General features: G+C 40.2%; 2 protein-coding genes across 2 annotated transcripts; one reads left to right on the forward strand and one right to left on the reverse strand.

Moving 5' to 3' along the window:
* Nucleotides 1–10,279: 10,279 nt before the first annotated feature.
* Nucleotides 10,280–11,689, reverse strand: LOC142841316 (DDB1- and CUL4-associated factor 12-like protein 1). The gene has a single exon (XM_075958148.1). It carries the CDS (start codon nt 11,687–11,689, stop codon nt 10,280–10,282), a length of 1,410 nt encoding a protein of 469 aa, XP_075814263.1.
* A 12,454-nt stretch (nt 11,690–24,143) lies between these two features.
* Nucleotides 24,144–25,637, forward strand: LOC142841265 (DDB1- and CUL4-associated factor 12-like protein 1). The gene has a single exon (XM_075958091.1). The coding sequence runs from the start codon at nt 24,162–24,164 to the stop codon at nt 25,635–25,637; it is 1,476 nt and encodes a 491-aa protein (XP_075814206.1). The 5' UTR covers nt 24,144–24,161.
* The last annotated feature ends 46,452 nt before the right edge of the window (nt 25,638–72,089 follow it).

Raw genomic sequence — 72,089 nt, forward strand, 5'->3', positions numbered from 1 at the left:
CACATACACAATACACGTACACACACACGGACACACACACACACATATATATATATACATATGCACACACATACACATATACACATGGACACTCATACATACACACGCATGCACACACATACACCTGCATACACAGAGACACCCACATACACACATACACACACATAAACATATATACACACACACATACATACATACACACACACACACACACACCTTAAGATATAGTAAAAGGAACTTAGCTGTATATTCATGGTTGCATAAAACCATTCCATACCAACAGTCAGTGATTTGCCTGTGTTTAATTTTCTACTCTCCAAGGAAACAGTTTATTGTGTAGTTCACTAGATATACGAGCCATATAAAAGGTTCTTTTTATAACTATTTGTCAAAAGAATAAAGTTTTAAAAAATAAAGCATGTTATGAAGTAGAAAATGAGGAGCAAAAGGAAGTAGTCCATTCTCTGGCAGTGGCAGATTTTAAAGGAAGACCTCAGCTTACGTAAACAAAGGTTTTGGGAGAATAAAGGAAAATGAGTTATGATTGTTCATTTTATGTATTATGGAGGCAAAGGGATGCTCGGATAGCTGCACAAATGTGATTGTGGCTGTGTCTATGAAGATCTCCCAGGAGCAGATTAACATCTAAACCAGTAGATTAAATTCAGGCTGACTTCATAGCCATAACCAACCAATGCCTTCATGCTCGAAATAGAACTCATGCCATTGGCTGTTGGCTCTTGGGTCTTAACTTTGTAATGGGATGCCATGATTCAGCTTCCTGGGGCCGCCATCTTGCAGATGGCATATTACGGGACCTCTGAGTTTCGATTATTGTGTGAGCCAGTGCCTTGTAACAAATTTCTTTCCATGACTGTAAATAAAAAAGCAAAGAAAATATCCAAGATTATTTTGGGAGTAATGTGAATTATGCTTGTAGTTATAGAAAGTTTCTTAAGCATTGTGTGTGTGTCTCTACACCCACTCAGAAATGTGGTTTGAATTAGGACTAGGTTTTCCCAAGTCAGACTTTATATAGATTGGTGTTCACAGAAAGAGCCAAATTATGTAACAATCTTTTACAAAATGTATTTATTTTTGGCTTTATGTGTATGAGTGTTCTGATTTTTTGTATATCTATGCACCATCTGTGTACCTGGTGCCCAAGGAAACCAGCACAGAACTTCAGATCTGTAACTGAAGTTCATGTAGATGCTGGGAACCAAACCTGTGTACTCTGCAAGAACAGCAAGTGCTCTTAACTGCTGAGCCTCTGTCTAGCTTCTATATACCATTATTAATTCACTAAGCAGAATGTTACTTTTGTTTACTATGCAAATGAAAAACGCAGCAGGTAGTTGTTATCAATTTGCCTATTGACTTTGTATAAAAAGAGCTGTTAAGCATCATAATGTGATTGCTGAGAATCAAGGATTTAAAAAAGCATGAGAGGCTAGACAGCAACGTCACTATATCTTTAAAAAAGGAACTTCTCTTGGGCTAGACAGAAGGGCCAAAAGCTAAGAACACTTGTTTGTTTGCAGAGGATGGAGGCTTGATTCCCAGCATCTACATGGTGGCTCCCAACCATCTGTAACTCCAGCCTCAGGGGATTCATAAAAGGTCTTTTATGACCTTTGTGAGGACTAGCATGCAGGCAAAACACTCATACACATAAAGTAATTAAATACATAAATCTTTAAAAATTCAACAAAGAAGGGAACTTATTTCTGCATTCCCAATAAAAACATGCTGTGCTATATTTTTCAGTTTTTTGCTTGTTTGTTTTGTTTTGTTTTGGGACAGAGTTTCTCTGTTTCTCTGTGTAACAGCCATGGCTGTCCTGGAACTCATTCTATAGACCAGGTTGGCTTCAAAATGACAGAGATAGACCTGCTTCTGCCTCCCTAGTCCTGGGTGACTGCCACCACTGCCTGGCTTTAGTTTTTTAGGTTAAAATGTTAAATGATTTTAATTGAAATGGAATTATATCACTTTCTTCTTTCTCTGCCCTATATCGAGTCCAATCCCTCCCATGCCCTCTCCAATCAAAAGTCTTTTTCTTTATTATACTTACACGTATACACCCATGTACATATGTGTATGCACACACACACACACACATACATATACATAAAACCTGTTTAGTCTGCTTTTGTTGTTTCTGTGTATGTGGTTTGTTGGCTCACAACTTAGCATTGGATAACCAATAAGGGGCATCCTTGGGAGAGATTAATTCTTTTCCTCAAGGCAGTTATTAGTTACGAGTAGCTTTTTTGTCTATGAGTGGGACCTGCTAACATATTCTGTCATTTACATTAGCATTTCCATTGAAGATGCCTTTGCTCTGTTCTTGTTTATGCAGCCATTTCTAGAATAGACTGTTTTTTGACATACTTTCTGCTATTCTAGCTCTTACACTCCTACCCCATCTTAGGACATGTTCCCTAAAGAGAGATGAGATGCAGGAGCTATATTGTAGATGTATCCATCGGGGCTGTGTTCCACACAATATGTTGATATTTACACTGTATTTAGTTGCACTTTTCTATGATGGTCTAAATTTACTGCAAAGGGAGGCTTTAGTTCTTGAAAGATTTCTGTACCCCGGTATTATGCCTCTCCTTCAACATAGCCAGTCAAACTAAGCTGAATTAAGAACTAGAAGTTAAGTTTTAATGGGCAAAGCAACTCCTGGGTGATCTAGGGGGAAGGGAGGAGATAGCCATAGGATGTAGAACCACATGGCAAGTCTGAAGACCAAGTTCTAAATAGCCTGTGGGCATGGTCACAGGTATCTCTGGGGGAAGGAACCACTGTTTTTCTTTTAACAAAAAAGTTAACATTTTATTTTTATAGGATATGATCATTGGGAGATGTTAAACATAAAAGAAGCTTTTAGAGTTTATGAAGACTTTGGATTTTAAATGAGAGTGGCTAATTTTTAAAAGACAACTTTCAAAATGGTTGAATTTGTAAAGCTGTGGATTCTTTACGTTTGTAAAATGCCTTATACTATAATGTCTTCATTAAGATGTAAACTTGGGGATGAACCTGAAAGAAAAGATTGTGGCCTGTCATGTGTTTGTGTAACAAGTGAACAAGGGGCCAGCTCTATGGGCTAGTTTTGTGTCAACGTCACACAGCCAGAGTTATCTGAGAGAAGGTGGCCTCAACTGAGAAACTCCTCCTTAAGATTAGGCTGTAGACAAGCCATTAAGGCATGTTCTTAATTAAATATTGATGTGAAAAGACCCATCACATTGTCAATGGGGTCACGTCTGGACTGGTAGTCCTGGGTGCTTTAACAAAGCAGAGGAGCCACTGTTTTGAGGGCTATCTGAGATTGGGCAGAGTTTGGAATGAGGGGAAGGCCCCAAGGTGGAGCTCCACCCAAACAGAACCAGACACTAGAAACCTCCTTTTGAATGGTTGGCTAGGGTACTCCAAGTGACTCCCCAAACAATGTAGATTATCATTGTAGGTCTTGGTTGCCTCTCAGGGGTTGACGTTGGGCTCCTATTGCTGAAGACACTGTATACTTAGGACACAGGACTCATGATTTGAGCTGAATCTGACCTGAAAGCCTATTTCCTGTGGTCTAACTTCCATGATTCCAGAAAATACTATGCAAGCTGCCAAGCAAGAACAACAGTGCCTATGAACCAGGGTAATGCATAAAGATGGAGTGTAGTTCTAACATTGGACTTAAGGGCCATTCAATAGGAAGGAAATATGCCTTTGGTAAATCCTTTGGCTCGTGAGATCAGCAAAATTAGAAAAGAATTTAATTAGTGCCACTTTTCTAGCCCAACATACTTTCTTACTACATTCTAAATCTTACTTTCATACCTACAGATAAGTGTAGCTACCACCTCTAATCAAAGAAACCTTTCTTTACTGAAAGTGTGCTATACTTTTCACTAAAAGAGATTCTATTCAGTAGAGAAGTCATAAGTTATGACTTTCATGTAATAGGGTCATTTGTGGCTATTGTAAATGACATAGATTAATAAATATATAGAGAGAAAGATGTCCATGTTGAAATATAATAAAGTCAGTTACAGAACAATAAATAAAATACAATCCTATTTTGAAATATATATTTGCTATTATATGTTCAGAAAATAAGATTTTTAAGACCATAAAGAGTTGACTTAAAGTGGGTTATTTATGTTGTGGGAAAGCATTGTAGTATAAAGGAACTATATTTTTCTACTCTCTATATTTTTTTCTGGTGTCTTCATTTTTTAAGGATAATGTAGTCTGAATAAATAATTATAAAAAGAATTTATGCTGGCACAATCCTCTGAGACCTTCAGATGCAGAATAGAATTGTTGCTCAGTACAATAATTTCTGTTATTCATCTTGAAAAGAGAGAAGCCAAAACAGTGCTGATTGATTAACTTATGAATTACATCCTTTGTACACACAAAGCTGTTTGCAATATTAAAAGACTTAAAACTTAAAAATAAGTATATAAACTAAAATGACAGATTGTTCAGAAGGCAAGAGATAACAGCACTGGGAATATGGAATGACTTTGTTGCTGAGTAGTTCAGCTCTTACCTTTTTGGTATCTAATAGGAAAGATGATGAATCTGTCTTCTGTATTTCCATTAAAGGCATAACACTATAACACCTTTATTGTATAGTATCTTGCATAACTGACATTAAGTGATATATAAGACATTTTAAAATTATATATTTTGTGAAATACATAGAATTCTATAATTGAGGGTTGTTATTAACGTCAAACTACAGCTTATTCACTGACAACACTTCTTTGGGGTAAAATGAGGGAATATATTTTAGGCATATACTGTCCCAATGATCCAAATTAATCATTTTCTTTTTTTAAACTATTTACTTAAAAGAATTTTTTTTTAATTTTACATACCAACTGTAATTGTTTGCTTAATTTGGGAAATAACCAGGCCAGCTTAAAGAGAAACAATTATATTTTTAATTGTTATAAGGGGAAACTGAGGCCACAAGAATGGGAAGTCTGAGTTCCGCCATGTCCCACAGGAATCACCCAGAGAGAGCGAGTACCTGGTCCATTTTAGTTTTTCTTCCTGGGCTCCAGGTAGCCATGCCTTAACTAGGTTCCTCTTCTTAAAGGTGATTGGTTAAGAGAACTTCCCCCACAACCTCCCCATTTTGTCTAAACAAGATCAATCCAAACCCAATACAACTATATATAATAGGAACAGATACCAAATATAAAATTACAAATAATAAACAATATTAAACAAGGAACATAAAACAAAAGTTTTAATAAACATTTTTTTTCAAAGAGTCTAAATCTTGCTTCAGAATTAAGCTTGGCTAAATTATGAGGAAGGTAACTATGACTATCTAATCTTCAATCCCATTAAAGATCTGAGAAGTGAAACAATATTACTTGAGTAAGCATAAAGTGCAATCAAGCAACTTCTAAAATGTACAACAAATGACAGAGACAACTGGCTACCTGGGCAATTACCCAAAGTCTCATTTGTAACGTTGAAGCAACCAACTTTGACTAAGGCATAAAATGACTGACAGACCATTTTCAAAGGCAAGAAACTTTTTAAACCTATTTTACTCTGTTGCTTAGGGTCTCAGCTGGGTTTATCCCTGTGGGTTCTTGCACATTTTTCTAGAGCTGGGTTTCTTGCTAACTCCATAATGGCTCTCTCAATCAAGATATTTCTTTCCTTGCTCTCATATTTGTTTTTCCTCCATCTCGACCACCCCATTCCCTCAAGTTCTTCTCCACCCCTTCTCCCCCTTTTCTACCCTACACCCACCCGCTCCCAAATTTTTATCTCATTCCAATTTCCAGGTGGGTCTATATGGTTTTTTTGGGTTCACCATCGCCACCACCGAGGGGCCTGGTGAAAAAGAGCTCCCCGCGCCCTCCTTGGAGGCTTCCTTCATCTTGCTACCTGTTTGCTGAGGGGCCATGGTGGTTGGCGAGCAGTTGGAGGGTCCTGCGGGCTGTGGCATCTCCTGTGCCGCTAGAGAAGGATGCTCCTTGGTGTTGGCCTGAAAGAGCGAATCGCTGGGAGCTGGAGGCTAGGCGACTGAGCCACAGAGAGCCTGTGGAGTCCTGAGTGAGTGGGAGGCAAAAGAGGCAAAAGCTGGTGACCCAGCAAGCATTGCGAGGTCTGGCGGAAAGAGCCGAGTGGGAGCGGCTAGAGCCGAGGGTGCGGTGCCACAGGAGCTAGAGTGGAGCCCCGGATGCCAGCCAGCTCAGCTTGTGGACTTCTGGGCCTTGAGCAACAAGTCCCTGGAGGATAAGGACAGCAGGCCTGGAGGGGCTCATTCTGAGGGTGGTGTTGGAAGAGCAGGCAGGCGGTATGGGCTGACTATCAATGGCAGAAGTGATGGGAGGTGTGGAAGGGTGAGCTTTAGGGTTGGAGATCTGGCAATAGGGGGTAGCTCGTGCCCAGACAGAAAGGGATCATAGGTAGTAGTAAAGCCAAGAAGATAGGAAAGCCATACAAAGCTAGAAAGGAGCTTGGAGAAACAGGGAGATATCTCTCTAGGGCCAGTAGTCCAGCACCTTCTGGATCCAACAAGTAAACTTAGTCACCTTCTCTTCGGCAGCCAAAATCCTTTAAATCTCTACTGCAATATAATCTGAAACCCAATATGTCGTCAATCATGGGATAGACAGAGCCGTGATCTTTCCTGTCTGTGGAAGAAAACAAAAGTGTGCTCATAAGACTCTTTACTGAGGTCTTATATTGATCTTGGCAGAAAATAAAGTGTTTGAAACTAGCAGTCCCTGTTCCTTGTAACGGCCCTTCTGCTGTTGGTAATTTATTTTCCACCAATCACTTTCCCCCTCCTGCAACGTTCTGTACTGCAGCAACACAATCATTGGAGCAGACCGTGTCAAATGACAGACACTGCGCCTCACATCCTGCCTGCCTATGATGATGCCCAGGCCTTCATGACTGACCACAGTCTTTAACGTCAAGTAGGTTGTGCGAATTGGCTAGGAAGAAGTGAAGTTGGGTATTTTGGAGATAGAAAGTTATTGCAACTTTCTAAATTCAAAATACAATCACAATTAGGCTGTGTAGCTATTAAAACTTAGCCAAATCTTGTGATTGTCTTCTAAAAGGTATATAACCTATAATATCATACATTTAAAGTGAGCTGGTGATTATATTAACACTAATTTTTTTTTTTGTCTGAAACAGGGTTTCTCTATGTAGCTCTGGTGTTTTGGAACTCACTCTATAGACTAGTCTGTCCTGGAACTCAGAGATCTGCCTGCCTCTGCCTCTGCTGCTTATTTGCTAAGATTAAAGGCAAGCACCACCAAGCCCAGGTTCAAGGAATTCTGAAAAACTGTACATCTTAGATTTTTTAGAGAATTTGTCACCTGAATATGCTCTGATTATGTGTATTGTAATATAAAATAAAGTCACATAGACACTCATAAAGGCTAAACAGTAATTCAATTTTCACTTAATGAAGTCATAGTATTGCATCTGTTTCAGATGTATTTAATTGTGTCTACCTCCCCTCCTAATTTGTCCCCAGAATCATAAATGATACCTTTTATTTCTTATAAAGGTTTATTTATGCCAGGTTTAGTGATACATATCTTTAGTTCTAGCGCTCTGGAGCTAGAGACAGACGATGAGGTTAAGGATTGCCTAGTAGCTAGTCCCAGGCTAGGCTGTTAGTATTCATGCATCTGTACTGGCCTGCTCTCAGCTTCTTGACAGGACATGTCCTCAGCTACAGCCACGTAGAGCATCATCAGTGCACATTCACTTTTACTCTCTCTCTCTCTCTCTCTCTCTCTCTCTCTCTCTCTCTCTCTAATTCTCTCTTTCTCGGTCTCTCTCTCTCTTTCTCTCTCTGCCTCTGCTTCTCTCTTCTCTTCTGCTACTCCTGTCCCCAGAAGCTGGTCACTCAGACGTTTCCCCCTTTTACCATTTAATTTCCCCTAATAAGCAAACCCCCCCTACACGAAAAAAAGGAATCAAGTCAGAGAAGAATTCAGATTAAATCTTTACCTTCTATTGTTTATTTTAAATCTCATCCAATATGGAAGGATTCCTTTTCCGTATTTCCTTGAACACCCCAATATCCTACTACTTATTAGACAATAGGCAGCTTATAGTTTGAAAAATTTGTTTCAAATTAATTACCTATATAAATTATTTCTAAATTAAAAACCTATATTCGTAAATTTTCAAATACATTTCTGGTAAAATAAACCAATCGTATTAAATAAATCTTCAAATCTCCATTTTTTTATTTTAAAGGATTAATGTCCAGTTATATATGAAAAGTAAAATTTTGTTCATCTTCTAAGTATCACATATTACTTTATTTATGAATGGATGAAGTTCTACAACATGCCCTGAAAATGTATTAGGGAAATTTTAAAGAAAAACAGGAGAGGGAATCACCCAGCAGAGTTCTTTATTACGCAACAGCAAATATTTATTACAATTTGAAGTGCAGGTTTCCATTGGCCAGAAAAAATCAGTAAATAATAACTGATTGCCTTTGTTTGGCCTTGGTACACAAATAAAGAAATAAAAGACGGCAGTTTACAATCTCTGCTCTCAAATCACTTATAAGAGAGTTGGAACCATACATGCAAGCAAAAGAACTGCACAGATATGTAGCAAAACTGTGTAATTTGCGGAATGAACCTGCATAATCTCTATAAACAAAAATTTGACTATTCTGTATATCTAACTCACAAGTAATTCTTTTCAGCAATTCAGGTTTGGTACTGAACAGCATGTAGTTTGTCAACACCAATGCAAAATACATGTCAGATGTTTAAGGAAAGGAACCGTGGCTCAATACCTATCCTGGGCTAACCTATCCTGGCCAGTTTTGAGGAAGGCCTGGCTGCTTTATCACTCTCAGTATTCTCGCCTAAGAACAAGTCCAATGCACCTCTATAGCATCCCACTGCCTCTGTTAATCTGAATGGCAAAGTTCTTCAATCAGACCCATCTTTTTAATCCCCAGCTCCTCTATTGGAAAATCATACAACATTGTCACAATCACATATTATTACCTTTAGAGGCACAGAATGAGAGACTTTGGTAACGCACATATTCCACTTTTAAGTAAGAAACTTTGAAGTTCACAAAATGAAATCTAATTAATTTGGAGCTTATAAAGAGGGGGCGTTTCTTTCACAGTGAGCTGGATGGGCTCATTTTCTTTCTTTGCATTTTTTTTCTTTTAACTTAAATTATAGGCAGATTTTTGAAAGTTTATACATGCTCAAATATAACATTTGTGAGGAAAAATAGCAACAGCAAAAATATCCAGTCTATACCTTAGAACAGTGTGTTTTCTGCCCTCTCGGCAATACATTCTACACTTATACTTAATATCTCTGCATCAAATGATGGCACTGAAAGTCTGCGTAAGTTACTCCAACCACAAACATTCAAATATATCCACAAGTCTTGACAGTACTAAGGCAAGAAGTGAAAACAAGTACATTCTTTGATCAGTAAGGAGACAGAGCATGAAACTAAGATAAGGCTTGAAAGAAAAATATCGATTTTTGGATTAATTTTGAAAGTTCAAATTAGCAGAATACTTGAACACTTGAATACCTAAACCGTCCTCATCAACTGAGATTCTGATACACAAGATTCTATGACATAATAAACTTTTCAGAAAAGTGCGTTTTACACCAACAACATACGAACTATACACACCATGATCACAGTTCACGAGTGACATATTTTTAAAAGAACGCAATCTGCAACATGGAATGCATGTTATAATCAGAACAATGCCATAAAACTATGGTTAGCGCTCCAGAAAAGTCTAAACTCTGTTTATTAGAAAATCTTGTTCATGTATCACACACACGTGATGAAAACTAAAAGCAGTGTCTTGAAACCAGCTAATAGTAAAATAACACAACACATACACGAGTCTAACATTATAACAGGGGTTTTCTTCCACATATAGACTACATGGATCACTCACTCAAAGACGGCACAGCTAAGAGTTCGTGGAAAGTATTTGTATGAACAGTTCAAAGAATGGTGGAGAGGTGCAGAAAATTTCTCAAAGCGACTTCGGTCAGCTCCATCTGTCTTCTCCTCTCTTTCTGCTAAGAAATACACTGGTTAATCAGGGCCCGCTCTGCCTGAAAGAAAAAAAAAAGAAGGAAAAAAAAAAGAGAAACAGAGTTAAAACAGCATGTGGAAAACGAAAACGGCAGCATTCAGTTAGATTGACCGGAAAGATAAATGCATACTGTGAGTTCAGCTAACCTTAGCTCCAGAGGCCTGCATAGTTGCCATGGAGGCCTGAGGCGAGTGGGCCCCCACCCACGAAGAGCTTCATCTCTGGCCAGTTGTAGCAGTGAGTGTAGAGTGCGTTGGGGAAATCTACACCAGCAGCGTAATTCTCTAAGAAATCATTCTGGTTGATCCAGCCGCTGCCACAGGTGAGCTTGAGCTTCCTTCCAGAGGGCACAGGAAACATGTCTGGACTGGCTACAGATCTTTGCTCGAGGAACTTCTGGGCACGGATGTCACAGAAGAGCAGAGAACCGTGACCTGTTCCCACGGTGACAATATGCTGGTGGACACTCAGGGAACGGACACCAGTGCCTCCCTCTCGGGAGCAGAGTGACCAGACGTTCTCCTGGCCTTGGCGAAGATCCAGGAATGAAACATGAGACTGGGATCCGACAGCATAGAGGCACAACTCGTCACAATAGGTGAGACACACGTTCTCCCTGCAGTAGGGCAGCCTTAGGGACAGCAGACTGGACAGGGAGCTCCTGGCTTTCCACAGGTGGAAATAGCCATCCAGAGACACGGCTCCCAGCTCCTGGTTTTTGTTGCTGTAAGCAAGGGCTCGAACTTTGCGGTTACCAGGACTGGTAGTGGGTTTAGGGATGGCCTCTATATCTGTAGGACATATGTGAGCATAAGCTGGAAGGTCCGCATCCTCGTGCCCAGCCATGCTGCTATTGAACATGTCCGGATCCACCCGCCAGAGTGCCACGGTGCCATCGCGGGAACCACTCACAGCCACAGTGTCACTCATCCACGCGATGGCAAAGATCCAGTCCCTGTGGCCTTGGCAATCTCCTAGGCACACGGGGTCCAGCGTGGGCAACTGGTAGATGGCCAGGCTGTTGGGGTTTTCCCCTCCAGTGGCCATGAGGGTCTTGGAGGGATTCAGCTCCACAGCATGAATGCCACAGGAGGGCAAGCCACGGGACTGGTCGGACCCCCTGTCTCTAATCAGAGGAATGCACCTGATATGGTCGGTCTTGATGTCGACCACAAAAAGCGTGCTGCACTTGGTGCCACACACCACCTGCCTGGCATTTAGCCACTGCGATGCGAACACCTTATTGAGGGGGCCAAGTGCCAGCTGGCGCTCCCTCAGCAGCTCCGGCAGCCTGACGGCCCTGTAGCTGTGCAGGTTGCCCTCGAAGCCCGCCAGCCGCGGTTGGCCCTCATAGCCCAGCGCCCGGCCCTTCAGGTAGTGCACAAAGGAATGGCGAGCCATGGGCCGCTGTGGCCTCTTGACCAGCAGCAGCGACCCCTCGGCTTGGCCTGCTTCGGCTGTCGCCATTGCCACCACCGAGGGGCCTGGTGACAAAGAGCTCCCCGCGCCCTCCTTGGAGGCTTCCTTCTTCTTGCTACCTGTTTGCTGAGGGGCCATGGTGGTTGGCGAGCAGTTGGAGGGTCCTGCGGGCTGTGGCATCTCCTGTGCCGCTGGAGAAGGCAGCGCCTTGGTGTTGGCCTGAAAGAGCGAATCGCTGGGAGCTGGAGGCTAGGCGACCAAGCCACAGAGAGCCTGTGGAGTCCTGAATGAGTAGGAGGCAAAAGAGGCGAAAGCTGGTGACCCAGCAGTCATTGCGCGGTCTGGCGGAAAGAGCCGAGTGGGAGCGGCTAGAGCCGAGGGTGCGGTGCCACAGGAGCTAGAGTGGAGCCCCGGATGCCAGCCAGCTCAGCTTGTGGACTTCTGGGCCTTGAGCAACAAGTCCCTGGAGGATAAGGACGGCAGGCCGGGAGGGGCTCATTCTGAGGGTGGTGTTGGAAGAGCAGGCAGGCGGTATGGGCTGACTATCAATGGCAGAAGTGATGGGAGGTGTGGAAGGGTGAGCTTTAGGGTTGGAGATCTGGCAATAGGGGGTAGCTCGTGCCCAGACAGAAAGGGATCATAGGTAGTAGTAAAGCCAAGAAGATAGGAAAGCCATACAAAGCTAGAAAGGAGCTTGGAGGAACAGGGAGATATCTCTCTAGGGCCAGTAGTCTAGCACCTTCTGGATCCAACAAGTAAACTTAGTCACCTTCTCTTCGGCAGCCAAAATCCTTTAAATCTCTACTGCAATATAATCTGAAACCCAATATGTCGTCAATCATGGGATAGACAGAGCCGTGATCTTTCCTGTCTGTGGAAGAAAACAAAAGTGTGCTCATAAGACTCTTTACTGAGGTCTTATATTGATCTTGGCAGAAAATAAAAGTGTTTGAAACTAGCAGTCCCTGTTCCTTGTAACGGCCCTTCTGCTGTTGGTAATTTATTTTCCACCAATCACTTTCCCCCTCCTGCAACGTTCTGTACTGCAGCAACACAATCATTGGAGCAGACCGTGTCAAATGACAGACACTGCGCCTCACATCCTGCCTGCCTATGATGATGCCCAGGCCTTGATGACTGACCACAGTCTTTAACGTCAAGTAGGTTGTGCGAATTGGCTAGGAAGAAGTGAAGTTGGGTATTTTGGAGATATCATCATCTCTTTTAGCTATGAGAACTGAGGAAGTGGGGGTAGAAAACTGCAAGTGAGGAGCTGGGGATACAAGTTCCCATCACTAGTTTAAGAGGTCCATGGCCTTAGAGAACACTGAATCTCTGAGTTAGGAATAAGAAGGATGGTCATGATTTTAAGGACATGCGGAGACAGAGAATATTCCAGAGGAAAATGAGCATGTGAACACAATGGAAAGAACTATAGTCGTCTAGCTCCTAGAAGCTCAGGAGTCACAGCGGAAAATTTCATATCGTTTATTTTATTTCATTTTATTTGTTTTTGCTTCAAGATCTCACATCTCATGACCGACATATACTTGGTAGTTTAGTCAAGTGTGACTTTAATTAATTAGGGATGCATTCCATAGAAGCTCTTGCATAATACGGACTTTAAATATCTTATTTCCCCTCCACAAAATATAGTTTGTTGAGAATGGGAGCCATGAATTCATTTTTCTGATTAATCATGCAGTTTAAGAACTATTTTGTCCAAATAGACTAGGGTCCCAGAAAGTCAGTACATGCAGTAGAAACTAGTCCCAGTGCCTTTATCAATGGCTGCTCAGTCAGCCCCCATTGTTAGACTCATTCAGAGAGTCCAGTTTGATTGCATGCTCCTTCAGTCCCGGTCCAACTGGATTTGGTGAGCTCACAATAGAACAGGCACGTTGAGGAAGTGTAAATTTTTGAGTGGAAAAATAAATAGGAAAACCTGAAAATAAATAAATAAGATATTTAAGAATAAAAAAAAGAACTATTTTATAGTTTCCCAATCCCAAATGCCCCAAAACAGTTTGCTAATTTTATTTCTACTCCTTTTTGCACTTTCGCTTCAAGGGTAAATTCCATGTACAAGCCATGTGTTGTTCTTTCCCACCATTTCAGTTAATCTGTCTCATATTTGTACTCCCTAACACGCTCCAGTCTCAGAGTTCTGACTCTTTTCTATGTTATCCTTTTGATGGCAAAGGAAAAGGTGAAATAGATTGGTGATGTGGTTGTTTCATATATCAATCTATTGATTTCATTTGGTTATTTAATAAAGAATCTGCTTGGCCTGACAGTTTAGAACATAGGTGGGTGGAGTAAAAACAACAGAATGCTCGGAAGAAGGGACGTTAATCACATGCCATGCTTCTCTTCTCTGAGCCAAATGCAGTGTAGCAAGCTGCTAGGCAGACATTCTGAATCTTTCCTGGTAAGACTGGTGCTACACAGATTACTAAATATGGGTAGCCAAGATATGAGTGTTAGCCAAGAATTGGTTAGATACAATGGGACCAGAAGTGTTTAAATGAATACAGTTTGTGTGTTGTTATTTTGGGGCATAAGCTAGCCAGGTGGCCAGAAGCCAGGCGGCAGGAACGCAGCCCGCTGTTCCTTTTACTGAATGGTGCCCAGACATGTATAACTGAATGCAAACAAAGCTTGAGAAATCTTGGGAAAGAATAGAGTAAGGCATATTTTCTTGGTAGCAGCAATTTCTCGGGTGTGCTCTGCTTGCTAGAGACAAGCAAGTTCTCTCTTCTAAGAGAGGCCTCCTGAATCAGCTTTAGCTGCAAACCTTGCAGCTCTTTTAACTATAACCCTTGTAGACTTCAAAGGTATGACAGGAGATTATTGTGAACAATTTTAGACACATAATTTAAACAAATAAGGTAAATGAACTGCTATCTCAAATGTAATAATAAAAGACCTTTTCAGCAATACATGTACTATGCGACTTGATCAGTTACCACTAGCCATACCACATAAATAGAAGCTTGGGATGCCTGTATAACTATTAAGGAACTTCAATTCATAATTTCTGATTACACAAAACTGATATCCCAGCATATTTTCTGGTGATAATTATATTATACTTAAAGACTCTACTAAATTTACGCATCTTTTCTTAAAACCTGAAAAAAAGAGTACCAAGTTACTCAAGATGCCACAACACAATGCCACAGTAGAGTAAATGTTTCAGACAATTGATATATATTTTCTCAGTCCCCAAGGCTAGTTCATGGGTCAAAATAGGTTTAGTTCAGGTGGTGTATTCTCTTATATTGTTACCAAGTTGCTTTATCCAAGTGTACTCACATGGCTCTTCATTTTGTGAGAATAGGGAGATATTTGAACTTCCTCTTCTTATAAAAACAAATTCCGTGGGTTAAGACGCTACCTTTATAACATCCTTTTACATTACTTATTTCATTAAAACCTTATCCCTGAGCATGGTCACATAAGGGGCTGGGGGAGCAGAAGATGCTGGGGGAGCAGAAGATAATCTCTAATGTTCTTCCTCAGATGATGTCCATTTTAATTTTGAAACAGAGTCCCTCACTGGGAAATTTTGCAAAATGAGCTAGACTGCATGACAGGCAGGCCCAGGGATCTGCATTGTTCTATTACTTTAGCACTGCTATTACTAGTGTTACCCACCACACTTTGGGTTTTATTTGGGTGATGGGGATTAATCTCAGGTTTTCATGTTTGCATTTCCAGTATTTTACCAACTGAATTATTTCACCAGCTGTCTTTTCGTAAGTTTCCAAGCTTCCATGTATAAATTTTGAGAACACCCTGTTCCTCCTTAGCACAAGGGAAGACATTCCTACATATTTTTAATCATATAATCCTCAACAAAATATTGGCAAATTAAATCTATAAACAGAAATTGTACAGAATGATCAATTTGGATTTAATCAAGTTGGTTAAGATTGAGTCATCATTTTAAAAGAATCAGTGTAAACAACTATGTCAACAGTATAAGAAACATCATATAATTATTTTAAATGGCACAAAAATACTGTTGAACAAAATCCAATCCCTACTGATTAAATCTTTCAGCAAATTTGTAATAGAACTTTAAAAAGAACGGGCACAAACATTTCATTTAAAGTTAAGAAATTAGATTCTTTGCCTTTTAAATAAAAAACAAGACAAAGATTTCTGCTTTCATTATTTTTATTCACCATAGCTGAGTGTTTTCTAATCTAATAATACAAGAAATAGAAGGAAAGCATACGAATGGAAAAGTAATAAGACTCTCTACTTGGCAATACAATACCAAGATACCTGCAAAAATAGTTTCTAGAGCTGGTAACTTCAGTGAGTTCACAGAATTCAAGATTAATGTGCGACAGCAAACAATATTGATACATACCCCAAATAATATTTAGAAATACAGTAAAAATGGAACTTTATGTAATTGTGAAAAATAAATGAGATAAATTCACAACTATACTTACACAATGCAAATGCACAATATGTCTAGTGAAAATGGCAAAATAAAGCTTCATTATTAGAAAATACAGCATTATCAAATGGTAAATACTACTAAAATTGGTCATTAACTTTGATTTCTAGAAAAACTTAGAAATGCATGTTTTCTTATTTGAATAAGCTTTTTATTAATCTTGTGTGGGAAGGTACATATTGGTTAGCAACTACTCACATAAATTTAAGTGTATGAGATCACTGTATACTTTTATGGTGTTTGTGTTTGAACCCAAGGTCCCACACATTTTTAGATATTTATACCATTGAGCAATGTTCCTAACTTCAATTACTATAGATTTCTTGAAATAAAAGTATGTGGTTGCAATTAGTGGAATTTGTGGAAACAAATTAGTGGTTGCATTGATGATGAAATAAGAAAGAGCATTTGGCCGCAAAAGGACAATGTTAGGCTGGAGAGATGACTCAGGAATTAAGAGCAGGAATGCCTTTCCAGTGGACCCAAGTTAGATTCCCAGCATCCACACAGCAGCTCACAACCACCTTTAGCTGTAGTATCAGGGTATCTGATGCTGTTTTCTGGTATTTGCACACACCATAAACTGAAACATTAAAGCAAGTAAAATACCTATATATGTTAAATAATTTTTAATTAGAAACAGTAATGTAGATATCACTGTAGAAATTCAAAGGCTTCATATGTTTATTTTGTTAGTGCTAGTATCCTGCATTCTCCTTGGAGAAAAACAGAAAAATGAATCTCTCTAACTTGTAGTCTCAGTTTAGTAACCAACAAAATTAAAAGCCATTTCATGTCTTAAGAAGCAAGACATGGAATATATGAAAACAATGAAGAATATGGAAGATGAAAACAAACTTAAAAATGCTTCTCCTTTGTTACTAGGTGTAGCACTGACAATGATCTCTTGTTACAACTCTGAGGCTGTCATACTTGACTTGTAAGGGATCATGAGAACATTTGGTACTAGAGACTGAAAATACCAAATAGACAGATGCCACTCTCCCTCCTCAACAGTATTCACTCTATGACCTGCAACTGGCAGTCATAAATAGAACTGAGCAGAGACAGTACAATCAGCATTGCAGTCACTTCATAAGTTAACCTAAGAAGACTGGGAATTGATTTCAATGTGGTGCTGAAATCATGACTATTTTAAGACAAGTTTCTTTGAATTTTCTATTTATTTACTGGGAATGAGAGAGAGAGAGAGAGAGAGAGAGAGAGAGAGAGAGAGAGAGAGAGAGAGAGCACAGACTTGCAAGTATGCCTGTGTGTCTGTGTGAAAATGTTCAGGTGAGAGGACAACTTGGTGGAAGCTCCTTCTTTCCTTCTAACAAGTCTTGGTGGCAACTGTCTTTACCCACCATTTTACTGGCCTCAAAATCATGATCCTTTTCTCTTCAATGTGTTCATATGTGTACACGTTTTTCTCCACACAGCCATTAGTACACAGGAAAAGGTCAGGGGGAAAATATTCAGTATCCTACTCTATTATTCTGTATTTATTCCTTTGAGACAACATCTCTCATTGAGCCTGGATCTGGATTGGTAGCCAGTAAACGCCAGTGATCCTCCTATCTGCACCTTCAGAAGTATTGTAGGCACAGGTGGGTGAGACGCTGCCTGACTTGTTACATGGGTGGTGGGGATTTAAATTCAAGACCTCAGCCTTAAATATCATATTCAGTTGTAGATGGAGCGGCGGGCTGCATTCCTGCCACCTGGCTCCGGCTGCCTGGCTAGCTTATGCCCTGAAATAAGAACACAGAAACTGTGTTCTTTTAAACACTGCTTGGCCCATTATATCTAGCCTCTTCTTGGCTAACTCTCACATCTTGACTAACACATATCTAACAGTCTGTGTAGCACCATGATGTGGTGGCTTACCAGGATGATTCTAGCATACGCCCATCTTGGGCTGGAGCTTCATCGTGTCTGACCTGGAGAGGAGAGGCATGGTGTCTGAGCTAGAGAGGAGAGGCATGACAATTGCCTCACTTCCTCCCAGCATTCTGTTCTGTCTACTCCACCTACTTGATTTTCTGATCTATCAGGCCAAGCAGTTTTCTTTATTGATTAACCAATGAAACAACAGATTGACAAATGACCTTCCCACATCACTCAATATTCACTGAGTAATTTTAGACCACTGAAAGCATTAAAAAGTAGTTGTATTTATTTCTATCAAAGCATATTAAGGGTTCTGAGTGAATACTGTGCTCAGTTGCATGTTTTATGAGGTGTAAGAATTGACGTTGAATAGCTTAGAAGAAGTTTCACAGGGTATGCAGAAAATTCTATCCAATTTAAATATCCAAAATTTTAATAAGAATTATTTGATATTTTCAATGTATTTATGTAACTGCTGTATCAGTACATTATGTGTGCTATTAAATGCACAAACTAAGCTTATTAAATGAAATAAATTAATAAAATAACATTCTAAAATATGAGTTTAAATTTATAGTATACAAAATGCACTTACCTTGAAAGAATACTGATTTATTTTAAATATTTTAGTGCCATTAAAATTGCATAATACTTGGTGATGTAGTGTTGTAAATAGGAGCAGTGGGGCTGTGTCCCCGGCACCCAGCCACCCGCATGGCTATCTTATGCCCCGAAATAATTACATGGAAACTGTATTTTTTAAACATTGCCTGGCCCATTAGTTCCATTTAAGGATTCATTTATCTGTATTTTAAAACAGTGTTTTGGTTTATGAGTTGAAAGTCTGTCACAACTCAAAGATATTTCACAAAATTTCAAAGACTTAATTAGAAACAGCTTTTTATGTTTGATTTCTTAAATCATGCATATTTAATCCCAGTTAAAAACTGTAGATATAATTTCTCTTTTATTTTCAGATCATAGTCTAATTATACTCTCTCCCTTTTCTTTTCTTCAAACCCTCCCATTTATCTCTTCTTCCTTGCATTCAAACTTATGGTTTCTTTTTTTCCATTAATTGTTGTTTCTGAAGTAGGCGTGTGTGTGTGTGTGCTTGTGTATGTGTGTAATTTTCCTGAATTCGGAAATACAACTTTACAACTTTCTCAGTCTGTATAATGGTTATTATATTATGTTTTAAGGGCTGACTGCTTGGTATTAGAAACCAATTGATCTGATATTCACTTGAGCAGAATATTTCTCCCATTCTCTGCATTACTTAGTTCCTCATAGCTCTTTCTCCTTTCCATAGTTTTTTATCCCTTTCTGGCTAATGTTTAGGGATTCACATTAGTATGGCTTTATAGTTGTAGCTTCTGGCATTTTAAGTAAAACTATAGTTAGTAAATTTTCTACTTCTTTGAACATTTTCATTATACTTGGCAATTTGCACTTCTATGAAGAAGTTGCTATATTTTGAGGTTCCTTATTTAGAGAGATTCTGAAATATGCTTGAACTAAAGGTTCCAATGATGTTTTGTTCATGTGACAGTTTATAATTGTTAGCATATATTCATCATTCAAAGGGATGGGTTACATGTTGTTATATTATTTCACAGATATTCTCTTTTTTAATTTTTTAAACATTTCTCTTTTACACTTATTTATGCATTTTATGTTTGCGAGTGTTCTATTGACTTTATTCCAGAAGAGATCAGATCCCATTATAGGTGGTTGGGAGCCACCATGTTGTTTCTGGGAATTAAACTCAGGACATTTGGAAGAGCAGCCTGTGCTCTTAACTTTTGAGCTAACACTCCAGCACCATGTGATATCTTTTGACAATGGAAAAGTTGGCTATGGTGGCACATATTTCTGATCCCAGCATTCAGGGAGTTAAAGACAGGCAGACATGTGAATTCAAGATCAGCCTAGTCTACATAGCGAATTACAGAATAGCCAGGCCCGCATAGTGAGATCCCATCTTTAATAAAACAAACAGACAAACAAAAGTTGAAGTGGCACATGGCTGTATCCTTGCACTAGACAGACAGAGGCAGAAAGACCTGAAGTTCAAGGCCGTGGGTCAGTAAGATGGCTCAGGGGTCGAAAGCACTTGTCTTATGAGCCTGGCAACCTGAGTTCCATCACAGAATCCATGTAAGGTGAAAAAACCCTGCCAAAACTTGTGCACTAACAGCACACCAATGCCTGTGCTTGTTTGTGTATGCAACGGCAATGATAAGCAGAGCCTTTCCAAAAAGTTCCTCAGCCAAACCAAGCAAACAGAACACAACTGTTTTTCTCTATTCAAGTGAATTTTGTATTTCCAGGTTCTGGTCCCCACGAGTGGGGGCAGTTTGGTAAACTGATGAACAAAATAAGCTTGGGCTGGACCCGGGGAAAGAAGGCCAGTCTGGCTTGAATCCCCCTGCTTTATTATAGAAAGTACAGGCACCAGCCCCACCCACAGCAGTGAGCTAGCAGCCATGGAGGTACTGTCCAGAAGGCTGGACCAGGAATCCTGGGAGCCAGGGCGACAGGAGAAGAGAGAGGCTGAAGATGGAGAACCTGCCCCAGCTTATCTGATCCAGGCCACAGAGCCCATCACTCAAGTGCTGCGGAAAGGGAAGGCCAGTGCCTATGGTGCTGGGCTCAAGACTACCAAGATAGGGTGCCCATCCTTTTCCAGGGTGTCTCGGGTGAGTATGGCAGTAAGGAAGGCGGGGACAGAAGGGAAGATGGCTCGGTGTGTAAAGTCCTTGTCGTGCCAGCATGAGGAACTGAATTAGAGTGCTCAGAACCCACACAGAGGTATGCCGCAGCACGCTCAGGGACCAAGTGTTCCTATGGCAAGGTCAGGAGCAGAGACAGAAACAGGACTGGTGAGCCTGGCGTGTGCAGCAGAGAACATTCAAGAGGGAAGGGGGATACTACATCTGAGGTTGACCACTGACCTCCACACTGACCTCACACATCTACAAAGTATTTTAATGAAACAAAGAAGGCCCAGGAGCCTTCTTTTCTCACAGAGACCTTGGACAGAATTTTCTTTCTCTTTTTAATACCCCTATAAAATGGGAAATACTCAGGGCAGGGGGAGGCACATTCTGGCCAGGGATTTTGAAGGGACTGGACCTTGTGCTCTTTGATGTAACCTGTCCCCTGCCTGTCGAGATGGTGTGAAGAAGAAGGCGGCTGAGTACCTGAAGCGGGCGGAGACCCTCCAAGCACACTTGCCTTGAGCGGAACCCTTCCTTGGATGTCAACTCCAACACTGCCAGCCTCCTCTGCTCCTTTCCTAGGGTCCTGGTCTTGTCTCTGAAGGTGTGAGTCACAAAAGATCCCACACCAGTTTGGAATTATGATTTATAGAATGGTTATTTATTTAAAGGGGAAAAACTTACAGACACCACCCCAGGCAACAGCCCTCTGCCCAATCTGGAAAGGAGTCCAGTAGCCGGAAGTGGAGCTGGAAGCAAGAGAACAAGAGGAGGGCTGCCGCTGATTTTTAAAGAGAGAGAGAGACCAAGCCCCAGTTGGCTGGTATCTCAGCAGCTATTGGCTGGAGGAGTGGAAGGAGCTCCCGCAGCACCTTCCCCCTTTTGTGTAAGCAAGAGAGTTCTAAATCTACAATGAAATTATATACAATAAGAACAAATACCTTATTCTAACTATCTTAAGTCTTGTATAATAAATTACCTGGCCATATCATGAGACGAAAGTGCCTACATTTATATAGTCTTCAACCCCATCGAAGATCTGAGAAGGAAATAATGTTACCTGCGTAATTAGGAAGTGCAATCAAACAACTTCCAAGACATGCAACAAATCACAGAGACAACTGGCTACGTGGGCAATCACCCAAAGTCACGTTTGAAGCATTGAAGCAACCAAATTTGGCTAAGGCCTAACATAACTGACATACCATTTTCAAAGGCAAGGAACTTGTCAAAACTATCTTACCCTGTCTTGGAAGGATATGACAGTCCTGTTTTATCCATTTACAGATACTACATATCTCTATCAGTGGTTGAGGTATGGGCATTTCTTTGCCCAAAGGCCAGTACTGCCATGAAGAAAGGCTCCAGGTAAAGTGTCGTTGGTGCTCAACATTCTCTCGAGAATTGACTGGTGTTCCATGGAGCAATTGTGTCTCACTACCATGGAACTCTGAGTTAGATTAAAGGCCAATTTCTCCAGATCTTTGAAGAGGTTGAAGATTATCTATCTATACTGAATATAATCCCCATGTATCTAACAAAACTGAATAGTCTAATTATAAATGACATAGATGCCTATTGATATATATAATTCTCAATACCTATCTAACTTAAAGACTAAGACAATAAACAACTGTGCAATAAATGAGGACAATGACTGCCAAATGTAAACAATGTACAAGTATACATTGCAATATGGTATATATATATATATATACAAAAACAATATATAAGTATCTTAATCAGAGGTAGAATTATACACTGCAATATGGTAAATATACATATATCAATACAATATATATCAATACATAAAAATGTTTAAACAGAGTTAAAAGCATGCATGCATACAATAGTCAATATAATTTAACTTTGTATCAATATACAATAATCGAGACCAATATAATTGCCTAAAAACAATAAATTTTAAGTACCGATCTATTATCCCATAATCCAATTTTCCCTCTTTTTTTTCTTTCTTTTTCAAAAGGATCCCTGAGCTTATGAAATTCCTCCACCAACCCTCAACCATATACTAATTATTGAAAGACCCCCCGAGGTGGGCAGCCTTTCAGACTGGGGAGACCCTCCCAAGGAACAGCGAGACCACTCTTCGGATGCAAACAGCAAGAGGCTTTATTCAGTACACAGGTACCTGGGGCGACTTAGTCTCTCGAAGGACTAGCGCGCCTTCAGGCAGGGGTCGTGGGTTTTTATAGGGTAGGGGAGCAAGAAGCACGGCTACAGAAGCGAGACGCATAGTTACAGGGGTTTAATTGGTCAGTTCATATAAGGCCAGGTTCATCGAGGACAATTTGAGGTTTTACCTAGTAATCAGATAAACTGTCTACTCTGGCTCCATCTAGGGCGGGCATGAGCTGCTTCCCCTTGCTTAGTTCCTCATTGCTCAGGGCCCGGTGGCTGACCACAGACGTCCTGCCTAGCCCCTCCGCCCTTGTCTTCTAAGTTGAACTTCCCTGCCCTGGCTATTGTGTATGTTTTGCTCAAAAGTTCAAGCCTTGCAAGAATGGCGTTACTGCTGCTAGCTGCTGTTTATATGGAGTGGGGGTCTTTCATTATAATCAACCCATAAATGATGTCCCTAAACCCAAGGACAAACTTTACTGGGAGAGGGGATGTCGTCCTCTAGAATTACTTCCAGCTCTCATGAGGGTGACATTCTTTCTGGGGGAACCTGTGAAAGTAAAATGATGGTTAAATTTCAAGATAAATGTCTGGTAAGATTGCAAATAATCTCTGAGTATTTTGTGGAGGTCTGGCCAAAATGTAAAAAAATGTGCACAGTATCAACTAACCCAGTTGGAACACTCTCGTGCAGCCGTACCCAAAACAGGTCTTGTAGTAGCACTATCAGTATCATGACATCATATCAACCAGGTGGAGTTGTTGTTATGGGCCCCATCTTAGTCCAGGAAAATTCAATGTCACTGAAGGAAAAGCTCATTGTTCATTATTGGAAGGTGCTGGACTACTGGCCCTAGAGAGATGTCTCCCTGTTCCTCCAAGATCCCTTCTAATTATTGTATGGCTTTCCTATCTTCTTGGCTTTACTACTACCTATGATCCCTTTCTGTCTGGGCACAAGCTACCCCTTATTGCCATGATCTCCCAGCCCTAAAGCTCACCCTTCCACACCTCCCATCACTTCTGCCATTGATAGTCAGCCCATACCGCCTGCCTGCTCTTCCAACACCACCCTCAGAATGAGCCCCTCCAGGCCTGCTGTCCTTATCCTCCAGGGACTTGTTGCTCAAGGCCCAGAAGTCCACAAGCTGAGCTGGCTGGCATCCGGGGCTCCACTCTAGCTCCTGTGGCACCGCACCCTCGGCTCTAGCCGCTCCCACTCGGCTCTTTCCGCCAGACCGCGCAATGACTGCTGGGTCACGCAGCTTTCGCCTCTTTTGCCTCCCACTCGCTCAGGACTCCACAAGCTCTCTGTGGCTCGGTCGCCTAGCCTCCAGCTCCCAGCGATTCGCTCTTTCAGGCCAACACCAAGGCGATGCCTTCTCCAGCGGCACAGGAGATGCCACAGCCCACAGGACCCTCCAACTGCTCGCCAACCACCATGGCCCCTCAGCAAACAGGTAGCAAGAAGAAGGAAGCCTCCAAGGAGGGCGCGGGGAGCTCTTTGTCACCAGGCCCCTCGGTGGTGGCAATGGCGGCAGCCGAAGCAGGCCAAGCCGAGGGGTCGCTGCTGCTGGTCAAGAGGCCACAGCGGCCCATGGCTCGCCATTCCTTTGTGCACTACCTGAAGGGCCGGGCGCTGGGCTATGAGGGCCACCCGCGGCTGGCGGGCTTCGAGGGCAACCTGCACAGCTACAGGGCCCTCAGGCTGCCGGAGCTGCTGAGGGAGCGCCAGCTGGCACTTGGCCCCCTCAACAAGGTGTTCGCATCGCAGTGGCTAAATGCCAGGCAGGTGGTGTGTGGCACCAAGTGCAACACGCTTTTTGTGGTTGATGTCAAGACTGACCACATCATGCACATCCCTCTGATGCGTGACAGGGTGCTTGACCTCTCCCGTGGCTCGCCCTCCTGTGGCATTCATGCTGTGGAGCTGAATCCCTCCAAGACCCTCATGGCCACTGGAGGGGAAAACCCCAACAGCCTGGCCGTCTACCAGTTGCCCACGCTGGACCCCGTGTGCCTAGGAGATTGCCAAGGCCACAGGGACTGGATCTTTGCCATCGCGTGGATGAGTGACACTGTGGCTGTGAGTGGTTCCCGCGATGGCACCGTGGCACTCTGGCGGGTGGATCCGGACATGTTCAATAGCAGCATGGCTGGGCACGAGGATGCGGACCTTCCAGCTTATGCTCACATATGTCCTACAGATATAGAGGCCATCCCTAAACCCACTACCAGTCCTGGTAACCGCAAAGTTCGAGCCCTTGCTTACAGCAACAAAAACCAGGAGCTGGGAGCCGTGTCTCTGGATGGCTATTTCCACCTGTGGAAAGCCAGGAGCTCCCTGTCCAGTCTGCTGTCCCTAAGGCTGCCCTACTGCAGGGAGAACGTGTGTCTCACCTATTGTGACGAGTTGTGCCTCTATGCTGTCGGATCCCAGTCTCATGTTTCATTCCTGGATCTTCGCCAAGGCCAGGAGAACGTCTGGTCACTCTGCTCCCGAGAGGGAGGCACTGGTGTCCGTTCCCTGAGTGTCCACCAGCATATTGTCACCGTGGGAACAGGTCACGGTTCTCTGCTCTTCTGTGACATCCGTGCCCAGAAGTTCCTCGAGCAAAGATCTGTAGCCAGTCCAGACATGTTTCCTGTGCCCTCTGGAAGGAAGCTCAAGCTCACCTGTGGCAGCAGCTGGATCAACCAGAATGATTTCTTAGAGAATTACGCTGCTGGTGTAGATTTCCCCAACGCACTCTACACTCACTGCTACAACTGGCCAGAGATGAAGCTCTTCGTGGGTGGGGGCCCACTGGCCTCAGGCCACCATGGCAACTATGCAGGCCTCTGGAGCTAAGGTTAGCTGAACTCACAGTATGCATTTATCTTTCCGGTCAATCTAACTGAATGCGGCCGTTTTCGTTTTCCACATGCTGTTTTAACTCTGTTGCTCTTTTTTTTCCTTCTTTTTTTTTTCTTTCAGGCAGAGCGGGCCCTGATTAACCAGTGTATTTCTTAGCAGAAAGAGAGGAGAAGACAGATGGAGCTGACCGAAGTCGCTTTGAGAAATTTTCTGCACCTCTCCACCATTCTTTAAACTGTTCATACAAATACTTTCCACGAACTCTTAGCTGTGCCGTCTCTGAGTGAGTGATCCATGTAGTCTATATGTGGAAGAAAACCCCTGTTATAATGTTAGACTCGTGTATGTGTTGTGTTATTTTACTATTAGCTGGTTTCAAGACACTGCTTTTAGTTTTCATCACGTGTGTGTGATACATGAACAAGATTTTCTAATAAACAGAGTTTAGACTTTTCTGGAGCGCTAACCATAGTTTTATGGCATTGTTCTGATTATAACATGCATTCCATGTTCCAGATTGCGTTCTTTTAAAAATATGTCACTCGTGAACTGTGATCATGGTGTGTATAGTTCGTATGTTGTTGGTGAAAAACGCACTTTTCTGAAAAGTTTATTATGTCATAGAATCTTGTGTATCAGAATCTCAGTTGATGAGGACGGTTTAGGTATTCAAGTGTTCAAGTATTCTGCTAATTTGAACTTTCAAAATTAATCCAAAAATCGATATTTTTCTTTCAAGCCTTATCTTAGTTTCATGCTCTGTCTCCTTACTGATCAAAGAATGTACTTGTTTTCACTTCTTGCCTTAGTACTGTCAAGACTTGTGGATATATTTGAATGTTTGTGGTTGGAGTAACTTACGCAGACTTTCAGTGCCATCATTTGATGCAGAGATATTAAGTATAAGTGTAGAATGTATTGCCGAGAGGGCAGAAAACACACTGTTCTAAGGTATAGACTGGATATTTTTGCTGTTGCTATTTTTCCTCACAAATGTTATATTTGAGCATGTATAAACTTTCAAAAATCTGCCTATAATTTAAGTTAAAAGAAAAAAAATGCAAAGAAGAAAATGAGCCCATCCAGCTCACTGTGAAAGAAACGCCCCCTCTTTATAAGCTCCAAATTAATTAGATTTCATTTTGTGAACTTCAAAGTTTCTTACTTAAAAGTGGAATATGTGCGTTACCAAAGCCTCTCATTCTGTGCCTCTAAAGGTAATAATATGTGATTGTGACAATGTTGTATGATTTTCCAATAGAGGAGCTGGGGATTAAAAAGATGGGTCTGATTGAAGAACTTTGCCATTCAGATTAACAGAGGCAGTGGGATGCTATAGAGGTGCATTGGACTTGTTCTTAGGCGAGAATACTGAGAGTGATAAAGCAGCCAGGCCTTCCTCAAAACTGGCCAGGATAGGTTAGCCCAGGATTGGTACTGAGCCACGGTTCCTTTCCTTAAACATCTGACATGTATTTTGCATTGGTGTTGACAAACTACATGCTGTTCAGTACCAAACCTGAATTGCTGAAAAGAATTACTTGTGAGTTAGATATACAGAATAGTCAAATTTTTGTTTATAGAGATTATGCAGGTTCATTCCGCAAATTACACAGTTTTGCTCCATATCTGTGCAGTTCTTTTGCTTGCATGTATGGTTCCAACTCTCTTATAAGTGATTTGAGAGCAGAGATTGTAAACTGCCGTCTTTTATTTCTTTATTTGTGTACCAAGGCCAAACAAAGGCAATCAGTTATTATTTACTGATTTTTTCTGGCGAATGGAAACCTGCACTTCAAATTGTAATAAATATTTGCTGTTGCGTAATAAAGAACTTTGCTGGGTGATTCCCTCTCCTGTTTTTCTTTAAAATTTCCCTAATACATTTTCAGGGCATGTTGTAGAACTTCATCCATTCATTAATAAAGTAATATATGATACTTAGAAGATGAACAAAATTTTACTTTTCATATATAACTGGACATTAATCCTTTAAAATAAAAAAATGGAGATTTGAAGATTTATTTAATACGATTGGTTTATTTTACCAGAAATGTATTTGAAAATTTACGAATATAGGTTTTTAATTTAGAAATAATTTATATAGGTAATTAATTTGAAACAAATTTTTCAAACTATAAGCTGCCTATTGTCTAATAAGTAGTAGGATATTGGGGTGTTCAAGACAAATAAGTTTGGAAATACAGAAAAGGAATCCTTCCATATTGGATGAGATTTAAAATAAACAATAGAAGATAAAGATTTAATCTGAATTCTTCTCTGACTTGATTCCTGTTTTTCGTGTAGGGGGGGTTTGCTTATTAGGGGAAATTAAATGGTAAAAGGGGGAAACGTCTGAGTGACCAGCTTCTGGGGACAGGAGTAGCAGAAGAGAAGAGAGAAGCAGAGGCAGAGAGAGAAAGAGAGAGAGAGACAGAGAAAGAGAGAATTAGAGAGAGAGAGAGAGAGAGAGAGAGAGAGAGAGAGAGAGAGAGAGAGAGAGTAAAAGTGAATGTGCACTGATGATGCTCTACGTAGCTGTAGCTGAGGACATGTCCTGTCAAGAAGCTGAGAGCAGGCCAGTACAGATGCATGAATACTAACAGCCTAGCCTGGGACTAGCTACTAGGCAATCCTTAACCTCATCGTCTGTCTCTAGCTCCAGAGTGCTAGAACTAAAGATATGTATCACTAAACCTGGCATAAATAAACCTTTATAAGAAATAAAAGGTATCATTTATGATTCTGGGGACAAATTAGGAGGGGAGGTAGACACAATTAAATACATCTGAAACAGATGCAATACTATGACTTCATTAAGTGAAAACTGAATTACTGTTTAGCCTTTATGAGTGTCTATGTGACTTTATTTTATATTACAATACACATAATCAGAGCATATTCAGGTGACAAATTCTCTAAAAATCTAAGATGTACAGTTTTTCAGAATTCCTTGAACCTGGGCTTGGTGGTGCTTGCCTTTAATCTTAGCAATTGGGCAGCAGAGGCAGAGGCAGGCAGATCTCTGAGTTCCAGGACAGACTAGTCTATAGAGTGAGTTCCAAAACAGCCAGAGCTACACAGAGAAACCCTGTTTCAGATAAAAGAAAAATTAGTGTTAATATAATCACCAGCTCACTTTAAATGTATGATATTATAGGTTATATACCTTTTAGAAGACAATCACAAGATTTGGCTAAGTTTTAATAGCTACACAGCCTAATTGTGATTGTATTTTGAATTTAGAAAGTTGCAATAACTTTTAAATCATTAAATTCTGAACATAAGTGTCTATTGCAGTACATGTATAAACTGAATTTTGAAATATATATTTATTCTTTACAGGTTTCATACTTATATAAAACATGTTTTGATCAAATCTACCTCCCTGCACACTGCTTCAACTTTTCCAGAATTAGAAATCTTTCTCCCTATATTTCTCTATAAACTTCATGTCCTCTAATTTCAGACCACTGAATGGAATTCCTCCTACCAATATGTACCAGAGTGTAGACCAACTCCTGGAGCTGTAGTTCTCAACCTGTGAGTTATGACTCCCTTGGGGGTCATATATTAAATATCCTGGCCTCAGATATTTATATTATGATTCATAGCAGTACTATAATTACAGTTATGAAGTAGCAATGGAATAACTTTATGGGTAAGGGTCACCACAACGTGAGGAACTGCGTTAAATGTGCACAGCAATAGGAAGGATGAGAGTGAGTCACCTACTAGGGTTCTCAGCCCTGAAGAAAACTGGCTTACAATCCCCAAAAGTCCTCTGCTATCAAAAACTTCTCAACTACATGTGGGGCTTTGTGAGTGACCCCCTCAAAGATACCAAGCTGGTAAGACATTGATAACCACAGTCCACTTTATGTCTATAATGTATGAGTTACCTATCATTGCTGCGTGAAAACTACCAATAACCACTCATTTATTTACTTCTGCAAGCATATTTCTGACGTAAATGTTTATTTTCCTGTTTGTTCTTTGAAATGGACTGATTTCTATAATGTTTAAAGTAGAAGAAAAGATTTTCGAAATAAACATACCCACTGAGGGGCTGAGAAAATGACTTGGTGGGTAAAAATCTTGTTCTGCAAGCATGGGGACTTGCACTTGGAAACTTAGAATTCACAGAAAAATCCAGACACATGAATATGTATTCTGTAGCTGGAAGTCAGAAAAAGACTGGTCCTAAAATCTTGCTGATGAGCCTATTCAAAAAGGATAGCTACTGGTTCCAAGGTAAACTGCAATAGAGGAAATGACCAAATGTCTTGCTCTGACCTCCACATACATTAGCAAGTACCAACACACTCATAAATATACACCATGAATATGCACTGTACATACAACACGTACACACGCACACAAACACACACACACACACACACACACACACACACACACACACACACACACCACCACCACCACCACCACCAAATCCAGTGAAAGCAATTAAAGTTCCTCATTTAGCAAGAACATACGTGTTAAATTTATGCATTAATGACAAACCAAATTTAATCCTCTAGAGGTTGATTTTCTATGCCTATACTTAATGTTGTGCCAATTGTCAAAAACATTCAGTTCATTGCTTATTTAGAGTGATTTTAGAAAACAATTCACCAAACCATGCTGGATGGTTTTCTCAGAGCTTTGCAATCCCTGCAAGCATGCAAACCTAGCTGCATTAAGACTGCCCCCATGTGAGCAGCTCAAGGGACACAGTTCACCCAGCAAGAACATTTGTGCTAATAGGTAAGGGAGAATAGAGATGACACAAGCCACAAGTGTTTTCTTTCAGGGATAGTGTTTTTAAATAATCTCAAAAGGGGACCTAGAAGTACTCCTCACCACTAGCCTTATGAAAAATCCAGATACATCTTGCTTTTGAGATTGACATCAGTGAAAGGGCAGGGTGTTTTTAAGGTGAGTACTGCCACAAATTACACGTATACGAAATCAGAGATCTTTAAATGATGTTCATTTTAGAGATTCAATGATCATTATTATCTAGGTCTTTTATCTTTTTTCATTATTTATCATTCTGTGACATCATTTACAGAGCTAAGCCCTTATTTGAGCTTCTCTTTTGAGTTTTATGGACTTTATTATTACACTTACCAGATTATAATGGAATAATTACATGAGAGCCTTAAATACACTTCACCTCCCACTGAATATGAACTTTGTCATTCGGACACCTAATTTAATAGGCTGAATATATGTGGTACTGAGTTATGCAATAAAATGTCAATACTTATATTGTTATTGGTTTTGTATATTTGTGATCCTGGGCATTAAACTAGGGTCTTGCACTTGTTAGGAAAGTGTTTTATCACTGAGTTAGATCCATCCCCAGAACTATATTTACTTCTTATGCCTAGCAAGGCTCTTATTAAGTTGCCCAGTAGGCTTGAAACCTATTTTGTAGCCTAGTCTTTCCTTAAAATTGAAATCCTCCTGCCTCAATACTTAAGAAGCTGATAATAGAGGCCCTACTGAGCTAAAGAAATGAACAAATTATTTATGTGATGGGAGAAATTTATTTGAAGAACTTGAATATGGCACACAGAAAACAATGATACCATCCCTTAGTTCAATTCTAATGTATCCAAGATAGGTTGCATGCATATATTACTGAGGCAGTTTCTGCATTAGGAATCTGGTATCATGAAATTAACGTGCACAATACAGACTACTTTTCTAAACAAAGTATTGTCATTCAACAAGATGACAATGAACAGATGCAACTTTTTGATATTTCCCCTTTTATTGAAAATAGATTCTTTTCACATACAATATTTTCTGATTTCAATCCCCCCTCCCTATATTCTGCCCAGATCCTACCAACATCCCTTCACATCTGCATCCATTCCCTTTTTATCTCTCATTTAAAAAGAATAGACTTCTCAGATATAGCTATCAAACATGACAAAATAAAATATAATACGATGAAAAGTATCACATTGATGTTGGACAAGGCAAACCCAAGGAAAAGAGCTCAAGAAGTGGCATAAGAATCAGAGACCTACTTGTTCATACATTCCAGACACTGAAAGTGTGGACTGGCTGCAGACCCATAAAGGCCTGTGCTTGCTGCTTCAGTCTCAATGAGTTCATATGTGTTGTGTGAGCTCCTTCTGCTCCTTCAGTCAATAGCCACTGAGATACCAGCCCATTGGGGTGTGGTCTCTCTCCCTTTAAAAAAAGTGGCCACATCCCTCTGCTCTCTCTCTGTCTTCCGGCTCTGCTTCAGGCAACTAGGCTCCTTTCTTGATTGCGCAGAGACCCCCCCTCCCCCGCTGTCTGCTGCCAGATCGGTTTGGCAGGAGCCCTTCCTCAGCCTTGGCCTGTGCCCTGCCTCCCCACGTGGAGTCTCTGCCCGCCTGGTTTGCTGTTTTCTAAGTTGTTTTTAAATCTCCTTTGCAAGGGCAGCACTTTAGTGGTGCAAACCAGAGCGCAAGTGGCTGCAGAAAGCAGCAACCCCTTGGCGCAACTCGGTCATGTGGAGGCTTATGAGGCTTCCAGGTTGCTCTTCTCTACCCCTGGATTCTGGGTTTCTGGTTTCGTGTATGGAATTGATTTAATTACATTTACTTTGCAGAGATACTCGCATTTCCCAGATTTAACAATTAACTAAGGCAGACACTGAAACAGGACCCCGTTTTCGTCACCTTTGCTGGGGTTCTAGTCACGACTCGACAGCAGCGCCACCTGCTGGATAGTAGAAAATATGGCAATTTTTGTTTCCATTGCAAATTTCACTGCTTTGTTTACTAATACAATGGGTTATATCATGCAAGGTTTATATGATTATGGGGACACCTTAACTTACTTGTTACTAGGTTTCAGTTTTCTTTCCATATTCTATCATTAAGGTAGAATAGGGCACTCCTAAGAATGATAGAATCTTTACGGACTAATAATGGACAACTTTTTGTTTTATGTGTATGTGTGGTTTGTTTGTGTGTGTGTGTGTGTTTGTGTGTGTGTGTTTGTGTGTGTGTGTGTGTGTGTACCATGTGTTTGTGTGGTGCCAGAAGAGGGCAGCAGATTCTGTCAGATCCCCTGAAACTTGAACTACTGATGCTACTGGTGGTTGTGAGCTGCCATGAGGTTGCTGAAAATCAAACTGAGATCTTCTGTAAGAGTAGCCAGTGCTCTTAACTGTTCATCTCTCCAGGCCCACAAATAATGTTAAAATAAAAAGTAGATATTACAGAAGCTTCAGCTGTAACAAACATGACTAGAACACATCACCATCAATTTTATACCAGTAAAATTGAAAGTAATTGAATAGGCCAGTTCTTAGGAAATATAATTTACTAAAAATAACTCATGAAATGTAGAAAATTTGAATCCTACCATAATCATTAAAGAACTGAGGATTAGTTTAAAATAGTCTTTTCTTACCTGCTGTGGTTTGAAACTGGGTTGACTGTATCATTACCCAACGGTTGAGAACAGAGGAGATATTTGTAGCATATAGTTAACAACTGACAAGTCCCGTGATCATTATGTATTAGTCAAAACTTTGATGCTACTTTTATTGGTGTCAGGGTATTGAATGCAGTAATCTGCATATGCTAGGCAAGTGTCGTGAATGAACCACACCCACAGCCTCAATTGAAATAAAAAAAAACTCCACTTTTTTCATGAGTCAAAATAATGAAGACAAGTTATTAACATCTCACAGAAGCTAAAAGGTGTTAGAGGAGGGAAATAATCCCTGTTTCACTGTGCACACCAAAATGTTGGAATATACATTTGGCTTCACAAAGGTATTTACAGATTTCAAATGATACATTTTTGAGACCTCTTAATAACACAAATTTCTGTATATGATCTCTAAACCAAATTTTCTTTTTAATGAAAGTGCTTGAAAGGATAAAAGATGTTCCCATGTGACTTAGGTTTTCATCCAAGAATATTTATTGTTATAATACTTGTTGTGTTATTTGAAAGCATATGTTCTTCCAGTTATGCTTTGAAAAGTGCTGTAGTGCATCTAGCATCGAATGTGATCCACATGTAGAGTAAGCAATGAACAAAAGCACTCTTACCTGAAGAACCTTCTTATGAAACTCCTCATAGATTTTGAAAATGGGAACTTCTTTTTGGTTATAATTGACTCCCATATTTAATGCTCCTTTTAGGGAAAGAAAGGAGAGATGTTGTATTAATAATAATTAGCAATTGATATTATACTCTGCCAACTTGTAATTTAGAAAAAAAACATTGTATTATTTTATGAATATATTGTGTGGGGGCATGTCCTATAACTCATTTGTGGGGGGCAGGGACAACATTTAGGATTTAGTTCTCTCCTGCCACACATATGTGGATTCTGAGAATTGAACTTAAATTTATCCACTGAGCCATATATCCAGACAAAAGTTATAATTAATATTATCAAAAAGACTCCAACTGCAGAGTACCAATTCTCAAAAACAAATGATGGAATTGAAAATCACTCAACTTACAGGTTTTCTTTGGCTTCTATCAAATCTCAGGATCCAAAATATGTCAAGTCAAGAATTCTACATAGATCCATACTACCAGTCCCTAGGTAAATACTGGAAGTCCACTCCTTTAATTTCTAGACAAAGGCTTTTCACTGGAGGATCTTCAACCTCAACAGTTGTCACTGTTTCCCTCATGTTTTTCTGGTTTCCTCAGGGACAAGCACAGCTGATCCTGTCCTCTGCTCCTTCTCACAGCCCTAACACCCCTCTTCCTTGACCTGAAGCAGTAAAGGAATTCAGCAACACACCCTCCTATCTCATGGTTTTACAACGGTAAGAAATAGCTCCTCTACACAACCCACAAGAAAAAGAGAAATACTCAAGGGATACAAGCCTTGTGCTGGGTGATTTTGACCTTAGGGCAGGAGTCTCACATTATTCCCTTGGACAATGATCTGGTGGGTAGAGGATCTCCTGTCCTCACTAAAGAGGCAATGAGGTGTGCAGCATCGGGGCAGTGGGATGAATAGTGGTTGTTGGGGACCAAGAAGCCCCCCGACCTAAAGTATTGGCCAATTTTCCTCATCCTCTCTGCAAAAACAGCTTGCTGCAAAAACAGCTTGCTGCACAGACAGCTGTGATACAGTTCTCAGAATGATCTGACCACAAGGTGCCAAGACACAAGGTGCCAAGACAAGGCCTAACCACGTAGATGTTTCTAGAGATATGTTGCTTCCTCCCTGGCCTAGGGCGCGATAGTTTCCGCTCCCCTCTAACCCTACCCCTCCCAATCAAAATCACTCTATAAGAATAAACCCCTGCCTGCAATAAACGGAACCTAGACGCATCTCAGACTGACTCTGTCATTCTTTATACACGCTTGGTTCTCTTTCTCTTTCCCCCCATTCCTACCCAGGTGATCCTGAACTCGAGGCCCACGAATTACGTGGCCTGCTGGACAGGTCAAGTGGTAGCGCCTATAACCTTGTTGATGAGGATTGAAGAAGAATGCAGTGTGAGGGAGTGGACAAAAGGACTAACAAATATTTTGGGCCTTTAGCCATAGAGAGGGCACAGAATCAGAGAAACTCGTAGAGGAATACCTGGGTCAGGAAAATTGTCACTTCACCTAAGATTAGGAGAGTTTTATTAAATGCTTATGGGTATAAAGCCAACTCCTGTCCTTAATTAAATGTGTCCCATGATATAAGCATTATAAGATAGGGTCACATAAATGGACTTTATTAATTTCCGTATATGTTTCTAGTAAGTTTCACTCTTGAACACGCCTCGGGAATATTTTATGCATTGAAGATAAAACAAACAAAAAAACTCAAAGCCTTGTGAATGGAGAGAAGCAAACTGCATAGGCAAAGGTACTTCAAGGACACCTCCAACCAATACTATATCCCTTAAGACACTTGAAGCATGCTGAGGTCTGTGATGCTTTCATGTCAGCAATAGCACACAGAAAAAAAATGGGTCTAAGTCAAACCTCCTGGGAAGGCACAGCTGGAATGGTTGTCTGACATTTCACAGAGCGTGCTCTGGGTCTCTGTCTAGAGGGTATATTTCCAAGACCATCCAACATTTCCTGAAGTATATTCAGCAAATTGTGAAGATCCACATGTGTTGGCCCATGGCATGGATTAAAGGCTACCCTAATCAATAGAAAAATAAAGAACAATCTTTATGAATTACCAAATGATTCATTTATATGGTGCCTCAATAGGAGGACTAAGATGGCAGAAAGACAGACTTTTGTATGAATTAAACATCCAGTGTCTTCATTATACAAAACAAAACTACCATGGCAGAATATATCAGCAAATGGCCTTAATCCCAATACTCAGGTGGGACGGCAGGAGGATTGTGGGTTTCAGGTAAGTCTTGAAATAAATTGAAAGAGCTACTCTTTAAAATAAATAGTAAATAAACAAGCAAACAAATAAATCATATTTCTATTTAAAACAATGAATGAAAATCAATGTTATTGACCTTTGTCTGTGAGTCTCTTAAAAGTGGAGACCAATCTATTTTTATGTCTTCTCAGCACAGTCTAACACTATGTCTGGTTTTATGGGTTTGGCAATTACTTAAGGTAAATGAGTGTAATGGTAAGTTGTTGCTATATATCTGTTCTCACCTACTTTAATAGCAGTAATTCTGACTAGGTGTTCCAATGCAATTGAATCTGTAAGAATAGAAAACCCAAGACAGAGTCCAAATTTCTCTCAAGAGAGCCATCCTTCCCTAGGAAAGACTATTTGGCTAGATGTGAAATAAGAAAAGGGGGTAGGGCAGAAGGCTTTGCCATCTACATCAACTATGAATTCCTACCTCCTTGTCTTTTGATGTTGATATCGATTCATTTTTCCATCAGGTATGGGTAGATTCTAAAACAAAATCAGACCAATGTTTTATTGAGCAATGATATTCTTATAGTCTATAGCATATACCTGTGCTATATCTATCACCTACCAACACTCTATCCTCTATTCTGTCTTCTCTCACCTACAACCCTTCTTCTATATGTTATCTCTCAATTATCTACCATCTATCTTTCAGTCATCAATTGTCTATCATTTATTTTTTACATATAATTATCTATATATCTTCTCTCATCTATAAACCTATTATCTATCTTCTATCATGTACTGTATGTCTATCATTGTTATGGCTGCAGCCTGTATATCAGCCATGAGGCTGGAAAGCTAAGGATCCAGCCGTCAAAGCCACGCCTTTAGTCCTACTGATATTGCTTGGTAAATTAAAGACTCATGTGGTCAGAAAAAGAGAGGTATACAGTAAAGAGAGATTCAAAGACAGAGAAAATTTCTAAATGGTTTAAAGTGTGTTAAAAATATATGCAAGCTGAAAGTTGAAGTTCTTAAAGCAAAAAAAAAAAAAGGAAGAGAGTTGTTGTGTGTACACACCTTTAATCCCAACACTTGGGAGGCAGAGGGAGATAGACCTCTGTGACTTCAAGGTGTGGTAGCACACGCCTTTAATCCCAGTGCCTAAAAGGCAGAGACAAACAGATCTCTGTGAGTTCAAGTTGTAGTAGCAAACACCTTTAATCCCAATGCCTGGGAGGCAGAGACAGGCGGATCTCTGAGAGTTCAAAGACAGCCTGGTCTACAGGGTTATTCCAGGTCAAAGATGTGCGCTCAAAAAGCAAAAAGTTAACTTAGGAATGTCTCAGCTTAGATTCTTAAGCGCCTAGTGATTTAAAGGCGCAAATCAAAAGTGCTCCTGGATAGTAAAAAATTGCAGATTCACAATAGGACAGATTCAGACCACTAAATGAGACACACTGTTGGATGAATGTACGTTGGCTTGGGAGAGAGAAGAAAAAGAATATAGAGAATAAAGTTAATGGTTTAAAAGAAAAAAAAAGGTAAAGTCTTTAAAGAGACAGAATAAAGTAAAGTGATAGAGTAAAAATAAGCCGCGTAAAGATGAAAAATTCACAGAGAGTCTGGATTCTTTGTATTATTGTGTTTTCTTTAAAATTTTTTGACTGTGAAGGAGCTAAGTACAGAGAGACATTTCATTACATGGACTGCAAAGCTAAACCAGAATGGATATAAGGGTATTACGATTTCAGAATTTGGGTCTAAGGATATGATGCTTTGGAGAGAGTCTTCTTTTGTTTTCACAGAGGATGAGACTCTATGGATTTCTTCTATTCCGATTTGGTATGATGGACCACGTCCTCCTGAAGGGTTGCTGTGAACATCTTCAGAAAATTGCTTTGCTCAACTGCCAACTGAGATGAAACTAGCACACAGGTTATACCATGAAAGACCTAATTAACGACGCCCCCATTCAGCAGGAAGCAGTTTGGAGAGAAAAAAACTGCGCCCATGTTCCCAAAAATTGTTTATAAATGTTCTTTTACATTTAAAGGGGAAATGATATAGGTATGAATAATTTGCATTAGTATAGATTTTGCTTTATTGATAGAGATTTACGGTCAATTTTGTTATATGTATAAATGTTTCTGATGTAACTTTTACTTGATAACTGTTTCGTTATATGTAATTTTGCTATGTTAAAGTTAAAGCCTTTCTTTTTTGTTTAAACAGAAAAAGGGGAAGTGATGTGGGAGTGTCATATATCAATCTGTTGATTTCATTGGCTAAGCAATAAAGAAACTGCTAGGCCCATTGGATAGGCCCACCCTTAGGTGGGTGGAGTAAACAGAACAGAATGCCGGGAGGAAGAGGAAGTGAGCTCAGACTCCACAGCTCTCCGCTGGGGAGCAGACACCTCAGGAGAGATGCCATGCTACCTGCTCCAGGGAAGATGCACACCATGCCCCAGCTCCGACCCAGGATGGACTTAGGCTAGAATCTTCCCGGTAAGCGCACCTAGGGGCGCTACACAGATGATTAGAAATGGGCTAAATTAATATGTGAGAATTAGCCTAGAAGAGGCTAGATAGAAATGGGCCAGAGCAGTGTTTAAAAGAATACAGTGTCCGTGTAATTATTTGGGGCATAAGCTAGCCGAGCCAGGTGGCTTGGGGTTTTGGGGACATAGCCCCGCTGCCGCCCCTATTACAACATATCATATATCATCCATTTGTCTTCTTGCTGTCAACTCTGTCATCTGTCTATATATGTGTATAAATCCATCCTCTGTTTTCTATCTGCTATGTATTTATCATACCTGTACTCCTCATTTACCTATATAGTACCTATCTTCTATCTATCCTCTATCTATCTACCATCTATCACTTATCTTTTATGGTCTATATTTTACACTATATATAACCTTTCTCATGGATTTATACTGATCATCTAGCTATGCACTATGGTCAAGCCATCCTGTCTTTCCTACCTCTTAGTTCACATCCACAATCTATCCTCTAACTAACCTGTATCTATCTTTCAGCTATTATCTTCTATCTATAATCTATCATCTACCTATTCTGTGTTTACATTCAATGTATCATTTATACCTTTGTTATCCTATGTCTAATTTCCATCTATTACTGCTGAGCTACCTATATCATATCCTTCTCTGATCTATTATCTTTCATCTATCATTCATTTTCTACCCTTACTAAGTCTTTGCTCCGTCTATTATCTGCCATTTAACTACGGTCTATTCTCTATATATCCTTTGTCTATTATCCATCTCCCATATTTCTGAAATTTGTCATATACGCATCCTGTGTCTATATTCCATCTATTTCTTTCCTGTAACTCTCCTGTATCTATCTATTATATACCCTCTAACTATCCTATGTCTATCTTTGCATCTATCCTATAGTTATCCTGTACCTATCTTGCACTGATGGGCCACTTACATTCTTGTGCCTACTTAATCTCTACTATCTTCCACCAATCAGTCATCTATCCTCCACATATGCTGTCTTCAATATATCTTTTGTTTATTTTCTAAAAATATGGTGTCTTCCTTCTATCCAACTAGCATCTATCTCATATCTATCCTATGTCTGTCTTCCATCTATCATTTATCTATCTTCTAGCTATCCATTATTTATCCTGTAGATGTCCTATCTGTCTACTACCTACTCTTTATCATATCACTACCCTGCATCTATCTTCCATCTATCATCAATTCTTTAGTCTTTACTATACTACTGTTTATCCTCTAGGTATCCTGTGAGTATTTTCCATGTATCTTTTATCCTCAGGCTCTCTGTGTGTCTATTTTCCTGTTATTATTTTCACTGTCCATCCATCATCAATCTTCTAGCTACCATATATCTACTACCACCTATCCTCATATCTCTGTTCCATCTTTTTACTATCTATCCCTACCTATAACTTTTGTGTCTATGTGTCATCCAACTTCTAGCTATCCTGTATCTTCTTTCTAATTATTATCATTCCTTTACCCATCCTTTGTCTATATCCCAACTATCTTTTATCCTATAGCTACCCTGTGTCTCCACTTCCATCTAGCTATCCTCTACTTCCTTAGTCTCCTTTTCCTATCATTCATCTTTTTCTCATCTTTCCTTTATTTATTATTTGGCTATTTTCTATAAATCTGTTTTCTAGCTTCTAGTTAGTCTGTGTCTATTGATCATCCATATATCATTATTCTTTAACTACCCTATATCTCTCTTCTACATCTCATCCAACTTCTAGATATCGTATGCCTATCTTCCATCTTTTTAGTTATCTTTTCTTTGTCTATATGTTGTCTATCTTCCATCTATCTCTTTTCTATCTCATATCTATTCTGTTTGTCTTAAATCTGTCTATCTTCTATCCTCTGGCTATCCTGTGTCTGTCTTCCATCTATCCTCTAAGTATCTTGCATCATATACTTATATCATTTATCACCTAGCCAACCTGCCTCTCTGTAATCTATCTATCATTAATCCTATAACAATCCTGTGCCTGTTTTCCATCTATCTATCAGCTATTTTCTAGCTATTCTGTCTTCTATACCATCCATATATAATTTATCATCTAGCTGCCCCATAGCTCTGTGACTTATCTGTCATCAATCATCTAGATTTCCTGTAACTCTCTGCTATCTATCAGCTTTCCTTTAGCTATCCTGTATTCTATACCATCCATGTATCATTTATCATCTAGCTGCCCTGTATCTCTGTGATCTATTTATCATCAATTATCTAGATTTCCTGTCAATGTCTTCTACTTATCTATCCTTCATCTGTCTCCTAGCTATCCTGTATCTGTTTCCCATTTATCTACCACCTATTTTCTAGCTTCCCTGCATCTCTCTACCATCCATGTGCCATTTATCTTTAATTATCCTGTGTAGTGAGGAGGTGAGCAGGCCTTCTTATCATCCCACCTGGCTCCCGCACAGCTAGCTTAGCCCCGAAAATAACAATACACAAATTGCATTCCTTTAAACACTGCTTGGCCCATTATATCTAGCCTCTTCTTGGCTAACTCTCACATCTTGATTCACCCATTTCTAATTATCAGTGTAGCACCACGAGGTGGTGGCTTACCAGGAAAGATTCTAGCCTACATCCGTCTCAGGTTGAAGAATCACGGCGTCTGACTCACTTTCCTTCTTCCCAGCATTCTGTTTGGTCTACTCCACCTATCTAAATTCTGCGCTATCAGGCCAAGCAGTTTTCTTTATTAATTAACCAATGAAAGCAACAGATAGATAGAAGACACTCCCACATCATTTCCCCTTTTTCTGTTTAAACAAAAAGGAAGGCTTTAACTTTAACATAGTAAAATTACATACAACAAATTTATCAAGCAAGAATTACAGTTACAATATTTATATCTATTTTATCTTTTATCATAACTAAGGGAAACAATAACTATCTATATATTCTTCAATTCCATCAAAGACTCCAGAAGGATATAATATTACCTAAGCAAATAAGAAGTAAGCAACTTCCAAAACTCGAGAAATGACAGAGAAATCTCGCTGCCTGGACAGTCACCCAAAGTTCCTCTGTACAATTGGTGCATCCATCTTCAGCCTACAGGCCCATAGTATCCAGCAGACATTTCAATGAAGCAGGAAATTTCAAAGACAGTTCAGTCACTTTCTGCTGTGTCCTTCAGAATGTCTCACAGACTCTTTCATGAGTCAGGAACCCCGAAAGACCATCTCACCTTTAGGCAAGTTCAGCAGTCTTCTTTCTGCGGTTTCTCTGTGTCCAGTTTATGCAACAGTCCCGGCAAACATTTTCTTGTCCAAATGGCTATCAAACTCCCGAAGGAGCCTCTACAATTTCCATCTTCCTCTTGAAGTAGATTGGTGCTGCCAGGAGCAGATGTGTCTCACTGTCATGAACAGTCCTAAGTTACTAAAACATTTAAAAATGCCATATTCTGCATTTGAAAGATATGAAGAATGTCTATCTAACTGAAATATATCTCTATATTTCTAGAAAATCTAACATGACTACAATCTTGATTATTGATGATTATCCATTAACAACATATATTTCCTAATTATATATTACATTTTTAAAGAACTACATGATCACAATACCTTAATCAAGATCAGAAATACATATACATATAAAAAAATTGACCTTGAATTTCAATCACTAAAGCAAAATTGATATCAATGCAAATTATTCATATCTATATCATATACACCTTTAAATGTAAAAGAATATTTATAAACAATATTTGGGGAAATGGACACAGTTATTTCTCTCCAAACTGCTTCATGTTGAATGGGGGCACTGTTATTCAGGTCTTTCATGGTATAACCTGTGTGCTAGATTCATCTCAGTCAGCAGTTGAATGATTTAATTTTTTGAAGGTGTTCACATCAATTTTTCAGGAGGGCATGGTCTATCATACCATATTGGCATAGAAGCAATCCACAGGGTCTCATCCTCTGTGAAAACAAAAGGACATTTCCAAAGCATCATAACCTTAGATCCAAATTCTGAAGTCAAGGCATTTTCAAAATACCTATCTTGGATTAATTCTGTAGCATTTATAAGCAAATATCTTTTAGCAGCTGTTGCTCCATCCTCAGCATTCAAACAATTCAAAGAGAGCATAACAGCATACAGTATCAAGATTCTCTTTGATTTTACATCTTTGTGTCACTTTATTTTAACCTATATTTCTTTTATTTTTACTTTTACTTTTGAGACAGGTTCTCTGTATATCTTTGTCCTGGAATAACTCTGTAGACCAGGCTGGACTTGAACTCACAGAGATCCATCTGTCTCTGCCTCCCAGGCATTTGGATTAAAGGTGTGCCCTGCTACACCTTGAAGTCACAGAGGTCAATCTACCTCTGCCTCTCAAGTGTTGGGATTAAAGGTGTGTACCACCACATCTGACTACTCTCTTTGTCGGTTTTTACTTTAAGAACTTTAACCTTTAGCCTGCATATATATTTTACAAAATGTAAACCATTTAGAGGGTTTTTAAAAAATCTTTCTTTACTGTATATCTCTCTTTTTCTGACCACGTGAGCCTTTAAATCACTGAGCAATATGGGTAGGATTAAAGCTGTGGCTTTGCCAGCTAGATCCAGCCCATTCCTTAGCTTTCCAGCCTCATGGCAGAGGTACTGGCTGTAGCCATTTTTATTGCCACAACTCTATGGTGTTTCAAGGTCCTTGCCAGCAAGCAAGCTGCAGCATTCTGCTTACAGACCACAGCCAGTCGGACCGCCTGCCTGAAAGAGTCAGAGTTTGCCCTGGCAGGACAGCCCAGAAAGCCAGCATTTTAAAATTTAAAATGGCACAGTTTTTTTTCCTGCTACGGCTGAAAACCAAACAAGCATGAAGTCAGCTTTTATCAACACCATTCAAGTGCTTCGTGGAAGAACCTCTTAAAAGAATTGCAAGCTTTGCAGCTAAAGCTGAGTCAGGAAGCCTCCCTTAATTGAGAGTGCTTGCTTGTCTCTAGCAAGCAGAGCAGACCCGAGAAATTGCTGCTACCAAGAAAACGTGCTTTACTCTATTCTTTTCCGAGCTTTCTCAGGCTTTTGGTGGATTCAGTTATCCACGTCTGGGTGCCATTTGTAGTGAGGAGGCAAGCAGGCCTGCTTTTTATTCTGCATCTAGCTTAGCCCTGGAATAATTACATGGAAACTGTATTCCTTTAAACACTGCTTGGCCCATTATATCTAGCCTCTTCTTGGCTAACTCTCACATCTTGATTAACCCATTTCTAATAATCTGTGCAGCACCATGAGGTGGTGGCTTACCGGGAAAGATTCTAGCCTACATCCATCTCGGGCTGAAGAATCATGGCATCTGCCTCACTTCCCTTCTCAGCATTCTGTTTGGTCTACTCTGCCTATCTAAATTCTGCCCTATCAGGCCAAGCAGTTTTCTTTATTAATTAACCAATGAAAGCAACAGATAGATAGAAGACACTCCCACATCAATCCTGTGTCTATTTCACACCTTTCTGTCACCTATCCTATATCTATCTCCACCCCCTTACCACCTATCATCTAGATATCCTATCTTCCATTGTCATTACTGCTATCCCCTAGCTATCCTGTGTCTATGATCTAATCTCTTAATCAGTTATTCATCCTCAATCTCTCCTCTATCATATATCTAGCTAACTTCCATCTATCTTCTTTCTTCTATACCCCCATTCTTCAGTTTCTCATCTATTCTTTCTTAGTTATTCAGCTTAGTTCATCCTTCATGGTTTTATACTGAAAGACTCTAAATGCATTTGTAAGCCTCCTCAACCCTAAGAAAATTTTCTAAAACCTTACACTCACTCTATCTTGGAAAAGGGACAGTCCCCCCCCACACACACACTTGACTGCTTATCCTCCTGTGTCCTTGTAAATAACCACATGCTGGACTGCTCATGCCCCTGTGTCCTTGAGAATAATCTTCAAATGTAACTCCATTTTGGGAATTGAGGCAAATACAACCCACAGATGTTGACTCAGTTCCTGATGTATTAATTTAGTCACTGAACCAAAGGTCAGGATGGACCACAGATGCTCTCCCTTATCACCTGACCACACAGCTATTCTCCTGCCCCGGAATAGACCAATCACTACTACTAACCCTTTGAATAAGCCAATCCAATAAGTTAGAAAACAACCTACAGGTCCCCCCCCTTGTGTCTATGGCTTTTCGCTTTAAAAGATGGACTGTAACAGCTATCAATGTCCTTCATCTTCCAAACCTGAAGGACCATGTCATGACAGAATAAATGGTGTCTGGAGCAACTCCTCCCTGATGTTTGGACATCTAGTCCAACATTTTGGTGCATTGGCCGGGGAGTTGCTTCTGGACCCATTCCAAGCCCAGTTGGAGGTAAGATTGAGTGCTCTTATTGTCTTTGTCTGTCTGTCTGTCTGCTTTGTTTCTGTGATTATTGTAGTCTGTATTTGTTGGTATTCTGAGTCTGTAGTGCTGTGCAGCACAGCTTCTGAAATTGTACCTATGTAGGGCCAGTATCTGTACTGGAGGACGCTCCAGTAATCTGTAAATCTGCATGATGCTCCAGTATCCGAAGGGGCGAAGAGTGACCAGGTCACTCCTCTAGTTCCCAGGAGGCATGGCTTTTTGCCACTCACCTCCTATGAATCTGTAGTGCTGCACAACTTCTGATTTTGAGTTTGGTTTTGGCTTTTCGTGTCTTTGGTTTTATGTCGTGTCTTTGTTTTTGTATATCTGTACTCGAGTCTAAATCTGGTACCATGGGGCAGTAATTAACCACCTCTCTGACCCTAACTCTAACTTTAGAGAAAAGCTGCAGACCGAGCTGTGGAAATTTGAAAGAAATGCTTGCAAGTGGTCTGCTTCCTGGAATGACCCACTTTTGAAGTGGGCTGGCCACAGGGTGGGACTTCAATCTAGATGCTATTTTGCAGGTTAAAGAAAAAGTCTTCCAGCCTGACCCTTATGGCTGCCCTTACCAGGTTCCCTATATTGTCACCTGGGAGAGCTTGTCCAGAGAGCCCCCCTACTCTGGGTCTAACCATTTTGTTACAGAGTACAGTGCAGGCACCAAGGCCAGCTTCCCTCTGACTTTGATAACAGCAGTCTGCCCCTCCCCGTCTCTTTTCCCGTGCAGGAGGCACACATACCAGCAGGGTCCAAGCTGGTGCTAATTCCTCCCCACAGGACCCAGTAAGCCTGGGAACCAGCAGTACGTTGTTTCTCTGGGGTCAAATACCCTATTAGAAATCACAAGTACCATAAAGAGCCTGGACCTCTTCATTTTGGCTGCCAGGACTGAGTATGACAGCAGATAGAGAGATTGCAAGTAAGTATCCCTGTGGCTTTTGGTAAAAGGTGAATGTGGATTCAGGAGCAACAGGTAGTAGGGCAAGCCAACATCAGAAGGGCCTCCCAGCCCTGATAGTATCTCTCTTCTAGGGATGCTCTCTTCCAGTCATCATGTGCTGTGTCCAGGATAAAGCTTCTGGTTTAAAAATTGGGGAAAAGTTAAGCTGAGTAACTTTGAAAAAAAAATGTGCTTATAAAAAAAACCTATATATTGTTGGTTTCTATATTTCTTACTATGCAGTGTGTGCAGAAAAAATTAAATTCCCAGCTCTGTTTAGTTGGATACAGGACTACACTGTCTTCAAGAACTATCATTATAGGAGCCCTGGCCCCGGACCAGGGCCATGTAGACAGCCCAGCTGAGCTTCTAAGTGATCCATGTGCCCATGTTTAGATCTAAATTTGACACTTGACTGCTCGCAATGCTTGTGATGAGGTGGGGGCCCCGAGTTTCCCCACATAGCAAAAATCTGCTGAAGCCTGTCACTCCACTACAATGGCAAACGGGGTGTTACTGAGAGATGAGGTTGAGTCTTTTGAGTCTTTATAATGTTTATGACTATTTAAAAACATAGCAAAGATTCTCATTTATTATTGATATAAAAGAGGTACATTTTGGGTTGTTTTCAGATTCTGTCTATGATAAAATAATTCTGCTAGGTAAAGCAGGTCCAAAAGGGATATTGCTAAGTTTTAAGGTAATATGTTGCCTAATTCTAAATCCAGCATACTAATGTTCAAAGTAGCTGTATCAGTTTGCATTTTTACCAAAAATGGAGGATTTGTATTCCACATTCTCTTAAGCATAAATTGTCAAACAATATTTTTAATCTTGGTCATTTTTACAGAAATAAGATAAAATCTCAGAGTTGTTTGATTTGCATTTCCCCGATGATTAAGGATGTTATATTTAAGAAAATTTTAAATATCTTTCAGTCATTTTAAGTTCATCTGTTTATAGTTTAGGTCTGTAACATAATTTTATTGGATTATTTGTTCTTATGAGTACTAAGTTCCTAAGTTCCTTATTTGTTTTTATGATACTTTCCCTTTCTACAGGCTGATATTATGTTCTGTTGCTTATATCCTTTGCTATACAAAAAGCATCTCAGTTCTGGAGATCTTATTTATTGATTGTTTTTCTCAATGTCTATGCCATTGAGGCTGTGTTTGAGAGCATATTTAAAACTTTTTCTTTTATGAGGTTCAATATTGTTGGTTTTATGTTGTCTTTGATTTGTTTGGATTTCAGTTTTGTGCATAGAGATAAATATGGATCTATTTTCATTCTTCTATGACTACTTAATTCTTAAAGGGAGAAACTGACAGTCAAAATGCCGGGCTCATGGCAAATCTCAGGGGCAAGGCACCCCACTAATTCAGCCAAGGTAAAATAGGTTCTCCAGTGGCCAGTTAAAATCTGTGTTCCTTAAACGTTTAATGGAGGTTTACAGGCATTTTATCCAACCTCTGAAGGTCAGCAGGCAGCGATAGCCATGGTCTTCATAGGACAGTCAGCATCAGATATAAGAAAAAAGTTACAGCAAGTAGATAGTTTGCACGATTATACTTTGCAAAATTTGGAGAGACAGAGAAAATGTTAAACGAGAGACAGAGAAAGTGTTAAACAAGAGACAGAGAAAACCGGAGGGTTCATAGACAAGAAAGAAATTAGACTATAAAAAAAAAAGGACAGGACTCAGACAGATCAGGAGCCTGGGCAACAGAAGATCAAAGACAAATGAAGATGGACAGAGGCACTCCTTGGACAAAGGCCAATGTGCTTATGGCAAGAAAAAGGACATTAGATACCTCTATAGATTTTATATGGGACACAGGAACTGAGTACTCTGTGCTAAAACAACCATTGAAAAAAATTAAAGAATACAAACTGGACACCTTACCAACTATAAATTTGGAAAAAGGGCAAATAAATGACTCGTTCCTCCCTGGTCATCCCTGAATGTATGATCAAAGCCTTTTGTTGACCAAAGGAGGGACTTTTGCTTTCCCTGCTGTTCTCAGCTCTGCAGGAGACACAGGCTGCTTGTCTGCCTCTGCCTCTGCCACGCCCTCCTAATTAGGATGACCATCTCCCCCTGCCATCACCACTGAAGAAATCCTAGCCTCCTAGCAACTGCCTTGGTGCCATGCTTGCCCTAAAGCCTGCATGAGCCCTGACTGCTCACCCTGCAGTCTCACTCCCTTCACCCATGTCAGACTGCGATACAGCAGTCACAATGCTACCACAGGTGCCCTCCTGTGCCAGACTACTGCTCCTGTGCTGGGCTGATGTCGATGGACTATGGATCCTAGCAGCATCTGCAGAAAGGACAAGTGGTTGGCAGAATGGCAGGCTGAGCTGTGCCAGGCAGAGCCGGAAATTATGGTGAGGCTTGCCTGGGGCACAAGGCAGGGGTCTGAGCCAAGCAGGTATATAAGACCGAAGGTAAGCGGAAGGCGAGGGCAACATTGATGGACAGGAAGCAAATGATCTGGATGTCGGCCTGCCCAGAAAGCTAAACTTCTGGCTTTGATACAAGCTCTACAGATGGTAGAGGGAACATCTGTACTGACAGCAGGTATCCTTTGCCACCACCCAAATACACAGAACAATATACAGACAAAGAGGATTGTTGACATCTGCGGAAATTTTGAGCCTCCTTGAGGCCACACAGTTGCCAAAAAAGATAGCCATCATACATTGACCAGGACTGAGACACCCAATGTAACGGCTAAAAAGATCATAAAAAAATCATCCTGAGGTTTGGGATGCCCAAGGTAATCATGTCCCATAATAGACCTGTCTTTGTTGCCCAGGTAAGTTAGGGTGTGGCCAAGACATTGGGGATCAATTGGAAATTGTGCTTACCAACCCCAAAGCTCAGGTCAGATAGATAGGAAATTTTTTTTTAAAAAATTAACAAAATTGGCCCTAGAGACCAGCAAAATGATTGGACAGACCTCCCTCCCTCTGTCCTGTTTTGGGTTCAAAACAACCCTGGGCGATTTAAACTCACTCCTTATGAGATCCTATGCGAGGGCTGCCACTGCTCACCAAGGCGAATGAGGTATATAATCCTAATGTTGTTCTTCCCAGACTGTTATGTACCCACCTAAAGGCCCTCCAGATCTCCTAAGCCCAGGTGTGGAAGCCTCTGGCTGCTGCCTACCAGCCCAGACACCCAGAGATTTCACATCCATTGGTGATTCTGTATATGTCAGTCCCAGAGCCTTAAACCTCCCTGGAAGGGACCCTTCACCATGCTCCTTATGACAACCACCGCTCTCAAAGTAGACGACATAGCATTCTGGATCCACGCATCTCACATGAAGCCAGCACCTCCACAGGATGACTCAGGACCCTCCAGATAAAAGCTTCAACACACCCAAAGCTAAACAAAGGACTCTTAAATACATACCAAATGAACTCTCTAGGACTCTTATCCTGCATGTAGACATTGTGACTGATATATTTGTCTGGAGGCAAACTCGACAAGGTGGGGGGGGCTGAATTAGCCCCCTCCTGCAGGGGCCCTAAGCACCACACCAAGCCCTAAGGCCCCGCCATTTTCCAGCTCCCTCCCTAAAAACCCCAGCTAGATTCTTCCTAGTTCCAGGACTGCAGAAAATACCAACTCCTGATGTTCATTAGTGAACGACTCAGTATTACCCAAGTTTTAGTACTGACCCACCAATATCAGGTTCTCAAGAGAGACCTCAGAAAATCCCAAGATTGAAATTTGACAAAACAAGAAGACAGAATGAAAGACTATAAATGCATTCGTAAGCCACCTCAACCCTAAGAAATTTTTCTAAAACCTTACACTCACTCTATCTTGGAAAAGGGTCAGTCACCCCCCCCCCCCACACACACACTTGACTGCTTATCCTCCTGTGTCCTTGTAAATAACCACATGCTTGACTGCTCATCCCCCTGTGTCCTTGAGAATAATCTTTAAATGTAACTCCATTTTGGGAATTGAGGCAAATACAACCCACAGATGTTGACTCAGTTCCTGATGTATTAATTTAGTCACTGAACCAAAGGTCAGGATGGACCACAGATGCTCTCCCTTATCACCTGACCACACAGCTATTCTCCTGCCCTGGAATAGACCAATCACTACTACTAACCCTTTGAATAAGCCAATCCAATAAGTTGGAAAACAACCTACAGGTCCCCCGCCTTGTGTCTGTGGCTTTTTGCTTTAAAAGATGGACTGTAACAGCTATCGATGTCCTTCATATCCCGAACCTTAAAGACCCTGTCATGGCAGAATAAAAATCCTCTTGCTTTTGCAACAATTTGTGGCTATGTGAATGGTGTCTGGAGCAACTCCTCCCTGATGTTTGGACATCTAGTCCAACAATACCAAATAGACATCATGACAAAACTTGTCAGTATTTAAAAATACAGCCAGTCTGGCCCTATATGCCAATGTATGGTATGTGTTATTAGAAAGAGTGAACTGTGCTATAAACAGTATTACTTGAGAAATCGAGAGACATTTCATAAAGATCAAGTTAGAAAACTAAGCTTAAAGACCACAGATAGGTATACACTTGACTATACAATTTCAGACTAAACTAAACACTGATATAACTAACATAGGAAATTATCAAATTCACAGTTTACATTTGGTGAGTTCACCATCACTGTCTCAATGATTGGTACAAGATTAAACAGAAAACAACCCAAGATTTTTGCCCTTACAGCACAGCACCAACTGCCTTCACCTTACCTTACCAGCCACATGAAGTCAAATGCTCTTATGTTTACGGTATCTGGGCAACTATAGAATACTCACTGCCTATGCGATTGGCTGAGAACATAATGCCTGCTGACTGTGTGATTGGTCCTAAGAGGCAAGGCTGTGTTTGGTCAAAACACAAGTTTAAATGACTGTGATTTCAGTTATGAGCAAGGCCGCGGTTGGTCTAATAATATAAACTTCAGTGACTATGTTTGGTCCTATGTGTCACCGTCATCATTTATCCGAATCAATAACAGTCATTATGAATGTGATTGGTGGTAAGTTGCAAGGCTGTGATTGGTATAAAATATAAGCCTCCATGATCATGACTGGTTTTACAAAACAAAGCAGTTTGGTTCAATGAGTAGCAAGGGAGACATTCATCAGTTACTGCCTTTTCTGGATTGTAGCACCAGGCCAAATGAAAGGTTTCTCTTAAGTGATCTTTTAAATATATCTATGTCTGAACATATTAATATTTTTTTGTAATTTTTTCCCTGTGTACCATGTGCATGTCTGGTACATGTAGAGGTCAGAAGAAATGTGGAATCTCCTAGATCTGCAGTTACAAATAGTTGTGAGCTGTTATGTGGTTACTGGGAACCAATCCTGGGTCCTTTGGTAGAACCATAGAACTATTTCTCCATCCTTCTCAAGAGATGTTTTCTTGCCTCCTCTTTATAATATGAGATAAGATTGTATCCAAGGAATAAATCCTCAGAGGCAGGAAAGCGACAGAAGAGGCAGCAGAGCGGCAGTGGCAGTTGAGGTATCAACAGATTGAATTGTGAGTTCATCAAGGCAGTTGTCTGCACAGCTACAGAAGGAAAGTAACTGAACAGTTCAAGAGTGGCTAGAGCAGAAAGAAGGGCAGAAGAAGAGAAGCAACAGGAAAGGGAATAAACCTGAGGCTTTATAAGGGTAGAGACATATACATGTAAAGTGTATAAGAGACATGTAAAGTGTCATACAGAAGAAACAACTGTCTCTAGACACCAGAAAATTTACATAGAGCAATCATGTCTTTAGGTCAAAGATGTTCCCAGTCTTGGGCTAAGAACTCTAATGCTGGTTTGTATTAATGACTAAGAAATACCCCTACTTCCTAAGCCTACATAAGACCCATAACACTGGCTGCTGCCAAAGGATGAGATGCTTCAATATCTGATCCCACCTTGGAGCTGCAAGTCTAACCACAGAGGAAGGCCGAACATCCTTTACTTCCTATGCCTACACAACCTACACAAAAACTGAAATATTTTCAGGGTTAAGGGTCTCAATACTAAAAGTCTGCACAAGAACTGCAATAATAGAGGGTGTCACTTCCTGTTCCTCATATTAATGTTGATATTATTAATTTTTGTTTTATTTATTTGCTTTGACAAAGGATGCCACGTAGCCTAGCTGACCCTTCAAACCACTATAGGACTTTGAATTCCTGATCCTCTTGCCTCCAGCTCCCAAGTACAATGATCAGAGGTCTGCCGCCATATACAATTTTTGCATGGCTGAGATGGAACCCAACTGAGCCATATCACCAGCCCAATATTTTATAATTTGGAAGGTTTTCTCCATTTATGTAGCTGTGAAAAATAAGGAGCCTCCAACCCCAATAATAATTTAATAACAATAGTGTAAAGCAGAATGGTTTTCTACTTACTAGATATCAAGAGTTATTATAAAGTTCCAGCACTCGGGCTGGTTGGCAGCAATGAAGACATGTAAAATATAATGGAACAAAAGTGAAAATGCAAAATGCAAGAATAGACCTATATGCAAAATAAACTTTTACTTATAACAAAAGAACTATAATTATGAAGTTTATAACATTAAAAAGAGGCAAAGTTTATAGTTACTGTTGTTTTATTTTCCAAAGTAGGCAGCCTTCATATAAAAAATATTTTACTGTAAGATCACAGTAGCACAGTCCTTGCCCAAAACAGTGGGCAATAATCTATGGTCTCAAACTATCACGGAAATTGCATGCAAGTGTCAAGATGGTCAACAGTGCAAATACTTCTCTTGAAAGCTGGACTGGTTTGTTCCCATTCACTCTGTTATTTGTAGTGCTGGGAATTGAACCCAAAGGCTTGCATATACTAGGCAAATTTTCTACTAAAGTTTTATCTTCAACCCTTTGTTTCCAACTACTTTTAAATTTACTATTGGGGATGGAAGGATGGCTCATTTGATATAGCATTTGCCATCTGTGGACATGAGGACCTAAGTTCAGATCCCAGATCCTAGCACCCACATATAAAATCATGTATAAGGATCTGCAGCTCTAATCCTAGAACCACACTGGGGCAGTGTTGGAGGCCAATAGATACCTGAATCTTATCATCCTACCTAGCCAATTAGTGAGCTCTAGGTTAAGTAAAGAATTCTGTCTCAAAAAATAAAGTGGAGAATGTGCACACATAAACATGCACATACATGAACATATTTACAAAAAGAATAGTGAAAAAATAAACTGTGTATATCCATATTTTGCATACAGAAATAGTATGCTGGGATTAAAAGTGTATGCAAGAACACCTTGAACTCGCAGGGATCTGTCTGTCTCTGCTTCCCAGGCATTAGGGTTAAAGGTATGTGCTACTACACCTTGAAGTCACAAAAGTCAATCTACCTCTGCCCCTTGAAGTCTCAGAGGTCAATCTACCTCTGCCTCCCAAGTGTTGGGATTAAAGGTGTGTACCACCACACCTGACTACTCTCTTTCTTTCTTTTCTCTTTAATAACTTTAACCTTTAGCCTGCATATATTTTTAACATACTGTAAACCATTTAGAGGTTATCTTTGTCGGTGCCAATCCCAACCAGCTAGAAGTAGCCTGGGGTACTACATCCACATTTCCCAAAAATGAACTATGGGTATTTTCCTTTATTTAAAAAAGAGGGAGAAGTGGTGTGGTATAATTGTCTGTATTTTGTCAATCATGTTTTAATAAATGCTCATTGGCCAGGGAGGAAGTACATGTGGCTCAACCAGACAGGAAGTAGAGGTGATGTGATAAGAACAGGAGAATGCTGGGGAGGAGGAAGCCCCTTCCCTCCCACTTTTGCCCAGAGAACCGAAGAAGCCAGATGTGACCTCCACCTCTGAGAAAGGCTGTCCACTCTCTCCGTATCTCTTCAATGTAGTGCTTGAAGTTCTAGCAATAGCAATAAGAAAACATAAGGAGATCAAGGTAATTCGAATTGGAAAGGAAGAAGTCAAACTTTCGTCATTTGCAGATTATATGATAGTATACATAAGCTACCCCAAAATTCTACCAGAGAACTCCTGCAGCTGATAAATATCTTCAGTGATGTGGCAGGATACAAGATCATCTCAAAAAAATCAGTAGCCATCCTATACACAAAGGATAAAGAAGCAGAGAGGGGAATCTGGTTAGCTTTTCTTTTTCCTTTTTTGAGAATTGGTACTCTGCAGTTGGAGTCTTTTTGATAATATTAATTATAACTTTTGTCTGGAAATATGGCTCAGTGGATAAACTTAAGTTCAATCCTCAGAATCCACATATATGTGGCAGGAGAGAACTAAATCCTAAAAGTTTTAACTGTTACTATGTTGCTGTTTTAGGTGTTATGTCTTTGAAAAGTTTAAGCGGTACCAGTACCTGTCTGACTGTCATTACTGTACGCTGTTGTCTATTGATCTTTGTTATCCTGGAATAGAGGAGGCAGGCTGTCTCTATCTCTAGACCCTGTGCATTTTTATTGGATCAGTTCCAGGACTTTGGGTCCTGAAATAAAACTTCTCTAAGGTGAGACATGCCAATGGCCACCTTCCTCTGTCGTTCTCTGGTCCACAGCCTGCCAGCAGCTCTTGCAGAGGTCAGGGGATACAGGCGCATGCTCAGGTGAACAGAGATACTGCAGGGGGATATGTGCTTGTGTATGTGGTGGCAGGGAATTAATTGCTTGAATTTGAAAAACTGCACAAATGTGTAACAGAGAATCATTGATGGTGGCTGAAGAAGTTAACATTTTTTTTTTCAGGAATGCTGGCAGTCAAGGACACTCTGTGCCCACAAGTGCTGCTCCCCCTCTTTTCTTTCCTAAGTCAAGTTCTTCTTCACTATGATCACACTCAAGGTCTTTTCTGGCTGAGAAAGACCAGCAATTTCTCATTTTAACCGTTCTCTGTCTTGATACTGCTTTAACAAAAGAAATGTTGAGTTATACCAACCTGTGTACTTTTAAAAGCACTGATTTAAAATAATAGTTTAAGATAAATTATGTTTGGGGAAAATTATGCTTTTGTTTTCACAGAAAATAATATATGAGTTTTAATCCTTTAGATCCAGTTGGTTACAAATACTTACCATCTTTAAAGGAAATTGGGTACAAATTATTACTGGTTAAGACAAAGAAAGCTACTGCTGGTTTCAAAAGTTTCACATTACTACAGGTTTTTATATGTCACTACAAATTTAAGTTATTTTTGTTGTGATACATACACACATACATACATATATTATATATATTGGTTTTTGTTTGAAATGTATCTATGCAATGTTCTGGACTGCTGGGTAAATTCATGAGAGGAGATATTCATGGACATTTACATGTTGTCTAAAGGACAAGGGGACAAACAAGAGCCTAAAATGATATAGAAAAACTCATATATGGACAATAATGAGTTTTAAGGAAAGCTATAAAAATTCTAAATATTTAATTATGTTGTGCTAATTCTTATTGACTTCTCCATTAATAAGACTGGTGATTCGTCATTGAGGAATAGTTGTATTAATTATGCAATCATGTTCTTTAAAGGTAAAAGGAACACTGAGGTTCTAAATACAAGTTAATAATTAATCATCATAATACGAGCAATCCTCTGAGTTACAGGGTTCTATATGATTGTCCTACTATAAAATAACAATGCTAAAGCTCTTAGCTATTCAGACTCCCATAGAGAAGTCCAAATATGTTTCTTAAAAACTTCAACATCACATCTATGGTTGGTAACTTAAAACTGTAGTCTAACTGCTCCTATGATGGTTAGTCACAGGTAAAAATGCTTTTATTGTGAGTCTATATTAATTCAGAGGGTCAAAAAAATAAAAAAATTGAGAATATGAATACAAGTTGTAAGGATTTGAAGGCATAAAAGCTTGGAGATTATATGGGTCTTAGAAGATATTCTAAAAATATAAAATTTATAAGAAATAATGGCTTTAGATGTATATAAAAATTTACAAGATTTCTTTCCCCTTCCTTAATTATTAAGAATATGAGGGGGGAAAAGAATATGAGTAAACAAGCTCCAAATGAGTTCATAAATTTAACTTCTGTCCCCAGTTTGTGTCTGTATTACCAGGTTTCCACTTGGCTGACAAATGCCTGCAAGCATCAATTGCTGATAACAACCTGCTCCAAATGACTGAGTCCTGACTTTGCTAAAACCTGATGTGGACCAATCCAGTCAATGTGACTGCTGTATTTTCAGTTTGTCAATGAACCAGATTCTTCTAAGTTCCCTCATTGCTTTTGACTAACATTCTAGCCTTTTGGGGCCCCGAGAACAATGTCCTAAGGTTGGCAGGAAGTAATTACAGAAATAAATACATCATCCCTGTTTCTCTCCTCCCCTAGAATGTTAGAAAAAAAAATAAATTTTCTCCATCGGTCATCACAGGGATTTTGGACATTAATGCCTTCAATAAATAATAATTCCTCTCTGGGTACTATTAAACTAATGTTACTAAAATCTCAATATCAGTATCTGGAATAAATTCATCTCACGGATTTGAGATGATGTACTGAGCAGGGGGAAGAAATTTTTTAAAGAGCAGCATTTTGCCATTAATAACCTTATAGCTGAACAACCCATTTCACAAGCTTGAACTGTCTTTATTGATGGTTGTAGAACTCGTGTCACTTATTGGATTGAATCAGTTTTGGTCACAATTATCTCCTTATTCCTCAGCACAACAGAATGAGTTATGGACAGTCATTCAGGCACTGCAGGATTTTCCTACTGAAGCCCTTAATATAGTAAGTGATTCCAAACATGTAATTGGGTTGTAAAGACCATCGGCACTGCTTCTATTCATGTTAATAATTTTATACTGCAAGGGTTATTTTTAACATTACAAAAGTTACTGCAAACATGAAATCATGTAGTGTTTATTGTGCATATATGATCACATATCAAATTACCTGGATATCTAACAAAGGGGAAATAATCTAGCTAATGCTCTTGTAAACTTTGCTCTGGCTGAAAATGAGCATCAATATTTGCACACCAATGCCCTTCACTTACATGTTCAATATAAAATTCCTTACAGACAAGCTAAGTGTATTATTCTTAACTTTCCTATCTGTAATTCCCTGCATTTAATACAAAATATCCCCGGTACAAATCCTCAGGGTTCGGATTCCTACCATATTTGGCAGATGGATGTACTTATATACTAGAATTTGGCCCGTTATCTTATGTTCGTGTGAACATAGATAATTCTCCTCCATGATATTGCCTACACTATTATTTGGGGAAACAACCAATCATGTCATTACCCATTTATTTGAAGTTTTTGCAGTATTGGGGGTGCCAACCATAATAAAGACAGACAATGGGCCTGCATACTCCTCTACAAAATTTCAGCAGTTCTGTGATCAATATATTAAACATGTGACTGGCATAGAATATAACCCTCAAGGTCAAGCCATTGTAGAAAGAGCCCACTCTACCTTATAGCAACAAATTAAAATACTAAAAAGGAGGAAAATGCAGGACTTGGGTATGAAAGACATTTGGGATTCATAAAACAATCCTAGAACTCTTATGTATCAGGCTTTGCTTATTTTAAACTTTTTGAATTTACCACAGGGAGACATTATGACAAGATCAGAGAAACATTTTGTGTCTGAAAGATCCCAGGCTTTGGATCCAGCTTCTTTTAAGGAAATTTGACCAAAAACTGTTACTGATGCTGAATGGGTTCCAGCACAGCTGTTGGTAGATGGAAGGGGGTATGGTCTTGTATATTTTCAGGATGGCTGTAACATGATGGCTGACTTGTTGGGGTTTCTGTCCCACTCAGTACCCCACAGTCGGCAAGTCCCAAAGAAAATCACACACAGGTCTATATAAGTTATTAACTGATTGGTCCATTAGCTCAGGTTACTTATTAGCTCTTATCACTAATATTAACCAATTATTCTGATCTATGATAGCCATGTGGCTCAGTACCTTTCACATTGGGGCAGATCACATGTTGCTTCTTTGATGTCTGGGCAGGAGTGGGAGGAATGGGCTTCCTCCTTCCTAGCATTCCCCTGTTCTCATTGTCCCACTTCTTCTTCCTGTCTGGTTGACCCACCTATACTTCCTGCCTGGCCAATCAGGGTTTATTTAAAATATGATTGACAGAATACACACAATTATCCCATACCGGATGGCCACTAACAGTAGATTTCAGGCTGCTGGATCAAGGCCCAAAGGAGCGATTAAAACAGCTGTGCAGAGAAGAATGGTATCGAGAGGAAATGAGGACAATCTAGAGGTGCTGGTGTCAGCAATGGCCCAGTTATCATTGGTCAGAAAATGTTCTCGTTGGCATGTTAAAGCTCCTGTGCCTACCTGGGGGCAAAGTAAGTCTCTCACTGCTAATGGTCAAGCTGTTCTGAAGAGGTGTGATAAATCTGTTACAGCTGAGAATCTTTTCCTGACCATGTGTGATTTACTGTCGGTAACTTCCACAGAAGCCAATGGCACCAGCTACAAAGAACAAGACAGTTAATGGTCCTCGGCTTATGGCCTGGGGAGATGGAGGGATAAGTGGACCTCAAATGGCTACTCTACAATTTCCCGACACTGGTCAGATATATACTTGGAAGCTGGCTGCTGCCTTAAAGACTGTGTACCTCAATAATGGATCATTTTCCAGAACTGCTTCCAGTGCTTCTGTGTATAATTTTACTATGTGTAAAAGCTGGAATGTTACAGCCTGTGTTCCTTTGCCTTATCTACTGCTAATTGGGAACTTTGTTTTTTCTGAAAATATTTCTTGTGTCAACTGTACCTTATACACTTGCTTAACTAACTCTATTCCTTTATATGGTCAGTCCACCTCGATTGTGAAGCAATGACCTTACGTCTGGTTACCTGCAAAGTTAAATAGAACTTGGTAATCTAATCGTTTAATACAGTAAACAGTAGAGTTTTTTTTTGATTGCTTGTTTGTAGTAAAAGATTTACTGGAATGGTTGTTGCTGTGTTATTAAGTCTAATTTCAGTTGTGACACTAGCCACAGTATCTGTGATAGCCTTACACAATCCGCTGCAGACTAAACATTATGTTGACGTTTGGGATAAAGATTCTCTTGAACTTTGGTCCCAGAAAGATGGAATTGATGCCAGATTACAGAATGAAGTTTATGCCTTAAAGCAAACAGTATCCTGAAGAAAAGGTGATGATGGTAGAAAATGAACAAAGATTACATTGTGATTGGAATTCCACTACTTCTTATGTTACTGATTTTGCTTTTAATGAATCTGTATTAGCTTGGGGAAAAATACGAAGTTATTTTTTTGAGCAACAAACTTGTAAGATGGGAAATTGAAGAATTGCATTTTAATATTGAATCTACATTTGCACAGAGGTTTTCAAAGATGACAGATGCTAACATTGCTCAACATATTGCTGAGAAACTAGAGGGGAGTAATCCAAGTTTCTCATCTTTTGTGAAAACAAAAGAAGAACCTCTTTTCCAAAGCACCATATCCTTAGGCCCAAATTCTGAAGTCAAAATACCATGTAATATACATGCTGGTTTAGCTTAGCAGCCCATACAATAAAATGTCTCTCTATACTTAGCTCCTTTACTGTCAAAAGATTCAAAGAAAACACAATAATATACATAATCCAGAATTTCTCTCTGTAAATTTTTCATCTTTATGTGGCTTGTTTTTACTCTATTACTTTACTCTGTCTCATTAAAGACTTTACACTTTTTAAAGCATTAACTATATTTTATGACTTTTTATACTTTTTTCTTTTCTCTTTCAAGCCTACGTACATTTATCCAACACTGTGACCCATTTTTAGGTCTTTTATGACTGAATCTGTCCATATTGCATTATCTACTATCTAGAAGAACTTTTAAAATGCTAAGGAGCTCGGTTGTAGCTGCTCTAGATGTTGGCTCTGCCTCTCTCCAATTTTAAAATGGTGGAAGTACCACCAGTGCTTGCTCTGGGGCCACCAGGCAGGAGCCACACTCAGAAGTCCAACCCTAGAATGAGTATGCAGCATTTAAACCCTTTTTATCTGAGTTACAGCCAAATCTGCCATGCAGAGCACTGTGCACCCTGGCAACATCTCTCTGTATGGTGGTAGGAATCCAACATGCTGTCCAAGCCTAGTAGACCTGATCCTGCCTTCTGCTCTTCAGGAAGAGCTGAGCTATGGGTATGGTCTCAGCTACTTTCCCCCTGACCCCAAGTGAACACACAAACATCCCAGCCCACAAATGCTCCACAGCCAGAGTTTGAACTGGTGGCAGAGCCCAGGAACCCTCATTTTAAAACAGTGTGCCTTTTTTCTGCTGCTACTGTTGAGTCAGGAAAATCTCTCTGCAGCACGCTGCCAGCAAGCAGCAAAAAACTGTGTTAAACTCTGTTTTTTTCTGCATGTGTGTGTGTCCAGAATTAAGCTCTCTCAGGTTTTTAAGTAGATTTAGTCCATCACATTGGCACCACTTGTTGCAAGGAGAGGCAGCTTATTTGTCCCAGCCGGCCGGCTGGCTTACAACCAAAAAAAATCACACAGAAGCTGTATTAATTAAAACACTGCTTGGCCATTAGCTCTAACTTCTTATTGGCTAACTCTTACATATTAGTTTAACTTATTTCTATCAATAAGTGTATCACCACTAGGTTGTTGTCTACCAGAAAAGTTTCAGCACATCTATCTCTGGCCACAGTTCCGTGGCATCTCTCTGACTCTTCTTTCTTCCTCCCAGCATTCAGTTCTAACTCCTCTAAGATCTTCCCTATCAGCTAGGCCAAGGCTGTTTCTTTATTCATTAACCAATGAAAGTAATACAAAAAGAGAAGGAACTCCTACACCACAGAGGATTACTGCCACCCCAGCTACTTGAAAGGCTGAAGCAAAAGGACTGCAGATTCAATGCCTGAATGGGCTACCTAGTTAGTTCATGGCCAGCCTGGGAAACTTAATGAGACTGTGTTTAAAATAAAAATTAAATAAAAAGAATAAAAGGGGCTGGGGATGTACCTCAGTAGTAAAACACTTTTTTAGAATATGTGAAGGTTAAATTCCCTCCTAGTACTTCAAAAAAAAAGAAACAAACAAACAAATAAAAAGAAAAGCAATGAAAATGCAGAGAAGAGCAAAATTATTCGTTGTTTTCAGAAGATTAGTAAGGGGTAGAACATAAGCTTGAAGATGGAGGTTTCTATTCTAAATTGAAGCCTTTCCTACTTCTAATAAATAATTTGTTTCTTTAATTTTTATCATGTAGTAAATATTTTTAAAAAATAGTTATTGAGTAGGTACAAACTATATAGCTGATAAAGCAGGGCTATATATGTTAATCCACTATTTTTATTTATTTTTTTTATTGAGAAAAAAAATTTCGCCTCCTCCCAGCCTCCCACTCCTCCCCCCCCGTCCTCTCCCCGTCCCCCCACTCCTCTCCCTCTCCCCCCACTCCTCTCATCCTCCCTCTCAAGTCTGAAGAGCAGTCAGGGTTCCCTGCCCTGTGGAAAGTCCAAAGTCCTCCCCCTTCCATCCTGGTCTAGGAGAGTGAACATCCAAACTGGCTAGGCTCCCATGAAGCCAGAACATGAAGTAGGATCAAAACCCAGTGCCATTGTCCTTGGCTTCTCAGCAGCCCTCATTGTCCGCCATATTCAGAGAGTCCGGTTTTATCCCCTGCTTTTTCAGTCACAGTCCAGCTGGCCTTGGTGAGCTCCCAATAGATCCGCTCCAATGTCTCCGTGGGTGGGTGCACCCCTCGTGGTCCTGACATCCTTGCTCATCTTCTCCCTCCTTCTGTTCCTCATTGGGACTTTGGGAGCTCAGTCCAGTACTCCAGTGTGGGTCTCTGTCTCTATCTCCATCCATCGCCAGATGAAGGTTCTATGGTGATATGCAAAATATTCATCAGTAGGGCTATAGGATAGGATCATTTCAGGTTCCCTATCTTCAGCTGCCCCAGGAACTAACTGGGGACCTCGCCTTGGAGTGAGGTAACCCAGACCCAAAAAGATGAACATGGGATGTACTCACTCATAATTGGTTTCTAGCCTTAAATAAAGGTCAGTGAGTCTATAATTGGATATCCTAAAGAAGCTAAATAAGAAGGTGAACCCAAAGAAAAACATATAGCTATCCTCCTGGGTAGGGGAAGTAGACAAGATTGCCAGGCAAAAAATCGGGATCTTAAGGGTGGGGTGAGAGGGGGGTAAGGGGAGATGGGGAGAGAAAAGTGAGAAGGGTAGGATGGGGAGAACTTGGGGCAACGGGATGATTGGGATAAAGGAAGGTTGGATAGGGGAGCAGGGAAGCACATATTTTAATTAAGAGAGCCACTTTAGGGTTGGGAAGAGTCTTGGACCTAGAGGGGCTTCCAGGTGCCCACTATTTTTATAAGTGAGTGTAGCTTCTTGTGTCCTAAGTTTTCTAGATGGTACAAAACATGATCCTGATTGCTTTCAAGTCACCAATTTCAAATCTTTGTTTATATCTAGATTCTTCTGTGACTTCTCTCCCCAAATCATCATCTATGTTAGCAGGCTTATGTAAAGTGATAGAATGGGCAAGAACCAGTGATGCCAGTTTTGATGTGGTATACACCATCCTCTATAGTGTTTGTGCACTATTACTTTCCATACAACATCCTGTGAGATCCTTGTTTTGCCATCTGGTTTAATGTGACTTGATCATACCGCATTATTTATAATCACTCTTTCTTCACAACATCATGAATCTTTTGAGCTAAATCTAGTAATATTCTCTAAAAGTAGTAGGAAATCTCCTTTGCTTCCTGTGACATTTGGGCCTATTTCAGAGTTCAAGTTTGCTCTCATCACCTCCAGGAGTGATCTTTAATGTGCCTGTGCTATGGTAGCACTTCTCTATTTCTTTATGTCAGGTGAAGGCACTGTATGTACATGTGTGTTCATGTAAAGGTGCACATGTGCATGCGTGTGTGTAAAGAACTGTTTGGATTTAGTGGAAAAGAGCATGTTTATATATAAAAATGTTAAATCGATACTTTGGAATATCATAACACAAAATCATCTAGATTAAACTATCAACTATGTGGAAGTGGATTAGATTATGTAAAGTTTTGGAAAATTCTGATGTTGCAATAAAGTTAGTTAATTTCATCAAGCCTAAATTTCTGACTGTAAAATATATGTTATCAAGATATACCCATATTTAATTTTGTAGGGATACAGGATGTAAGTAGCTACATACTGTTTGGAGACTCTTCTAGAATTAACAAATAAATAAATAAATGATTGAAAAATTCCAAAAAACTGAGAGTTAGGTAAAAGAAGACATATTTGCCTCATTAATGCCCAGCTAATCTGGTTATGGGGAAAAAGCAATTTTTTCCCACCTCAGGATTGGCAAGGAGCCCAGAGGTCATTATGATGAAAGTGCTTTATTTTCCAGACAGTGAGGAATGAACCGAGAGCCTTGGCATTGAAGGCAATCACTCTAACACTGAGCTGTATATTCAACCCTTTAAAGTGCTTTCTAAAGCATGAAGTATAGTATAAATTGAGACCAACATCAGAAAGGTCAATTTTATGTGCTATATAGACTTTCTAGCTCTAGATATTTATATATAAAATATTTTAACTTATTTTCTGAGAGACATTCCTTATTAATCTTTCAGTTATAATTTGAATGTAAAAAGCAAATTATTAAAAGGAGGTCTTTTAATCTTAATTATTTTGCTTAAAAGTCCCATATAAAGTAATGAACTTCATTATGGTGTGTTCATATGTGCATGCCATTCTTCTTGGTTCTTATTTATCCCCTTCTCCCACTGCCCTAACTCATGCCTTCCTGCTGACCCATTTTGCTTTTCCCTCTTCCCTCCAAATATCCCACCTCTCTTCCTTTATGACATATTATTTCATTTCCATCTTTTTTATTCTCCTCCCCTTAAAATCTCTTCATTAATTCTCATGGTTTCAAAAGGGGGGATTCATGATGACAACCAAAATGGCAGTAAACCAACTCTAACAGAAATCATAATATTTTAAAACAGATACAGTGAAAAGGAATTGGCTAACTCGAGGGAGGGCAGTGCATTTTCTTTGTAAAGGAAACCTTGGCATTGCTTCCACATTGGAATGCAGTTGAGTGAATCTGGAATGCAGGGGTAGGAAAACTGGTTAGAATATAGCTTTTTTTTGACTCATTGTGTAACCTTTAGCTTGTGTTTGCTGATCTGGGCTTCATTTTCTTGGAGATAAAGTGAAATGATATTAGATAGTTCCAAAATTTAATTCCTAACTGACTTTAAGACATTTTATAGTGATGGCATGGAAATATTTTGATATATATTTTAAATTTTACTTGTGAATACCATAAAAATGCAAAGAAATACAGAAAGAAGCTAGAAAATCACATCAAATATTCAACACTTAAAATTGATAATGTGACTATCAGAAAAATAAAATGTCACTAAGGGTTATGTGTAAAGTAGTTGATTATTGTGTGTAAATCAGACAATATAAAGTGATACAAACTTTATCTAACTTGTGAATGAAAAGTGTTCCGGAAAGAAACTATTGTATAATACTATACCATTATTGAACTAGTCCTTGAATGAGTCCTTGACCTTTTACTTTCTCAACTTGCTAGTCCAGAAACAACCAGGTGTTTTGCTGTTTGAAGAAACCTTAGGAAACTTCATGTCTGGCTTTGTGGGAGCCTAGACAGTTTGGATGTTCACCTTCCTAGACCTGGATGGAGGGGGGAGAACTTTGGACTTTCCACAGGGCAGGGGACCCTGACTGCTCTTTGGACTAGAGAGGGAGGGGGAGAGGGGTGGGGCGAGGAGGAGAGGAATGGAAGGAGGGGGAGGGAAATGGGAGGCTGGGAGGAGGCAGAAATTTTTTTTAATAAAAAGTAAGGCAGCAAGCAGGGTGGGCCCTTTGTTTGCGAGCTAACCAAGCAGCACGGAGTTTCGATCTGGGCACCTAGTGAAACAGCATTGTGGTGAGTGAGTGCTGCGGCACCCGGGAACAGCCCGCCTACACTTCCTGGTCATCCTACAGGGGCTATACTGCCCAATACCCCCTCTCTCTTCCTATTCCATCCAGCTTACATCCAGATCCCCCACCCCCTGTCTCCTTCCCTCCCTCCCCGAAGCATAGGGAAAATGGGAGGGCGGTAGCTCCTTTGTCCTCAAAGCCTGCCTGCAGCAAGCAGGGTGGGCCCTTTGTTTGCAAGCTAACCAAGCAGCATGGAGTTTCGATCTGGGCACCTAGTGAAACAGCATTGTGGTGAGTGAGTACTGCAGCAACCGGGAACAGCCCGCCTACTCTTCCTGGTCATCCTACAGGGGCTATACTGCCCGATACCTCCTCTCTCTACCTATCCTATCCAGCTTACATCCAGATCCCCCCACCCCCTGTCTCCCTCCCTCCCTCCCTTCTTTTTTTTGCATTTTTTTATTGATAAAAGGAGGATAAAGAAAAGAAAAAAAAACAAATTTCCACCTCCTCCCACCAGCCTCCCATTTCCCTCCCCCTCCTCCCACTCTTCTCCCCCTCCTTCCACTCTTCGCCCCCTCCTCCCACCCCTCTCCCTTTCCCCCCACTCCTCTCCCCCTCCCTTTCCAGTCCAAAGAGCTGTCAGGGTTCCCTGCCCTTCTTTGGCAGCATAGCACCTCCCAGCTCAGCCTGCTTGGGCGCTGGGACCGAACCAAAGCATAGGGAAAAGGGGAGGGCGGTAGCTCCTTTGTCTCCATAGCCTGCCTGCAGCAAGCAGGGTGGGCCCTTTGTTTGTGAGCTAACCAAGCAGCAAGGAGATCCGATCTGGACACCAGGAGAAACATCACTGGGGAGTTACATCACTGGGAAGGTACATCAGTGGGCAAGAAGACCTGATCCTGTAAAAGAAGATCCATAGGAGAGTATTGGGAGGAAGAGATGGGAAGACGCCAATGCAAGAATTCACCCAACAATCTGAAAAACAACACGAAACCACCAGAAGCCAGCGACCTCACAACAGGAGGACATGATCACCTTAATCAAGAAGAAGTAGAAAAAACTGACTTCATGAAAGTGATTGACACCCTTAAACAGCATATAAAAAACGCCCTTATAGAAATGGATGAGAAGTATAACAGAAAGTTCGAGGAATTGAGTAAATCAGTGAATGATACCCTAGGAAACCAAAGAAAAACAATCAAGCAGATAATGGAAACAGTTCATGACTTGAAAACTGAAATGGAGGCAAAGAAGAAAACACAAACAGAGGGCCGGCTGGACATGGAAAATCTAGGTAAACGAATAGAGACTACAGAAACAAGCATAACCAGCAGAATACAAGAGATAGAAGAAAGAATCTCAGATTCTGAGGATAACATAGAGAAAGTAAACACACTGATCAAAGAAAATAGCAAGTCCAACAAACTCTCATCACAAAACATTCAGGAAATATGGGACACAACAAAAAGACCAAAGCTAAGGATAATTGGAGTAGAAGAAGGAGAAGAAGTGCAGCTCAACGGTCCAGAAAATATACTGAATAAAATTATAGAAGAAAACTTTCCCAACCTGAAGAAGGATGTACCTATGAAGGTTCAAGAAGCATACAGAACACCAAATAGGCTGGATCAAAAAAAAAAAAAATCCCCTCGCCATATAAAAATCAAAACACAAAATATACAGAATAAAGAAAGAATATTAAGAGCCGCAAAGGAAAAAGGCCAAGTTACTTATAAAGGTAAACCTATCAGACTTACACCTGACTTCTCTATGGAAACCATGAAAGCCAGAAGGTCCTGGATAGATGTACTTCAAAAACTAAGAGACCAAGGATGCAAGCCCAGACTACTATATCCAGCCAAGCTTTCATTCACTATCAATGGAGAAAACAAAATTTTCCAGGATAAAAACAAATTTAAACAATACGTAGCCACAAATCCAGCCTTACAGAAAATAATAGAAGGAAAATCACTAACCAAGGAGTCCAACAATGACCTCAATAACTCAGACATCTAGAGACCCTTCACCAGCGCAACTCAAAAAAAGGGAAACACACAAACCCTACTACTAAAAAAGTGACCGGAGTTAACAACCACTGGTCATTAATATCACTTAATGTCAATGGGCTCAACTCACCTATAAAAAGGCACAGGCTAAGAGATTGGATACGAAAACAGGATCCAACCTTCTGCTGTCTACAAGAAACACACCTCAACCACAAAGACAGGCACCTACTCAGAGTAAAGGGCTGGGAAAAGGCTTATCAAGCAAATGGACCTAAGAAACAAGCAGGTGTGGCCATACTAATTTCTAACAAAGTTGACTTCAAACTTAAATCAATCAGAAGAGATGGAGAGGGACATTTTATACTCATAACAGGAACAATTCATCAGGAAGAAGTCTCAATCCTGAATATCTATGCCCCTAATATAAAAGCACCCACGTACGTAAAAGAAACATTGCTAAAATTCAAGGCAGCCATCAAACCACACACACTAATAGTAGGAGACTTCAACACTCCTCTCTCACCAATGGACAGGTCAATCAGACAGAAACCTAACAGAGGAATTAGAGAATTAATGGAGGTAATGAAGCAAATGGACTTAGCAGACATCTATAGATTATTCCACCCAAAGAGGAAAGAATATACCTTCTTCTCTGCAGCTCATGGAACCTTCTCGAAAATTGACCACATACTCGGCAACAAAGCTAACTTACACAGTTACAAAAAAAAATCACTAATCACCTGTGTCTTATCAGATCACCATGGATTAAAGTTAGAATTCAACAACAATGCTACCCCCAGAAAGCCTACAAACTCATGGAAACTGAACAGTCAACTACTGAACCATACCTGGATTAAGGAAGAAATAAAGAAAGAAATTAAAGTCTTCTTTGAATTCAATGAAAATAAAGAAACAACATACGCGAACTTATGGGACGCAATGAAAGCAGTCCTAAGAGGAAAGTTCATAGCACTAAGTACCCACTTAAAGAAAACAGAGAAAGCACATATTGGAGACTTAACAGCCCACCTGAAAACTCTAGAAAAAAAAGAAGCAGACTCACCTAGGAGGAGTAGAAGACTGGAAATAATCAAACTGAGGACTGAAATCAACAATATAGAAACAAAGAAAACAATCCAAAGAATCAATGAATCAAAAAGCTGGTTCCTGGAGAAAATCAACAAGATTGACAAACCCATATCCAAACTAGTGAAACGGCAGAGAGAAAATTTGCAAATTAATAAGATCAGAAATGAAAAGGGGGACATAACCAAAGACACAGAGGAAATTCAGAGAGTCATTAGATCTTACTACAAAAGCCTGTATGCCACAAAACTGGAAAATGTAAAAGAAATGGACACTTTTTTAGATAAATACCATTTACCAAAATTAAACGAGGACCAGGTGAACAATCTAAACAGACCTGTCAGTTGCTAAGAATTAGAAGCTGTTATCAAAAACCTCCCTACCAAAAAAAGCCCAGGGCCAGATGGTTTCAATGCGGAATTCTACCAGAACTTCCAAAAAGACCTAATACCTATACTCCTCAATGTATTCCACAATATAGAAACAGAAGGGTCATTACCAAATTCCTTTTATGAAGCTACAGTTACTCTGATACCAAAACCACACAAAGACTCAACCAGGAAAGAGAATTACAGGCCAATCTCACTCATGAATATCGACGCAAAAATCCTCAACAAAATACTGGCAAACCGGATCCAAGAACACATCTGAAAAATTATCTATTATGATCAAGTAGGCTTCATTCCTGAGATGCAGGGCTGGTTCAACATACGAAAATCTATCAATGTAATCCAGCATATAAATAAACTGAAAGAAAAAAACCATATGATCATTTCATTAGATGCTGAAAAGGCATTTGACAAAATTCAACATCCATTTATGTTAAAAGTCTTGGAGAGATTAGGGATACAAAGGTCATACCTAAATATAATAAAAGCTATATACAGCAGGCCGACAGCTAACATCAAATTAAACGCAGAGAAACTCAAAGCCATCCCGCTTTACTCAGGAACACGACAAGGCTGTCCACTCTCTCCATACCTCTTCAATATAGTGCTTGAAGTTCTAGCAATAGCAATAAGACAACATAATGGGATCAAGGGGATTCGAATCGGAAAGGAAGAAGTTAAACTTTCGTTATTTGCAGATGATATGATAGTGTACTTAAGCGACACCCAAAACTCCACCAAAGAACTTTTACAGCTGATAAACAGCTTTAGTAATGTGGCAGGATACAAGATCAACTCAAAAAAATCAGTCGCCCTCTTATACACAAAGGATATGGAAGCAGAGAGGGAAATCAGAGAAGCTTCTCCATTCACGATAGCCACACGCAGCATAAAATATCTTGGGGTAAATCTAACCAAGGAAGTGAAAGATCTATTTGACAAGAACTTTAAGGCATTGAAAAAAGAAATTGAAGAGGATACCAAGAAATGGATGGACATCCCTTGCTCTTGGATTGGGAGGATCAACATAGTAAAAATGGCAATTCTACCAAAGGCAATTTATAGATTCAATGCAATCCCCATCAAGATCCCATCAAAATTCTTCACAGATCTGGAGAGGACAATAATCAACTTTATATGGAAAAACAAAAAAACCCAGGATAGCCAAAACAATCCTATACAATAAAGGATCCTCTGGAGGCATTACCATCCCTGACTTCAAACTCTACTACAGAGCTACAGTAATGAAAACAGGGTGGTACTGGCATAAAAACAGAGAAGTCGACCAATGGAATCGTATAGAAGACCCGGATTTTATCCCACAAACCTATGAACACACACTAGAGTACTACGCTGCTGTAAAAAACAATGACTTCTCAAATTTTGCATGCAAATGGATGGATATAGAAAACACTATCCTGAGTGAGGTATCCAAGACCCAAAAAGATGAACATGGGATGTACTCACTCATAATTGATTTATAGCCATAAATAGGGGTCATGGAGTCTACAATAGGTGAACCTAAAGAAGCTAAGTAAGAAGGTGAACCCAAGGAAAAACATATAGTTATCCTCTTGGCTAAGGGAAGTAGACAAAATTGCCGGGGAGAAAATTGGGATTTTGGGGGTGGGGTGGGATGGGGGTAAGGGGAGATGGGGAGAGAAAAGGTAGAAGGGAAGGAGGGGGGGACTTGGAGAAACAGGAGGATTGGGATAAAGGAAGGTTGGATAGGGGAGCTTGGAACCACAATTCTTAGTTAAGGGAGCCACTTTAGGGTTGGCAAGAGACTTGACCCTAGAGGGGCTCCCAGGTGCCCAAGCTGAGGTCCCCAGTTAGTTCCTTGGGCAGCTGAGGATAGGGAACCTGAAATGACCCTATCCTAGAGCAATACTGATGAATATCTTGCATATCATCATAGAACCTTCATCTGGTGATGGATGGAGATAGAGACAGAGACCCACACTGGAACAATGGACTGAGATCCCAAGGTCCCAATGAGGAGCAGAAGGAAGGAGAACATGAGCAAAGAAGTCGGGACAACGAGGGGTGCACCCACCCACTGAGACAGTGGAGCTGATCTACTGGGAGCTCACCAAGGCCAGCTGGACTGTTACCGAAATAGCATGGGATAAAACTGGACTCTCTGAACATGGCGAACAATGATGGCTGATGAGACTCCAAGGACAATGGCACGGGGTTTTGATCCTACTTAATGTGCTGGCTTGGTGGGAGCCTAGCCAGTTTGGATGTTCACCTTCCTTGATATGGGCGGAGGGGGGAGGACCTAGGACTTACCACTGGGCAGGGAGCCCTGACTGCTCTTAGACTGGAAAGGGAGGGGGAGAGGAGTGGGGGGAGAGGGAGAGGGGTGGGAGGAGGGGGAGAAGAGTGGGAGGAGGGGGAGGGAAATGGGAGGCTCGGAGCAGGTGGAAATTTTTTTTATTCTCCTTTTATCAATAAAAAAAATAAAAATAAAAAAGAATAAAAGAAAAGCTATTGAAATAAAAAAAGAAGAAACATTTATGATAAAGACTTAAATAAAATTGTGCTAAAACCACCCAAAATTTCAGAATCTAAAACAAGTTGTGGTGGTGCACACCCCTATTCTTGGTACTTGAGAGATGGAGGCAGTGGGATCAGAATTTGAGATAGCCATATTTGAGAATGGGAAACCCTGTTGAAGAGAAAAGTAACCCAAACAATCTAACGATGATTGTAGAAGAACAGGAATAAAGTAGTTCCACACCAGCTCAGAATTGAGTATAATAACATGTTTTATATTTAGCAGGTACTCACAGATCACAGTCCTCTGCACAATTGGGGAACAAGAACCAAATCCAACAAGCAGGCAAGAGAGGAGAGAGAAAGAGTGAGTAAGAGTGGGCACACACCTGTTCGGTACCCAAGACCACACCCAACCTGTTTCAGCGTCTCAAAGGCCATTGGCTGAAGGAGGTTCTCCATCAGATGGTGATGGTTAGATGTTGTATGTTCTCTGCTGATAAATTTTATTAGTGTAAGAGAATTACTCACAATTGGATAATATATGTTAAGAATTTTGTCCAGGTGAGAGAGCTGGGCCTGGGGTCACAAGAGTGGGAGAGTTAGCCCTGACCCTCCCTGGCTGCAGCACACAATAATCAGCCTCTGCTTTCTGTCTTGGCAGAACACTAGAGATGACCCTTTTGGAGACACAGGTGAATCAGCCTTGAGGGCATGAGAGCAGGAGAGCTGACTCTGGCTCCTCACAAGCCCTGCACCTTGCCTGAGCAAAACAGTAGAACTGGGAACAAGTTTCCTTGTGCTCAGGAGGCATTTCTAAGTCAACTCTTAGAGCTCTCAGAGCTGTGTGTCAGGAGGTTTATCTGACTGGAGAAATCTGACACTGCGGGTCATTTGATTTTCTAGAGAAATCCTTCTCAATCTGTGGGTCTTTTTGTTGGACCCAAGTGAGTTGTTTAATGTAATAGAGCAGAAGGTAAATTTCTAGATAGGCTTGAAATTATTTTTGCACTGAAATTATAAAAATTTATTTTTGAGATTATGACATAATCACATTTCTCTCTTTTCCTTCTTCCCTCCAAACCCTCCTTTTATATCTTCCCACTCTCCTTTAAATTAATATCTTCTTGTTTCACTAATTATTGTTGTGTGAATATATGTAAATGTATATACACACAAACACACACGCATATATATATTTCAGTCTGGAAAATGTTACTTGTATGTATGTGGTCAGAAATGACCATATGATTTTGGAAAATCAATTGGTGT

Source organism: Microtus pennsylvanicus, chromosome X (genome assembly GCF_037038515.1).
Source record: "Microtus pennsylvanicus isolate mMicPen1 chromosome X, mMicPen1.hap1, whole genome shotgun sequence".
Lineage (NCBI taxonomy): Eukaryota > Metazoa > Chordata > Mammalia > Rodentia > Cricetidae > Microtus > Microtus pennsylvanicus.

What these genes read in the sequence shown, in the direction of transcription:
- LOC142841316 (XM_075958148.1), bottom strand. Translation starts at nt 11,689, where the DNA reads ATGGCCCCTCAGCAAACAGGTAGCAAGAAGAAGGAAGCCTCCAAGGAG.
- LOC142841265 (XM_075958091.1), top strand. Translation starts at nt 24,162, where the DNA reads ATGCCTTCTCCAGCGGCACAGGAGATGCCACAGCCCACAGGACCCTCC.